Source organism: Ovis aries, chromosome 12 (genome assembly GCF_016772045.2).
Source record: "Ovis aries strain OAR_USU_Benz2616 breed Rambouillet chromosome 12, ARS-UI_Ramb_v3.0, whole genome shotgun sequence".
NCBI classification, from domain to species: domain Eukaryota; kingdom Metazoa; phylum Chordata; class Mammalia; order Artiodactyla; family Bovidae; genus Ovis; species Ovis aries.
The window spans coordinates 10406277-10478365 of NC_056065.1; positions in this window are offsets into that span (position 1 = coordinate 10406277).

Genomic DNA, 72089 nt, shown 5'->3' on the forward strand with positions numbered 1-72089 from the left:
GAGTTCCCTGTGCTGTGCAGTATATCCTTGTTCACATACTGTGAGCATCCACCAATATTGGAAGCAAAAAGATGATATAAGGGAATAAAAGAAAAACAGCAACAATACTGAAGTGAGCCAGTCCATTTAAGGATGCTTGAAATCACCACGTACATAACTTCCATTGATCTTTCTAACTGCAAGAAAGACTGAAAGATTTAGGCTCTTACTTGGGATCATTCCTACTCAGAATGATATCTGTTTTAAGTAATAAAAAGGCAAAAAGATATTGGATCAGCAAGTAGCAGTCTATGTTAACAACGTCTCATACGAAAAGGAACAGAAACTTAGAATCCTGTAACTTGCAAATAAACTTGGTTTTGAAAAACTGCATTTGGGAATCTGGTCTCAGAAATAAGTCTTTTCTTGAAATAGACTCTCCAATCAAAATATTGGAACTACATTTAGTCAATGAAACCTTCATACATAAAAGACTATAAGAAACATTTTTAAAAAGTTCTTTTGGGAAAGAGATGAATATTAAAATGTTACTGCATTGATTTACTATGTTGGCGTGATTTTAAGAACCACAATTAACTGAATTTTAATGGTTTTAAGACAATGCATGTAGTAGTTAAGAGAACTATTGATTTTATTTATGTGGATGATGACCTTCTAAGGTAGTGAAAGAAAATAAATGGAGACATTATCTGTTAATTGAAATTTTCATAGAATTCATCCATAAAAGAGTAGGGAAAGGTTGCCTATTTAAAGGTTGTATCTCTGCATGATTATTCAATATATTATATGATTATTAGTAAAATACATAGCTATAGGTCTATGTTTCAAGTATCTTTAAATAATTATATTTCTTCAAGAAAATAAAGAAATAAACAGTAATATTTTCAGAGAATCTCAAAATCTTATCTTTTTATTTTTGTTTACACTTATTCATAATTTATACATGAATATAATTCTGACAGAGGAAATTTTCTGTCTCTAAATTATCTTGAGTTCTCATACAGGCAGAATGGAATTTTTTTTTTTTACCATTTGCTTGCTAATGGCAATGAAGTTCATCTAGATCTGTGTATTTTGAAATTAAATAGAAGATTCCTCATAAATGCTTATTAAAGGAGAAACAAAATTAATTTGAATTTTGGCTAAAATTGAACATATTTGCTCAATTATTCATATGACTCTGACAATATGTTGTTGAACTAGAGGGAAAATGGAAATAATTCTCAGAGAAGGAAAGACAATCAGCTCAGAAAAGACTAGAAAATCAACCTGAGCTCAGAGCATTTTGAAAAACACATGAAAATTTATGCTATATTACCAAAGCACTTCTCATGTATACCTGCATTATTCCAGGCATGTACTTAGTTACTCAGTCCTGCCCAATTCTTTGTGACCTCATGGACTGCAGCCTGCCAGGGTCCTCTGTTCTTGGGATATTACCAGCAAGATTACTGGAGTGGGTTGCCAGATACTCCTCCAGGGGATCCTCCTAACCCAGGGATCTAATCTGAGTCTCCTGCGTCTCCTACATTGAAGGTGGATTCTTTACCACTGTGCCGCCTGGGAAGCCCCATTATTCTAGGTATTCACACACAAAGACTAACATGTGCCCTCTCTCACTATTTATCTCTGAATGGGTGGTCATTAACTAGTTTAATGTTTGTGGCAGTTAAATTCAAGATAAACGTGGATACATTTTTCTTTCAGTTGGCAACAGAAGGAAAAAGCAGTTTAAATAATGTCTAGGTATGAAGCAATTCATGATAAATTCAACGATAGATTTGTCAGATTTGAGAGAAGTCTGCTAATGGCTAATACTTTAAAATCTGAACAATAAAAATTGAGAAGTTACAGAACAGAGTTATCATAGGATCCAGCAATCCCACTTCTGGGCATGTGTCTGGAGAAAAGCATAGTTCAAAAAGATACTTGCACCTCTATCTTCATAGCCGCACTATAGCTGAGACATGAAGGCGACCTAAATGTCTATCAATAGAAGAATGAGTAAACATGTATAAAATGGACTATTACTCAGTCATAAAAAAAATAAAATAATGCCATTGCAGCTACATGGATGGACCTAGAGATTATCATACTAAGTGAAGTAGGTCAGACAAAGATAAATATCACATGATATTGCTTATAGGTAGAATCTTAAAAAAAAAAAACTATACAAGTGAACTTATTTACAAAACAAAAACAGATTTACAGACATAGGAAACAAATACAGTTACCAAAGGGGAAACCGTAAAGAAGAGAGAATAAATTAGGAGATTGGGATTAAAATATACACACTTTTGTTGCTTAATTGCTAAGTCATGTCTGACTCTTTGCAACCCCATGGACTGTAGCCCCCAGTCTACTCTGCCCATGGGATTTCCCAGGGAAGAAAACTAGAATGGGCTGTAATTTCCTTCTTCAGGGGATGTTCCTGACCTAAGGATCAAACTCATGTCTCCTGCTTGGCAGACAGTTCCTTTGCCACTGTCTGCAAAAGTGTCTTTCCCACTGTCTGCAAAAGTGTCTTTGCCATTGTCTGCAAAAGTGTCCACTGAAGTCAAAATATATACAGTACTATATAAATATATGAGATAATCAACAGAGATTTACTGTATAGCACAGGGAACTATACTCAATACCTTGTAACAACCTATAAGAAAAAGAATCTAAAAAGAATCTATACCTCTTTCTATCTTTACATATATATAAACATATATAACTGAATCACTTGGCTGTATACCTGAAATTAACACAACACTGTAAACCAACTATACTTCAACTAAAAAATTAAAGAGAAAGTATTTATCTCTGAAAACGCCATGAGTTCAAGATTATAATTAAAGAGAAAATAAAATTATGATACAGAAAATTCAGTTTGATGGATTCTTACCTAAGTTGGCAGACAAAAAAAAAAGAGAGAGAGAGATGCTGTGAGTGACATCATTCCATTGATTAAGTAATTGGAAAATATGTATGTTTTCACAGCATTGTTGTGAACTGTAAAAAAGTCTGAGAAAATGACACAAATCACTATTGTACTGGCCAATAAATTTTTACAGATTGAATACACAAATTTAACATTAGTTAGTTACTTCAGTCACTCAGTGGTGTCTGGCTCTTTGCGACCCCATGAATCACAGCACGCCAGGCCTCCCTGTCCATCACCAACTCCTGGAGTTCACTCAGACCCCTTTATGCTATATCCATCGAGTCCGTGATGCCATCCAGCCATCTCATCCTCTGTCGTCCCCTTCTCCTCCTGCCCCCAATCCCTCCCAGCATCAGAGTCTTTTCCAATGAGTCAACTCTTCACATGAGGTGGCCAAAGTACTGGAGTTTCAGCTTTAGCATCATTTCTTCCAAAGAAATCCCAGGGCTGATCTCCTTCAGAATGGACTGGTTGGACCTCCTTGCAGTCCAAGGGACTCTCAAGAGTCTTCTCCAACACTACAGTTCAAAAGCATCAATTCTTTGGCACTCAGCCTTCTTCACAGTCCAACTCTCACATCCATACATGACCACAGGAAAAACCATAGCCTTGACTAGATGGACCTTAGTTGGCAAAGTAATGTCTCTGCTTTTGAATATGCTATCTAGGTTGGTCATAACTTTTCTTCTAAGGAGTAAGCGTCTTTTAATTTCATGGCTGCAGTTGAATATTTGTAGCATCCTCCTTCCCAGTCATTACTGAATACTTGGCATTATTTTTTTCAAAGTGATGGTTTTAAATTCATTACCCATTTCTCTATTGGGTTGTCTTCCTTTTTTATTGGATTTTTATTGGCTTATTGGTCAGAGTAAATTACAAACTCTTAATATAAAAACTTTTCCAGTTATTTAATCTCAATGTTGCAGTTTGCCTTTTTTACTCTCAATAGAGAATTTGATATTTTTGAATTTTAATTATTTTAAATTTACAAACAGCCTCCTTGATGATAGATTCTTCCAATTCTGGCTTCCCTGATAGCCCTAAACTCTATTTTAAATTCTCCAATCTAGTAAGCCTGCCACAAAGTTTAGGCCACTACTATCTATGCAGTCTCTGTGCGCCATGGAAAAATTGGTGCATTCCCTACATGGGAAAGATAGCATGAACTGTAGTGCTCACACTAATGAGTTGTGCTCCTTTCTGGAATAAAGCATTGTTTATTCGCTAATGTTGTCAAATGAGTACTTTTAAAATTTTAAATAGATTTCATATTCTTCTCATCTTGAGAATTGGTATGATATAAGCTATTTTGTTATCATCAAAAGAAAAAAGCCCTACTGTGATTTTATGTCAATTACATACTTTATTCTGATCATACTTTCAAGTTGTTACTGTAGTAATGGTGGGAGGTATCTGTTTTCTTTATTAATTTGTGGTAGTCTAGCTTCTTGGGCTTCAACCTACAGGATCACAAAGAGTTGGACACAACTGAGTTACTAACTGTCACACTAAGTTAAGGATTTAAATTGTAATTCCTATCGCAGTCAATAGAATAATAAAACAAAAAGTTATGACTTAAAAGTCCATAGCAAATAAACCGAACATTAAAATAAAAACATAAATTTCCTTAATACAAAAGAAGACAGAAAAAATAAAATAAGAAAACAAAAATAATGAGAAGTATAGGAAACAAATAGCAAGATGGTAGAAGTAAGTCCCAAACTTCCTAGAATTTTCTGAAATATAAAAACACTGAACACTATAATTAAAAGACAGAGATGGTCAGATTGAAGGAAAAAGCAAGATACAACTACAAACTGTTCACAATAGATATGTTTTACATATGTAAATATTAAATAAGTTAAAAGAAAAAGTACAAAAAATATATATCATGCAAACACGAGGCATAAGAAATTAAAATGTACTTTTTAATTCTTATTAAAGATGTCTAGACAAGATGTTTAACCTACATATATAGACAGATTTCATGCCAAAGAATTAATTACTTCAGGAAGATGACATAAAAACCTTAATTTTACATGTATCTAATAACAGAGCTCCAAGACTGGTGAACTAAAAACTGACAGAAATAAAGGGTAAAATTGCCAAACTTATGTCTACATTTGAAAAATTAAATACTTCCCCTAAGTGACTGAGACAATTTATAGCAAAAATCATTAATAACAAGGAAAATTTGAACATCACTATCAATCAGCTTAATCAAATTGACATGTATAGGACTTTACACATGGACATCAACAGATGGTCAACACCGAAATCAGACTGATTATATTTTTTGCAGCCTAAGATGGAGAAGCTCTATATAGTCAACACAAAAAAGACTGGGAGCTAACTGTGGCTCAGATCATGAACTCCTTATTGCCAAATTCAGACTTAAATTGAAGAAAGCAGGGAAAACCACTAGACCATTCAGATATGATCTAAATCAATTATACAATTATACAATGGAGGTGAGAAATAGTTTAAAGGGATTAGATCTGATAGACAGAGTGCCTGAAGAACTATGGATGGACATTGCATAAGAGGCAGTGATCAAGAGCATCCTCAAGAAAAAGAAATCCAAAAGGGAAAAATGGTTGTCTGAGAGCTATGAAAAGAAAAGTGAAAGGCAAAGGAGAAAAGGAAAAGTACACTCATTTGAATGCACAGTTCCAAAGAATAGCAAGGAGAGATAAGAAAGCCTTCCTCAGTGATCAGTGCAAAGAAATAGAGGAAAACAATAGAATGGGAAAGACTAGAGATCTCTTTAAGAAAATTAGGGATACCAAGGGAACATTTCATGCAAAGATGGGCACAATAAAGGACAAAAATGGTATGGACTTAACAGAAGCAGAAGATATTAAGAAGAGATGGCAAGAATACACAGAAGGACTATACAAAAAAGATCTTCAAGGCCCAGATAATCACGAAGGTGTGATCACTCACCTAGAGCCAGATATCCAGGAATGCAAAGTCACTTGGGCCTTAGGAAGCATCACTATGAACAAAGCTAGTAGAGGTGATAAAATTCCAGTTGAGCTATTTCAAATCCTAAAAGATGATGCTGTGAGAGTGCTGCATTCAATATGCCAGCAAATTTGGAAAACTCTACAGTGGCCCCAGAACTGGAAAAGGTCAGTTTTCATTCCAATCCCAAAGAAAGGCAATACCAAAGAATGTTCAAACTACCACAAAATTGCACTCAATCACAGGCTAGCTGTATTTGTCACCCTGCTTATTTAACTTGTATGCAGAGTACCTCATGTGAAATGCTGGGCTGAATGAAGCACAAGCTGATTGTTGGGAGAAATATCAATAATCTCAGATATGCAGATGACATCACCCTTATGGCAGAAAGTGAAGAACTAAAGAGCCTCTTGATGAAAGTGAAAGAGGAGAATGAAAAAAATGGCTTAAAACTCAACATTCAGAAAACTATGATCATGGGATCTGGTTCCATCACTTCATGGCAAATTAAAGGGGAAACAATGGAAACAGTGAGAGACTTTCTTTGTTTGGGCTGCAAAATCACTGCAATGGTGACTGCAGCCATGAAATTAAAAGACGCTTTCTCCTTGGAAGAAAAGCTATGACCAACCTAAGCAGCATATTAAAAAACAGAGACATTACTTTGCCAACAAAAGTCCGTCTAGTCAAGGCTATGTTTTTGCAGTAATCAGGTACGGATGTGAGAGTTGAACTATAAAGAAAGCTGAACATTGAAAAATTCATGCATTTAAGCTGTGGTGTTAGAGAAGACTCTTGAGAGTCCCTCGGACTGCAAGGAGATCCAACCAGTTAATCCTAAAGGAAATCAGTCCTGAACATTTTTTGGAAGGACTGATGCTGAAGCTGAAACTCCAATACTTTGGCCACATAATGTGAAGAACTGACTCACTGGAAAAGACCCTAATGCTGGCAAAGGTTGAAGGTGGGTGGAGAAGGGAATGACAGAGGATGAGATGGTTGGATGGCATCACTGACTCGAAGGACATGAGTTTGAGTAAGCTCCAGGAGCTGGTGATGGACAGGGAAGCCTGGTGTGTGGCAGTCCACGGGTCACAAAGATTTGGACACAACTGAGTAACTGAAGTGAACTGAACTGAACTGAACTGAAATATGGAAAAATATTAATTAAAATTCCCATTAATTCTTGGGAAAAAAATGAAAATCTCAAGCTTGCATAAACTGCTTGAAATATCTACATGTCTGACAAAGGAATTAAATGCAAAATGTATAAATATCTACTACAACTCAATAATCTAAAATGACAACCTGTCTAAAGATGGAGCAAAATACTGAAATGGACACTTCATAAAGGTAGACACACAAATAACTAGGTATGACATGCTCAAGATTATTTATCATTAGAAACTGCCAATTAAAACTACTGCGAAATATTACTTCAGTCACTCTAATGCCTAAACTTTGAAACTCTGAAGAGATCAAATATTGGTGAAGAGATGAAGCAATCAGGTATTTAAGGATTGCTGATGGAAGTATAAAGTGTTATGGTCATTTTATAAGAGCATTTGGCAGTTTATTTAAAGTTAAACATATAAGTATCCTACAACTCAGCAATCACTTTTAAGTGTTTACCCCAAAGAATGAAAACATAAATCCACAAAAAGACTGGTATTAGCATGTTATAAGAACTTTAGCCCTAATAGACAGAAAGTGATAACAGCATGTCTTTATTAGCAGGAGAATGAATAGATAAATTTTGGTATATTCATAAAATGGTACAAAGAAAGGGATGATATACAAAAGAACATGAATGAATCTTAAAAATACTGCATTAAGCAAAGTAAGGAGCATCTTCGCATCTTAGATGATTTTCTAGAAAAGGCAAAAGTGATCTATTGTGATAGAAAACAGGCTTAAATGAAAAATTGTGATAAAACAAGTACATCAGTGACTTTGTATATGATTTAATTGGACTGTGGGTTATATGATTTTATATTCATTTACATATATAGACACATACACACAAATATTCATTTGAGAAATTTCAAAAACCCACACATTTTTAAATGTGAATTATATCTCAAAGAAAGAAATAATGTGTTATAGATGATATGGCAAAAATGTAACAATATCATCAAATAAAATCAAAAGGTAAAATAAAAACAACATGTGAAAAAAATTTTAAATAGTATGTGGACAAATTAGATGAAACATGTTATTTTGTCTAGGGAAGATATATTTAGGATTAGAATCTTTTTAGATAGTATATACTCTCTTTTCACCTTTTATGTACAGACAATTAAGTTTTCTCTGAAGTTACATCCTCCACACTAAAGTACAGGTTATTTTAAGTATGATTTCTCTCTTAAATGAACTATCCAAACAGGTAAGTTAAAATTCTGTGTCATATTTCTTTGGGTAATATTAAGCTCTTATTTGATAATTATTACTTGAAATTTATATTCTGGTCTGACATTATCTTTCTAACTTGTTTTTCTATACTTCCTAACATCTGCTGTATTTATAATTCCTTTCCCTTCTCCAAAAACACTCCAAGCTATATCTCACCTAATTGAATTTAATCACACACTTCCTTCGGCAGAAAATTTTCTTTATCTTAACTTCTACTTCTACATTTTAAAGTTAATAACATTACATTTAGTCCTTAACTGTGCAAACTTCACTTTTTGTGTTTCATATTTTATATCATTAATTAGATTTTAAGCTTTTTTAGCACTTTGTTATATATATAAATATGTGTGTGTTTGTGTGTCAATTATATTGTCTACATATTTAATAGCATAAATAATCAATGTTTTTATTTTTGTTCTTCAAAGATTAAACCATAATAGAATAGTGGATAGAATACTGTAATAGGAGCAGGTGTCTGTATCATAGACTTTTATTTCTCACAACAAATATAGGCTTAGTAAAATAATTAACAATTCTATTTCCACTTTGTTATACCAAGAAGGCAATAATAATATCAAATATACCTATCTCACCAAAATAGTTTTGAGAATAACATATGTGTACAAGGAGCGCAAAAATAAAGCAAGAAACATAATTTTAAATAATAATTGATCAGAAGAGGAGGAAAAAGAAATAAATAAGAGAATGAGGATTGAACAAAAGGAAGGTGAGGAGAAAAAAGATGTAAAGGATGAGGAACAGTGGAAAAGGAAGAAGAACAGAAGCAAAGAGAGGAAAAAGAAGGCCAAGGAGAAAGAAAAAATAATTTTCTCATGAAGTTACTGTATAACATTACAGAAATATAATTCCAATGGAATTCAGTAGACCACAATGTTTAGTCATTCAGGATGTCAAATCATCTGAAAGTAAGTCATGGGATGAATATGTCTGCCTCTGAATTTTCAGAGTTAGCATATTGTGCAATACATTTTCTCGCTGTATTAGCTTCGAAAGCTAACAAAAGAAAAATGTGGACTTTAGTTTTAAAATATAAACTCAGTATAGTAGGTAGAATTCTCTCCAAACTCCCACTCCCTGATTATTCAAATACCAATCTGTGAAGAGATGCAATAGAGGTGACAGAGAGGTGACAGGCTTTACAGTAGAGAGACTATCTTGGATTATTCAGGTGAAGCCAACCGAATCCCAGTGATCCCTTTCAGCAGAGAGTTTCCCTCTGATGGACTCAGAGAGATATGGTGAAAGAAAGAGAAACTAGACAAAAGGACAAGTCAGATACTCAAAGTATGGGAGGCCGGATGCATGGCTCTGAGATGTAGGGGCCCAGGTACAAGGCCCAGAAAGAGGATTTCCTGGAAAGCATGAGAAGAAATATGGGCAACCTCTAAGAGTAAAGACCAGTCTCTGACAAGCAGCAAGGAAAACTGAAACCTCAGTCTCAGAACCACACGGAATTGAATTCTGCCAACAGCTTGAATGAGCTGGGAAATAAATTCTTCCACAGAACCTCTAGTAAAGAAAAGAGCTCCAAGAACACTTTGATTTTATCCTTGAGAGGTCGGTGTTGGACTTTCTTACATACAGAACTATGAAGTCCATTGTTTTAAGCAACTAAATTCATGATAATTTGTTAAGGCAGCAAATAAAACTAATACATTTATTAAACTAGATCTCTGGACTGCAAGTAGAAAAAACCCAATCTTATTGGGATATCTAACATAAGTATGTCTTCCTAAAGTTTCCAAGACACATGTTCTATATTTTATTATTTTAATCTAAAATATCCATTATCTTACATGCGTTCCCAAACATGAACCCCCTCTCACCTCCCTCCCCGTAACATCTCTCTGGGTCATCCCCATGCACCAGCCCCAGTCATCCCCATGCAACATGCATCATGTTTGGGAACGCATGTAAGAATTAAAGATTTTAAAATTAAAAAAAAAAAAAAATAAAATAAAATAAAATATCCATTATCTCCCAGTAGGCAACTTGATTTGGTTCTCAAATAATAGTCACATTATTTTTGTTTCATTTATTATGTGTGTAAATATCATTTTCATCATTAGACAGAGAAGTAATTGCTTGATATTCCAATAAATGTTCTGAATCAAACATAAATACTTTACAAGATTTCATTATGTCATAAAATGTAGACACAAAATGTGAGGAAGCTCATTGCATTTGCATCTTAGGAAGCTACACAAGCCAAAAGATTAGATTTTTTTAATTTTTTTATTTATTTTTAATTTTAAAATCTTTAATTCTTACATGTGTTCCCAAACATGAACCCCCCCTCCCACCTCCCTCCCCATAACATCTCTCTGGGTCATCCCCATGCACCAGCCCCAAGCATGCTGTATCCTGCATCAGACATAGACTGGCGATTCAATTCTTTCGATATTTTAAAATAACTTGTTTGATGGGTCAAAAAGGCATGTGGTTATTCTTGCATCACATAGCAAGGCCATTATATAGACAGAGATAAACTCTGTCAATGTGGAAAACAAGCCACCTGCCATGTGGCTGTTGGATTCATAGTCCAATCGTAAAATCTATTGTGTGTAATGATGTGGATGTTTCTTTCTAGTTATCTACGTAAGAGATATTTCATTTCAATATTCCATTCCCTAGTCTGTATCTGGCAGTCTAATTTACACAAAGTGTCTTAATTTTGCGTGTTTCATTGGAAATAAAATAAAACCAAAAGATAATGTCTAGTGTCCAAAGCTTCTGGCACAATCTTGTAAGTATAAAAGCATATGAGAACAGCGGTATGCTCATTTGGTTTCAGCAGAGTAACAGAGATGTTCACCCTATACATGTGACAAAATGATTTGATAAAATAATAATACAGTATAGAGTAGTCACATGGAGTTATTTTTAAGTGTTGTTTTATTTTCTAACAAGGACAGTCATTTAAAAATTAAAATAAGTATTTTACTCATCTAATGATTCCTAGGTATTGATACTTAACAGATTTGTTACAGATAATTTGAGTTATTTCAAGTCCCCCCTACCAACACTTGCCAAATATGTACTATGCTTCAGAAAGAAAAAAAACCACTTACTCTATAAATAATTCACTATATGATTCCTATGAGAAAAATTTCTGTCATATGAAAATATGCAATTTTATTCACTTATTATTTTAACAAGTACTAAGATCCTTTATGTGAGGTCCTGTTCTTGGTATAAGGCTTATAGCGAAGAATAAATCAAATGAAGTCCATGGAGAGTGATTATAACACTAAAAATGAGTGAGCTAAGCACAGTGATAAAGGTTACTATTTTAGTCTGAGTGTTCAGAGAAGATGGGTACAGACATGAGAACAAGCTAAGGGAATGAGTCATGGTGATATCTATAGATAAGACTGCCAGCCTGCAGAGCCCTTGATATGAGAGTGTGGTTGACTTGTTGGAGACACCACAAAGAAGTAAGCTAGGAAAGGTAGGAAAGCTAGGAAAGAAGTTGAAGGTCGCGATAGAAGAAATAGCCAGACTTAGATTCCATGTGACCTGCTAATCATCACAAGGATTTAGAACTCTATTGTAATAAATTATGACCATTATGTGGAATCTAAAAATAAATTATACAAGCTTATCTATAAAATAGAAACAGACTCACAGACACAGAAAATAAATTTATGATTCCCAAAAGGGAAAAGGGGAAGAGGGATTAATTAGGAGTTTGGGATTAAAATGTACATACTACCATATACAAATACATAACTAACAAGGGCTTACTGTATAGCACAGGGAACGCTACGCACTATCTTATAATGACCTATAATGGAAAAGAATGTATACGTTTATATATGTGTACAACTGAATCATTTAGCTGTATACCTGAAACTACACAACACTGCAAATCAGCTGTATTTCAAAAGGATAATGAAATGTCTACCATAAAAACAACAACAAAATTATGGCAAGGGGTAATCCACTCAGGGCTATGGATTTTCCCGTGGTCATGTATGGATGTGAGAGTTGGACTATGAACAAAGCTGAGCGCCGAAGAATTGATGTTTTTGAACTGTGGTATTGGAGAAGACTGTTGAGAGTCCCTTGGACTACAAGGAGATCCAACCAGTCCATTCTAAAGGAGATCAGTCCTGGGTGTTCATTGGAAGGAATGATGCTAAAGCTGAAACTCCAATACTTTGGCCACCTCATGCAAAGAGTTGACTCATTAGAAAAGACTCTGATGCTGGGAGGGATTGAGGGCAGGAGAAGAAGGGGACAACAGAGGATGAAATGGCTGGATGGCATCACCAACTCGATGGACGTGGGTTTGAGCGAACTCCAGGAGTTGGTGATGGACAAGGAGGCCTCAGTTCAGTTCAGTTCAGTCACTCAGTTGTGTCTGACTCTTTGCGACCCCATGAATCACAGCATGCCAGGCCTCTCTGTCCATCACCAACTCCCGGGTATGCTGCAATTCATGGGGTCACAAAGAATCAGACATGACTGAGCCACTGAACTAAACTGAAACCACTCATATTTTTAACTTGTTAGTCCGACTACCCAATGGTAAATACATTGTTGAGAATGGAAACACAGCCTAGTCAAGTGGCCTTTGTAACAGTCCAAACAATTAATAACAATGATATGAAACACTACACAAGCTGTGGAGGTGGTGGGAAATAGATTTATTTAGAAAATATTTTGAAGAAAGAGTAGAAGTGGTTGGCGGATTAGAAGTAAGGGATGAGAAAGAGAAGGGATACAAGAAAGTCTCTAGGTTTCTCTCCCTGTACAACTGGCAGAGTGGTGATGCCCTTGATTAACATGGGGAGAAGGGTGGTTCAGGGTTCCATAAATGAGGGTTGGATCTGTTGAGCATAAGACACTTGTTAGACCACCAGTGAAGACATCAGCTTCAATATTGGATATAGGAATGCGGACTTCAGGGAAAAGGCTGTGATTTGAGATATAAATTTGGGAGCTACTAATTTTTAAACTGAATTTAGAAGCATGGGACTCCATGATATGACTTAGAGAACAGAAATGAGGTCCACTGTCTAAGTAATGAGACATCATGATAATGAAAATGCAAAATGATGAAGACGTTGAAGCTCAGGGAAGAAACCCCCAGTGAAGCTGGCTAAAACAGGAGCATGTGGTCTCCATGACAAAGTAATGAAAGAGTTTCAAGAAGAGAGTGATCAACTGAATCGTATATCTTTGAGAGTGGAGTAGGTTGTAGACTGCATAGGACTTTGGATATGGCAATATCTAAAGACCTATTTTAAATGGATGCAAGAAACGAAGTGGAGAGAAGGGAATAAAGATGTAGAACCAAAGGAGGTCCCAGTTTAAATGGACACAATAAAAGAAGTGGAGAAGGGAATGCAGACAGAGCCCGAGGACTATGGATGACTAGTTAATTAAATGGTAGCTGAGAAGGACTTAGTGATGTGTCTATCAAGGAACTCACTAGGACATAGATGGTCACAATGGCCTGGGGTGGAGTGATAAGCAAAGGTTGCTTATTACTTAAACCTTAGGCTTAAGTAATTCATGGGAAGTGAAGGGAATTTTCAAAGAAGATGTAAAGTTATAAGTAAATTTGAGTTTCGGAGAAGGCAATGGCACCCCACTCCAGTACTCTTGCCTGGAAAGTCCCATGGACGGAGGAGCCTAGTAGGCTACAGTCCATGGGGTCGCTAAGAGTCGGACATGACTGAACGACTTCACTTTCACTTTTCACTTTCATGCATTGGAGAAGGAAATGGCAACCCACTCCAGTATTCTTGCCTGGAGAATCCCAGAGACGGGGGAGCCTGGCGGGCTGCCATCTATGGGGTCGCACAGAGTCGGAGACGACTGAAGCGACTTAGCAGCAGCAGCAGCAGCAGAGAGAACATTGGAAGTACTGAGAGTCCAGGAAAGGATGTAGAATCAGGTCAACTTGAATATGAGGGTAAAAGTCCTGGTTGGTGATGAGAAATGACTGAGGAAACGTGGACTTTTCCTGATGATTAAGGAAAACAGAATTAGGTGGCATTATAGTACGGAGTATTGCTTTAATGGATAATGAGTTTCAATTCTTACCTGAGACTAGTTTCTCGGGCAGTTTGTAATGTTATGGCTGGAATTGCCAGTAAGTGAGGAAGGGTAGGGTAGCATCTCTCCAGGAGTATGACTAGCTCTGCTGAAAGTATTGCGGAAGCCAGCTTAGGGTCTCTGGGACAACTCTGTAGAGAATGATTTTATGAAGGGTGTCCATGTGTGAGTGAATGAGTGAGTGTGTGTGTGTGTGTGTGTGTGTGTGCCTTCCTCTTCACTTAACAAATAAAGTTTGTCTATTTTCCATGTGCCAGATTCCGTGTTATGTGCTGGAGAGATAATGATGAGCATAACTGACATACTTCCTTTCATGTTACAGTCATTCCTTTTATCTTCAGCGTGGCCTGGATCAATTTCAAAATCTACCTGTAAGCTAAAATCCTTGACCAATAACTTGTCTCTTAAAAATGCTGCATTCCTAACTTTAATCTCATTTTAAACGAATCTTAGAAAACATAATCCCCAAATAACATCCAAGAATTTCCAATCTGTGGACACTAAATTCCTATTTTAAAAGTGTCTGGTAGTCATTTAGTTTCCCACTAAACTTTACGTTTAACATAAAGTCAATTAAGGCTTCCCTGGTGGCTCGGATAGTAAAGAATTTGCCTGCGATACAGAGGCCCAGTTTTGATTCTTGAGTCAGGAAGATCCCCTGGAAAAGTGAATGGAAACCCACTCCAGCATTCTTGCCTGGAGAATCCCATGAACAGGGGAACCTGGTGGGTTACAGTCCATTGGGTCACAAAGAGTCCGACATGACTGAGCAACTTTCACTTTCACTTTAGTGAGATGTTAGGTTTCATACATATGGTTTCTCTTAGCATTATGTTTCTTAATTGTCTGTAAAATCTTTGCACATAAAAGGTTCTGTTGGTTAATAAGAAAAAATGAAATCCTGTTTAGAGATTGTGATTTATAAATGAAATGACATTTATCTTACTTTCCTTTAGCTCCTGCAGAAAAGCTAATTCAACAGCTTAAAATATTCCCAAGTGAGTCAAGTGAAGTCGCTCAGTCATGTCTGACTCTTTGCGACCCCATAGACTGTAGCCTATCAGGCTCCTCCGTCCATGGGATTTTCCAGGCAAGAGTGCTGGAGTGGATTGCCATTTCCTTCTCCAGAAATATTCCCTCTTAGTACTTAATCCTTAATAAATTGACTTAAGAAATTTTCTGCTTGATATAATAACCTTCCAAGAGACAGAATTGCTTAATATTTTAATTGCCATTAAAAACATAATTTCAAAACTAAACATCCTAAAATATTAGAATTATACTTTGGCTCTTTGAAAAAAATAACAAAATGCTTCTGACTATTAATTCTGAGATTTTACACCAACCTTATAAGGGTATGCATAATTGAATGAGGGCTGAGTTATAATCCTTAATTATAAGAACTGCTTCTTGTTCAAAACAATATATAAAAGGGAATATAATTTTTTTAACAAATTTTTTCTCTACAGACACTGAAACATATTCTATTATAGACTTATGACATCATTAGTATTGAAGAATAAACACGCAAAAATAAGCAAAGAGTAAACTGGATTATTCATCATCTTAAATTTCTCATCAAAGTTTTGCAAATCAAGAAGAAAACCTGAAGACATTTCAAGATCTCTTTCTGCTAATACGGCAAAGAACGGGTGCATCAGGTATGTCAGACTTACATGGAAAGAATGCCAGAGACATTTGTAGTAAATTGGATGTGATCCAGACCACAATGACCTCAATTGAAATTGAAAAATTCACAGGAGACTGATTACAGAAGTGGGAAGTTAAAGATATGGAAATTACACTTGATAGACATGACACAATTTTAGCTAAAAATGAGAGCACTAAAAGCTATAGAAATGGAAAGTGATGGCCTGGAACACAAGCGAGGAGCATGCAGCATCCAGGGCTTTTTTCTCAAAATAGGGATTTTTAAATTGTACAGAAAAATAATTATTATTGCCCGATTTAATTGCTCACTGAAAAACCAATGTTGTGTACCATCACAATATGTGGAACTTTAGAAACATCTGAAAATGCTTCACCAATTAAAATGCATGAGAATAAGTTTCAAGAACTTTCTTTACTTGTAAAACTATACAGTTGAATGCTAATGAGAGAGGAACACAAAAGAATTTAGTTCACAAGTTAGCACTATTTGCAAATGTTAGATGCTCTATATTCTGAAAATATTTGTGATTTGGAGGCGAGTTCCATTTTAGATTATTAACTCCTTGAAAGTGATAGCAAATTCTTACATAAGTTTTTAACACTCACTCTCTAAACATCTCTGGCGATTGTTTTTTACTCTAGAAGCAATAACGTTTCTACCCTTTCCATTTGGCTTTTAATTGTCTAAATGCTCAGAAATTCACCCAGAGCTTATCTGCATTTACTCTCTTTCATGATGATCTCATTGTATCTTGTGGACTTCTGAGCTCAAGAGTTTATGTACAACAGTATACAAAAGACTTCGATATTATTACATGGAAATCAAATATTCAATACATAACTCAGAGTTGATGTTGCCAAAACAGAACAGTATTTTTCCTCATCCCTCAAACCTCCCAGCTCCAAGATTTCCCCTTTTTGATATAAAGCATCACTCTCCAAACACCAGGGAGAAGACTCTGTGTCACCTTCGGTATTTCTCTCTCACACCTCACATTCTGTTTCTTAGCATGTCAGTCCTCTCAGCTCTACCTTCAAAAACAGTATATTAAACTCAGATCCTCACTCTCTCTTCCTAGTACAACACTTCTTGTAGGATGCTACAGATCACTGACTTTCAAATGCAAACAATAAATTTACCACAAGGAAAGTCAAAGTTTCTGCCTAAAGACCTAAAAACTTAGTTCAATTTATTTTAAATGTGTTTATTCAGCAGTTACATTCCAGGGATTGTGGAAATAAAATGAATATGATATAATTTAATTTTGTATTTACTCAAACTTTTATAAATTTACTTCATGAAAGCCCTGTTGAAACCATTTTGCATGTATTAACTCTTTTAATCTTCACAGTGAACTTTAAGGAACATGCTGTCACTGTCAAATTAAATTTCACAGATGGGAAAACTGAGCTCAAAGGGATTCTGGGAATTTCCCAAGGGCACGTAGCTGATACACAGCAGAGCCAAGACTTGAATCTGAGCATCCTGGCTTCAGCTCTCGAGCAGGTCAGCATCGCTGACCAGCACTGTGTTCTCATTGTCCCCAAACACACAGCCAGTGGGAGAACTACAAGAAAAATTTTAGTGTATAAAACAATGCATTGAGGTTCAAGAAGCAGCAGATATGTGCAAACATATAGCTGATTATATTACTTTGCCAACAAAGGTCCGTCTAGTCAAGGCTATGGTTTTTCCAGTGGTCATGTATGGATGTGAGAGTTGGACTATGAAGAATGCTAAGCGCCAAAGAATTGATGCTTTAAAATTGTAGTGTTGGAGAAGACTCTTGAGAGTCCCTTGGACTGCAAGGAGATCCAACCAGTCCATTCTGAAGGAGATCAGTCCTGGGTGTTCTTTGGAAGGAATGATGTTCTTTGGAAGGAGCTGAAACTCCAGTACTTTGGCCACCTCATGTGAAGAGTTGACTCAATGGAAAAGACTCTGATGCTGGGAGGGATTGGGGGCAGGAGGAGAAGGGGACGACAGAGGATGAGATGGCTGGATGGCATCACCATCTCGATGGATGTGAGTCTGAGTGAACTCCAGGAGTTGGTGATGGACAGGGAGGCCTGGCGTGCTGCAATTCATGGGGTCGCAAAGAGTCAGACACTACTGAACTGAACTGAACTGAACTGATAGCTGATTCACTTTGTTGCACAGCAGAAACTAACACAACATTGTAACGTGATTATACTCCGATAAAAATAAATTTTAAGAAAATGAAAAAGATAATGCATTGAAATAAAGTCATGGCCACCATGCTACAGAAACACTCAAGTTGTTGTTTTGTTTTTGTTTTAATTTAATTTAATTTTATTTTATTTTTTTTAATTTTTTTTTAAAGTGGGTAATATTTCTAGGGCTTCTCTGGTAGCTCAGCTGTTAAAGAATTTGCCTGCATTGCAGGAGACACAGGCTTAATCCCTGAGTCAGGAAGATCCCCTGGAGAAAGAAATGGCTATCCACTCCAGTATTCTTGCCTGGAGAATTCCATGTACAGAGGAGCCTGGCAGTCTACAGTCCTTGGGGCTGCAAAGACTCGGACATTGCTGAGTGACTAACATATGCACACATATTTTGTAATTTAAGATAAACTGAAAGACATTCAGTGAAAAGGAAATAGTATGAGAAAAACTGAGAGGAGACAACAATTGTCTTAGCACCAAATTTCACTTGACAATGGGAATTAGATTCACTTTCTCGTTTAAAGTTTGTTTGTTTAGTACTTCCTGCAGGGCAAGTCTCATCTGGGCAGAAGGGAGACAGGATGCATGAAGCCCCTGCTTCTAGATTTGAGAAGGAGGAGAAAGAAAATAATCACTTAGATATTCTGAGAGTAAAGAATGATATGGATGAAATAAAATGGGATGAACTAACAGAGGGACACACATGAGGGAAGAGCACTACTGTGAGAAGAGAACACCTATCCCAGAGGCCACGAGGCAGGGGTAAGATTGTTGGTTCTGGGATTGTGATGAGTATCATTGTACTTGAACATAGAACTGTGAGAATCATGCAAGATGAAATCTGGGTGTAGTCAGCTCCTTATAATAGACAGCCTTCAAGGTCATGGTGAGGAGTTTTCAGGTGACCCTGAATGTCATAAGAAACCTTTGTAGAGTTGAAACAGGAAAGCAACACTATTTGTTTTATATTTTGAAACATGAGGCTGCCCCGTACCAGCACAGAATCTATGTTACAATACGCCATGGGTCCACACCACTTACTTTCTTTGCACTGAGATCCAGACTAAAGCTTCCCAGGTGGTACTAGTGGTAAAGAACCACCCTGCAGTGCAGGAGGCTTAAGTGAGGTGGCTTCAATCCCTAAGTTTGGGAAGATCCCCTGGTGAAGGGCATGGAAACCAACTCCAGTATCCTTACCTGGAAAATCCCAAGGAGAGAGGAGTCAGACACAACTGAAGCGACTCAGCACACACTCACCCCAGACTAAGGAACAAGCCCTGTCGAGGGCATCACTGTTCTAGCAGGAAAAGAAAAATAGTGATGGTACCACCACCACACAATGCCCTTAAAAGACCCCTCTCTTTTAAGACACCCCTCAAATAAAAGGCATGACACACATCACTTTTATTCACATTCTAATAGGCAAAGTGACTCATTTGGCAAAGTCTAAAGTGTGGGGAAAGGAAGTGTACATAATCCTTTGCAGGGAGGGGCAATGAATAATTGGGGAAGTTAAAACAACCTACTACAATCATAGTTGCTGTAAAGAATTTTAGGGCCTAAAAATGGAAAATTAGACTTTGGGTGGAAGTAGTGAGCCAGGTTACAAGAAATCTAGGCAAAAGCTGACTTTGACCTGACTGAGAGTGAAGTAGAGGAAAGAGAGAAGTAGAGATTTGGGATACATTGTGATGGCCAGGTTCATAGGAGTTAATGATGGAGTGAACAAGGATAGGGTGGTGAGGGGCAGGGAAGAATGAAGGATGACTCATATTTATAACAGAGGCTGAAGACTTGTAGTAGCTGGCACCATCTAATAAAAGAATAATGAACAAAGCATTTTTATTTTTATTTTTAGATCCCCCTCTTGTGATATAGACATGCAGAACCATCCACCCCAAAATGAGATGGAGCTTCTAACCTACCAGACATATATATATATTTTAAAAGATTAAAAAATCATAATAAAAATCATGTTGTCAAGAGTACAAAGACACTTTCACATAAGCCTGAAGGAAGCATAAATTAATCTAATATTCTAGAATACCATCTGACAGTACAAATCAAGAGTTATGAAATTTATCAGTTTTTTGCTCCAAAGATTTATATTACTAGGAATCTATCCTAGACAAATAGATACTAATGGAATCTCCCTCATAGCATTGTGAGTATTCATTGAATTCACACAAGTAGAACTCTTAAAACAGTGTGCCACATATTAAATGTTTATCAAATGTTAGCTATTATCTCTTTTGCATTTATATAAATAATAGTGGGCATAGTTTTTAAAACCAGGAATTAAATATTTGAACATTTAGTTAAAAACTCATGAAAATCTTTTTTTATTAATTCAATTATTTATTTTACTTTACAATATTGTATTGGTTTTGCCATACATTGACTTGAATCCTTGAGTGTGCATGTGTTCCCCATCCTGAATGCCCCTCCCACATCCCTCCCCATCCCATCCCTCTGGGTCATCCCAGTGCACCAGCCCCGAGCACCCTGTATCATGCATCAAACCTGGACTGGCGATTCATTTCATATATGATATTTTACATGTTTCAATGCCATTCTTCCATATCATCCTGCCCTCGCCCTCTCCCACAGAGTCCAAAAGACTGTTCAATACATCTGTGTCTCTTTTGCTGTCTCGCATACACGGTTTATTTTTATTTATTTTCCACATTTTCTGAAATAAGCATATATTATTTTCTTAAGCCTAGCTACAAGTTAAAGCTCAGACCACATGACAGAACAGGGTCATTCTTTAACTTGAATACGTGAGTCTATTGCAAGGATTTGGTTGAACATGCAGATATAATTATCTACTGCAAGAAAATGTCAAAGTATATAATCTGGGGGGTTAGGGCTTTAATATATAAATTTGCAGGGGACTAGGGGTAGGCACAAATATTCAGTTCATAACAAATAAGAAATGCAAGAAACATTTTCTACAAGCTTTACTTTCAATGCTGAACACATAATTTAATGAGATTAGCACAACTCTCCAATCTCATTTTCTTCAGTTCTGAAAACTTTGTCTTAGTTTCCAAGATTTAGTGTTATAGCACTAAGGTTGATGCCACCTGTGATGGATCTTCTGTTTATACGTTGTATTTCTGAGACACTTGCCTAACCTTTTCACATGACCCATGATGAGTTCTCTGTTATAGTTGGGTCATGTTCAGAATATGCAATATTGTCCAAATAATTATGTCTGTTCAGGGTGATCCCACTTGTCCCAAAGTATTGCTGAAAATAGTGACATATATTCCCTCCTTTTTAGGGGCTCTTGGGACCCACAGATCTTTCTTTTCCCTTGTGCAAAACTGAGGCAAAATATTTTGCAAGGACCTCTTCAAAGCTTGGTGTCTACCCATCCCATGAATCCATTTTATTATGTCATTCACATATCTAAGACAAGATTTTGGAGGCAAAGTATGCATATTTATTTTCTGCTTTGTTACAGACTCTTCCCTAAGGGTATTAGCTCAGGATACACTGCCAGCTTAAAGATATGGAATGAAAATTTTTAAACATAGTGAGAAAAACTCTCAATGTAAATGAACACCTCAGAATAGGAGAAGGAAATGTTTTCCACTGGATTTGGCAATAAAGGCACTGTTGGTACTTCAGAGAAAAATGTTTTAGTGGAATGATTATGCTGGAAGGCAGAGTTCAATTGGTAGAAATTTGGATGGGACATAATAAGATAGAAATAGCAAAAAAACTGAAGAAATATGGCTGTAAAGAGAAATAGAAATACAGTGTTAAATAGAGGGATATAAGGGGCTCATAGAAAAAAATTACTTGTAATGTGCCATAAAACTGTTATTTATTAACATTGGATAATGTATTTTCTATACAAATAATCACACCATCTCATGTGCGTTGTACAACTATTTAAACAATTGTCTCTTTTATCACAAAGGGAAAATAGTCTAAAGCCAGCACCATCCAGAATAAACATCTTGGAAACCACTCTGTACAGCAACATGAAATTGATTTTTTTTTTTTCATGAAAGCCTGTCTTTCAAGCAAAAACCTAATGGACAAAAGATGAATCAACTACCTACTTGTCTCATCTAAGAAACTGTTTCATTTAAGAAGGAAGCAATGACTGAGTGTTAGTTCACAAAGATTTATATGCTAAAATATGCTGAGAAACTACTCCAATGTCCTTCCCATGCCCAGCTTACATGAATCAGTTAAGAATATGTCACAATGACTTCCCTCACCTTCTTTAAATTTATTCCTCTCTTACAGAACCTCAGACAACTGAAATATATATATATATATATATATATATATATATATATATACACACATATATAAAATTTTGTCTGTGGAGCAAGTAATGTTTATTAAGTGTATTATTACAAATTGGAGTGAATTCCACCAATCTGGCAATTTTGTAATTGTAAGAAATTTTAAGAGTTGTAGTGTATTTCATGATATAACATTTTCCTCTTAAGGAACTCAACAATTCTTTCATGAACTAATTTTGTGTAATAAACAGAGATAAAGAACATAAAGTTTAAAACAGAGGTCCTTTTAATTTGTCATAAAAGTTATTCTTAAAACTGACACATTTTAATAAAACTTAACACTAAGACTAGTAGAACTTTATTTGATATATTCAGAATCAATATGTATGAGTAACGAGTACAAAACTTACAGCCAGTAATGCTGAATGATACACTAATACAATTGATTCAATAATAAATACAACTAATTTTTTGTGACTAGTTGAAAATATGATAAGATAAACAATATTATCCTTCTGGGTTCTAGTGAGACTTCTAATTTTAGGATGAGAGCAAAAGAAAAGAAATTATGTCACAAGCACAATAAAATGCAACAAAAGTTTATTAATATGTACCTCTATTATATGACAAATAGTGAGCTAACAAAATCAATGGAAATCCAAATGTGGATCACAACAAACTGTGGAAAATTCTTCAAATGATGGGAATACCAGACCACCTTACATGCCTCCTGAGAAATCTGCATGTAGATCAAGAAGCAACACTTAAAACCAGACGTGAAACAACAGACTGGTTCCAAATTGGGAAAGAAATATGTCAAGGCTGTATATGGTCACCCTGCTTATTTAACTTATATGCAGAGGACATCATGTAAAATGCCAGGCTGGATGAAGCATTAGCTGGAATCAAGGCTGCCGGGAGAAATATCAATAACCTCAGATACACAGATGATACCATCTTATGGCAGAAAGCAAAGAAGAAATAGATAGAGAAGAGTGAAAAGGTTGGCCTAGAATGCAACATTCAAAAAACTAAGATCATGGCATCTAGTCCCATCACTTCACAGCAAATAGATGGGGAAACAGTGGAAACAATGAAAAACTTTACTTTTGGGGCTCCAAAATCACTGCAGATGGTGACTGCAGCCATGAAATTAAAAGACGCTTACTCCTTGAAAGGAAAGTTATGACCAACCTAGACAGCATATTGAAAACCAGAGACATTACTTTGCCAACAAAGGTCCGTCTAGTCAAGGCGATGGTTTTTCCAGTGGTCACGTATGGATGTGAGAGTTGGACTGTGAAGAAAGCTGAGCACCAAAGAATTGATGCTTTTGAACTGTGGTGTTGAAGACTGTTGAGAGTCCCTTGACTGCAAGGAGATCCAACCAGTCCATTCTAAAGGAGATCAGTCCTGGGTGTTCATTGGAAGGACTGATGCTAAAGCTGAAACTCCAATACTTTGGCCACGTGATGCGAAGAACCGACTCATTGGAAAAGACCCTGATACTGGGAAAGATTGAAGGCAGGAGAAGAAGGGGATGACAGAGGATAAGATGGTTAGGTGGCATCACCAACTTGATGGACATGAGTCTGAGCAAGCTCCAGGAGTTGGTGATGGACAGGGAAGCCTGGCATCCTGCAGTCCATAGGGTTACAGAGTCAGACATGACTGAGTGATTGACCTGACTGGCTGTTGGAGAAGACTCTTGAGAATCCCTTGACTGCAAGGAAATCAAACCAGTCAATATTAAAGGAAATCAACCCTGAATACTCTTTGGAAGGGCTGATGCTGAAGTATCAATACTTTGGCCACCTGATGGGAAAAGCTGACTCATTGGAAAAGACCCTGGTGCTGGGAAAGATTGAAGCCAGGAGGAGAAAGGGACAACAGAGGATGAGATGTTTGAATGGCATCACTAACTCAATGTACATGAGTTCGAGCAAACTCAGAAAGATAGTAAAGGACACAGAAGCTTGCCATGCTGCAGTCAATGGGGTTGCAAAGAGTTGGGCATGACTAAGTGACTGAACAACAATAATTTTCTCTTTGGAGAAATGTCTCTTCAGCTCTTCTGTCCATTTATTAATCAAGTTGTTTTCTTGCTGTCAAAGTGTATGAACAATTTATATATGTTGGATATTGCTCCCTTGTTGGTCATAGCATTTGCAAATATTTCTTCTCATACAGTAGTTTGTTTTGCTTTGTTCAATAGTTTCCTTTGCTGTGAAAAAGCTTTTAAAATAATTAGGCCCCACTTTTTATTTTTGCTTTTCTTTCCTTGACTTTAAGAAAAAGACCCCTCAAAATATTGTTGTGATTTATATCAAAGAATGTCCTGCCTATGTTTTCCTTTATGAATTTTATGGTTTCTGGTCTTCCATTTGGGTCTTTAATCCATTTTGAGATTATTTTTGTATATGGTATTAGAAAATATTCTAACTTCAATGTTATACATGTAGCTGTTCTGTTTTCCCAATATCATTTGTTGAAGAGACTATATTCTTGCCTCCTTTGCTAGGGATTAATTGACCATAGGTGTCTAGGTTTATTTCTTGTCTCTTTATCCTCTTCCATTGATCTATTTGTCCATTTCTGTGCCTGTACTATACTCTTTTGAATACTATAGCTTTGCAGTATAATCTGGAGTCAGGAAGTATGATTGCTCCAGCTCTGTTCTTCTTTCTCAAGATTGTTTTGGCTATTGAGAATTTTTTGCCTTTCCATATAAATTTTAAAATCATTTGTTCTAGTTCTGTGGAAAAAAAAAAACCCGATGTTTTAAAATTAAGTAAAACAAACACTAAATGCTGGTTGATATAGATTACAATATATAGGTAGACCCGGCTGTCCCACATTGCAGGTAGATTATCTACCACATTGCAGAGCCACCAGGGAAGCCTAGATATAGAGACACAGAGAGAAATATAATTAGCTAACAAATACTAAATCAGTTTAAATAGAAAGTTAATAGTTTCTTTTCAATAAAAGTCAATGGGGTCATGATTGCAAAGTATATATTCAGCTCACTGGTTAACAAGTCACTTTTTAAATATTTCTTCCTTGATTTCTATCTTTGATTCCTAATGATTAATATCTCCAAAATGCATACAAAACTTAAACCTGATCATTTTAATGCTGATCAGTACTTCTCACTCCTAATGAGTAGGAAGAGCTATATAAACTCATGATTAAAGTGTGTTTCCCCATTATTTCACTCTGAATCATCAGTATGCCATATGCCTCCCTTTCCCTAACATGAAAATGAACAATTATTAGAACTTCCTAAAGAATATATCTCTACATTAAATGCACGCATTAAATACATAGATATTCATTAACAAATAGGTGTTCATGTGTATTCCTGTTTCTAAGGAAGCATCATTTTCTCTGACTTCATTTTTCTCTTCCTTTTTAAAAATTTTTTTGATATCTATATTTTATGGAAGTATAGTTGGCCTACAATATTTCAAGTGTGTAGCAAGGTGATTTGGTTATACATACACACATATATTCTTTCTGAAGTTATTTTCTATCATAGGTTATTACAAAATATTGACTAGAGTTTCCTATGCTATACAGTAAACTTGGTTGCTTGGTGAATATCTATTTTTTATTTAGAAATTTAGCATTCTATCCATACTAAGTCAGACAAGTGGAACCAAAATGTCAGGTTTTTTTTAGTTAGGCAAATATTCATAAGTTTTTAAAACTATATTTATTATACATATTTATATGTATACAAAAGCTTTTCTACTATACATCAGAAAGGCTTGAGGAAGAACATTAAGGAAAAAAAGGGAGAGAGAGGAGGATAAATTGGAGAACATAAACTAAATGAAATGGGATCACTGAATATGAAATAGAAAAAGTGAAATAAGCTAGATAAAAGTAAAAGATCATCATATTGTCCAGTTGTTTTTAAAACATGATTGCTCATTACAAACATATCTGAAGCTCTGGAGAAAAAAAATACCTGAATATTTGTATTTTTCAAAAAATTTCATGTTAATTCTGATATGAATCTGGATTTTAAAAAGTGATTGCAGGTTTTTCTATTAGATCCTAGTTTTGATGATATAGAGTTCCATCATTTTTTGGTTGAACAACATGATACGATGGTGTTAAATGAGTAATAGCTAGATAATCACAATAGTAAAATATGTTTATCAGTTTTCACAATCAATAGCCAGACAAAAGTAAGAGATAATTATGCTTGCCAGCCACAATGGGAACATGATCAACTTAATATAAAATAATTACATACAGTTTGGGGGAGTCAAGCAGAGTGATGTGGTAAGTGCCAGTGCATACATGCGTCTGTTTTTATCCACCCAGACAGTCTATGTCTTTTGGTTGCTGTATTTAACCCATTTACATTTAAGATAATGATTGATATGTACGATCCTGTTATAGTTTTCTTAATTGCTTTGGATTTATCTTCTGTAGGTCTTTTCCTTCTCTTGTGTTTCATGCCTAGAGAAGTTCCTTTAGCATTTGTTGTAGACATGGTTTGGTGCTGAATTCACTTAACCTTTGCTTGTCTGGAAAACTTTAGACTTCTTCATCAAATCTAAAGGAGACAATGTATGGTGAAAGCCACTACAATATTGTAAAGTAATTAGCTTCCAATTAAAATAAATAAAATATATATATTTTTAATCTGAAGAAGAGTCTTGCTGGATAGTTATTGGCTGTAGGTTCTTCCCTTTCATTACTTTAAATATATCATGCCATTCCCTTCTGTCTTATAGAGTTTCTGTTGAGAAATCAGCTGGCAGCCTGATGGGAGTTCTATTGTATGTTGTTGTTTTTCCTTTGTTGCTTTTAATGTTTTACATCTGTCTTTTTGTCAGTTTGGTTACTATGTTTTGTCAGTTTGGTTCCTGCTTGGGTTTATCCTGCCTGAGACTCTGTGCTTCCTGGACTTGGCTGATTATTTCCTTTCCCATGTTTTGGAAGCTTTCGGCTATTACCTCTTCAAATATTTTCTCAGGTCCTTTCTCTCTCTTCTCCCTCTGGGACCCCTATAATGCTAATACTGATGGTTTTAATGCTTTCCCAGAGGTTTCTTAGGCTGTCTTCATTTCTTTTCATTCTTTTTTCTATATTCTGTTCTGTGGCAGTGATTTCCACCATTCTGTGCTCCAGGTGATTTATTCATTCTTCTGCCTCAGTGATTCTGCTATTGATTCCTTCTAGTGTATTATTCATCTCTGTTTGTTTTTTACTTAGTTCTTCTAGGTCTTTGATAAACATTTCTTGCATCGTCTCAATCTTTGCCTTCAATCCCTTCATGAGATCATGGACCATCTTCACTATCATGATTCTGAATTCTTTTTCTGGTAGGTTGACTATTTCCACTTCACTTAGTTGTTTTTTTTTTTGGGGGGGGGGTTTATCTTGTCCATTCACCTGGGACATAACTTTCTGCTTTTTTCATCATGATTGACTTTCTGTAATATGGTTTTTGTTTTAGCTGTTGTGAGACTGTGCTTATTCTTGCTTCATCTGTCTGCCTTCTGATGGCTGAGGCTAAGAGGCTTGTGTAAGCTTCTTGATGAGAGGGACTGGTGATGAGAAAAACTGGTGGGCAGTCCCTTGCTCAGTAAAGCTTTAATCCAACTATCTTCTGCTGATGGGTGGTGTTACACTCTCTCCCTGGTAGTTGTCTGGCCTGAGGTGACACAGCCCTGGGGTAGGGTTATGAATCCAAAAGGGATTATGCCAAGGGAGATCTTCCAGTGCCCCTGTCCCTGTGGTGACCCCCTGCAGACCCATGCCTCCACAGGAGGTCCTCCAACACTAGCAGGTAGTTTTAGTTCAGTCTCCTATAGGGTCACTGTTCCTCTCCTCTGGGTCTTGGTACATGCAAAATTTTGTTTGTGCCCTCCAAGACTGGAGTTTCTGCTTCCCCCAATCTTCTGGAAGTCCTATAATCAAATCCCACTGGCCCTCCCAGCCATATTTCCTAAACTCCAAGTCCCTCGGTTGGATCCCCAGGCTGGAAAGCCTGACGTGCAGTTTAGAATGTTCACAACAAAGCAAGAATTTCTTTGGTATTATTATTCTCCAGTCTGTGGGTCACCCACCCAGCTAGTATAGGATTTGATTTTATTGTGATTGAACCCTTCTACCATCTTGCTGTGTCTTCTTGTCTTTGGACATGGGGTATCTTTTAATTTCATCAATTCTACCCAACTCTAACCAGGGTTTAAAACAATATAAACAGGCATGCACTATGTGGATCAGCCAGCCTAATTCAAAAGAAATAATTTAAAACAGAGGTGCATGATGTGATAAAATTTTGTATTACCTGTTTTATTTTATATTTATGTAGCATTGGTGACCAAATGAATGACTGTCTTAATCCAACAGAATCTAATTCACTCTTTATCTCTAGATACTGTCTATATTTTCCAGATATATTTTGTCAAAGAAAATAACATAAATTAAGAAAGTGAAAATTGTTTTAATTCCTAAAATATGCTGCATATCTTGTCCCTTATTGCTTTCTCTATGACCTAAATCATTTACATTCCATTTAGGTCATAAAGTAGTAATTATTTCACATCATGGGTTCTTTCCTTCTGGCCTATACTTTATCCATTTCCACCTTTTTTTTTTTTTTTTTTACTTTTGCACTAATTTCTGAAATTTTAGACCCTATTTGATAAATCTTTTTGTTGTCAATGCAATACATTGTAATGTTCAACTTAATCTATGGAATTAACCTTCATAAATACTCTGCAATAAAGTAGGGCATATTTAACTTTTAGCACATTGGAACCCTGAGTCTTGAGATGGCTGTAAACACAATACAGACACACACTGGCAACAAAATGCATTATAGCCCATATGACACAATTACTGAACCTGTATTCTAGCCTGGGAACTGCAACTACTGAGCCCACGCACCTCAACTACTGAGCCCATCCACTGCAACTAATGAAGCCCTAAGGTTTTAGAGCTTCTGCTCTGCAACAAGAAAAGCCACCACAATTAAAAACTCATACACTGAAATAAAAAAGTAGCCCTCATTTACTGCAACTGGGAAAAAGCCCACGTGGAAACAAAGACACAGCCCAGCCAAATAAATAATTTGTTTTTTTAATGCATTACGGAGTCAGGCAAGACTATAGTACGTGACTTTAGTGAATATAGTTCAATCACTTTTTGAAGTTCTCAGATTAGTGGATACTCTGAAAAGTTTATGATATTTCCACTGAAACATAAATTATAAGATATTATTAAAAATTGAGGACAAAATTAAAATGCAATTTTTTACTCACTTCTTCCACTGGACAACTTTTAAAATTGAGTAATCCATAAAAGTTCAGTTCAGTCACTCAGTCATGTCTGATTCTTTGTGACCCCACAGACTGCAGCATGCCAAGCTTCTTTGTCCATCACCATATCCCAGAGCTTGTTCAAACTCATGTCCATCTAGTCGGTGATGCCATCCAAATATCTTATCCTCTGTCAGCCCCTTCTCCTCCTGCCTTCAATCTTGCCCGGCATCAGGGTCTTTTCCAATGAGTTGGTTCTTCGCATCACGTAGCCAAAGTATTGGAGTTTCAGCTTCAGCATGAGTTCTTCCAATGAATATTCAGCACTGATTTCCTTTACGTTTGACTGGTTTGATCTCCCTGCAGTCCAAGGGACTCTCAAGAGTCTTCTCCAACAGCACAGTTCAAAAGCATCAATTCATCCACGCTCAGCTTTCTTTATAGTACCACTCTCACATCCACACATGACTACTGGAACAATCATAGCTTTGACTAGACAGACTTTTGTCGGCAAGGTAATGTCTCTGCTTTTTAATATGCTGTCTATGTTGGCCGTAACTTTTATTCCAAGGAGCAAGTGTCTTTAATTTCATGGCTGGAGTCACCATTGCAGTGATTTTGGAGCCCCACAAAATAAAGTCTCTCACTGTTTCCATTATTTCCCCATCTATTAGCCATTAAGTGATGGGACTGGATGCCATGATTTTAGCTTTTTTAATATTGAGTTTTAAGCCAGCTTTCTTACTCTCCTCTTTCACCTTCATCAAGAGGCTCTTTAGTTCTTCTTTACTTTCTGCCATTAGAATGGTGCTGTCTGCATATCTGAGGTTGCTGATATTGCTCCCAGCAATCTTGATTCCAGCTTGTGTTTCATCCAGCTTGGCATTTCAAATGATGTACTCTGCATATAAGTTAAATAAGTAGGGTGACAATATACAGCCTTGAAGTACTCCTTTCCCGATTTGGAACCAGTGTGTCGTTCCATGTCCAGTTCTTACTGTTGCTTCCTGACCTGCATACAGATTTCTCAGGAGGCAGATCAGGTGGTCTGGTATTTCCATCTCTTGAAGAATTTTCCACAGTTTGTTGTGATCCACACAGTCAAAGTCTGTGGCATAGTAATAAAGCAGAAATAGATATCAATGATCCAGCAGATGTTGGCAACTTGATCTCTGGTTCCTCTGCCTTATCTAAATCCAGCTTGAACATCTGGAAGTTCACAGACAGTTCACTTACTGTTGAAGCCTGGCTTGGAGAATTTTGAGCATTACTTTCCATAATGGAGCTTTCTGTTACTTTCCATATGGAGCTGGCTGTTAATCTGTAACAGCTAGCTCCATATCTTACTGTCTTGTTCCTTCATGCTCTGTAATTTGACTCTCAGTAGTCTAATAACCATGATGGAGGCTTCATTTAAGTGCTACTTGAACATGTTTGCTACATCACTTCAGTCATCTCTGACTTTTTGTGACCATATGGGGTGTATCCTGCCAGGGTCCTCTGTCCATGGGATTTTCCAGGCAAGAATACTGGAATGGGTTGCCATGCCCTCCTCCAGGGGATCTTCCCAACTCAGGGATCAAACCCATGTTTCTTATGTGTCCTACATCGGCAGGTGGGTTCTTTACCACTGGCACCACCTGGGAAGTCCAGAATATGTATAGCCTTTTTGAAAATTTCTCATCCTTTAGCTTCCATCAGATGGGACTGCTATAGTATATTAGCTGTATCATCAGTCACTTCCTCTCTAATTCCATTTGTCCATCGCACTCCTTAATATGAATATTCTTTAAAGCTGTCTTCAGCACTCTATGTCTCAGTCTGTATTATTTTTCATATTACAAAGTTTATAGTTTCACTTTTATTTCTATTCATGTGATGTACTAATACATGCAAGCATACACATAGCCATCAACTTAAGTCTACATGCACATGCTTTGATGCTCATATATGTTTGTACATAAATTCTCATATATACATGGATATGGGGATATGTCACTTACATTATTCGTGTGTATGTGAGGATATGTGCGAAAACAGAAAGATACAAATCAATGAATATTCAGATATAAAACTCATGTCTCCCTTAAGTCCAATTACAAAACAAATCTGATAGTCTAATATCTATCTATATATCTATATGGGATATATAGATATATATGGGATATACAGATATAGGCTTCCCTGGTGGCTCAGATGGTAAAGAAGCTGCATGAAATGCAAGAGACCTGAATCTGATCCCTGGGTTGGGATGATCCCCTTGAAAAGGGAATGGAAACCCACCCCAGTTTTCTTGCCTGGAGAATTCAATGGACAGAGGATCCTGGAGGGCTTCAGTCTGTGGGGTTACAAAGATTCGGACACAAATGAGCAACTAACAGTAACTATGTATGTATGTGTGTGTGTGTATATATATATATATATATATATATATATATATGTATATATATATATATATATATGATTTCATATCACTTCCCTTCTTACTGCTATTTTTTTTTCCTTAGTCATGGCTTTTATAAACCTATGACAGACACATTTAAAATTTCTAATGATACTTGTCTATAATCTTCTTAGTGAACATTTTAATTAATACCAATTTCTAGTTAAATATGATTCTAAGAATAATTATAAAAATAAAACAAATATTAACCAGGCAATGGAATTTACAGGCATCAGTTTTTTGGCTACTCAAACTTCAAACTTCTATAATATCTTCACTTCTTGCATGGGAGCTGAATTCAGTTCAGTCGCTCAGTCATGTAGAACTCTTTGCAACCCCATGGACTGCAGCACACCAGGCTTCCCTGACCATCACCAACTCCTGGAGCTTGCTCAAACTCATGTCCATTGAGTAAGTAATACCATCCAATCATCTCATTCTCTGCCATCCCCTTCTCCTATAGGAAATTAGAGCTTTGGGAATGAACAGTATCAATCAAAATGGGAAAACCATTTGTGGTATATTTGTAGATAAGCCATTTCCAAATCAGGTCAATATATTAGTACATATAATGTAATTATGACCCAGAAATTAACATATATCATCTTGCTAAAATAATTTTGTTTGTTTACTTTTCTAAGTTCTATAGTTCCCTTATGTGCTGTTCTGCCTGAGTTGTGGACCTAAAATGCAGACCTAATAAATCCGACAAGCATTTCTGAAAAATCTAAAATATATATGTGTATATATCCTTGATATTATGAAATTATCTGCTCAGATATTATGAACTTATTAGGAAAAGACAATACATCTTATTTGTATGGCAAACCTTTTTCTAAAGACCTGACAATTTTTTTCCTCCTTCATTTCTCTAACTTATGAAGAGACACTCATCCTGCTTGGAAAATGATATACATTAATTTCTATATCATAATTACATTATCTGTGAGTAATACATTGACCTCATGAATTTGGGAATGGCTTATCTACAAATATATCACAAATGGTTTTCCTATTTTTGATTGATACTGTAAATCATGTAAAACAGAAAATAAAAAACACTCTTCATTTTCAAAGCTCTAATTTCCCACATTAGATAAAATTAAACTCTTGAGACTTGACTAAAACTACCAATATTCAGTAGATTGTGCAGTACAAAAGGATAATAACAGAGTAATAATAATAATTATAATATGATAGCTAAGAAAATATGGTAAATATGATTAATTACTCTATCTCACATTTCATTTAGACTGCATCAAAATTAAGAATGTTGTAATGATATATAATAACTATATTTTAAAAATTAATAAAATGCAGATATCTCCTTTAAAGGTGGCATTGAGTTATATCTAGTTGAGCAAAAATCAAAATAGGATGCGAAAATTTAATTAGTATTAGTATGTTCAGGGAAGGTAAATCTCTACTCTGTTCTTTTAGTTTTTAAAATTGTGTTTCCTCTGTATTAAGTTGATTTTAGTTTTTTACTGGTATCATCCATTTTATTCATTAGGTTTTATTTGAAAATTAGGATTCTTAAAAAAAAAAATGGACAGAAAACTGCAAGTCTATTCCAAGCCATTAAGAATCTATTCCACTTGTATTTCGGAGGCATTTATATTCTCTTTTGCACAGACTGAAGAATGTACGTCATTGTGTAAAAATCCCTACAGGAGATAATTTTCATTACTATAATCACTGCATGTTCTACCTTTTGTAAATCTCTTTTTCTCCCATCTTTTCTTTCCTTTCTTCAGATATCTTAGAATGAAGAGTGTACATTATACAATAAGGATACCAGCATGGGCAAGATTCTGGAAGAAATCGAAAATTTTGATTTTTTCCTTTATATAGGTTTAAAAAATAGAGCCAAATTAATTTTTAAAGATGAATTATGCTTGCTCATGACCATCACTCAGCCTCAACTCCATTAAAAAAAGAAACTACTTTGGCAATTATTGACTGGAATATCAACATTTGCCAAGTACTCTGTATATGTATACATATAGCTGATTCACTTTGTTGTACAGCAGAAACTAACATGACATTGCATAGCAATTATACTGTAATAAAAAAAGAATTATCTGTATAATTATAAAAAATATTGACTGAATTTGGCAAAAGATATGTAAACTTTTATCTAAAACAGCAGACTATTATTCCAAGGATTATTAATTTAAATGTTTTAAAGAAGACATAGTACTTATTAAATAGAAAATCAGCTAGGATGACTATATAGAGCTTATTTTATATGTGTAATAAATACTTCATATCTTTAAGAAGCTCTTTATATAATTTTGCAGAACATGCATCATTATTACAACATGGGTAAGCATTACATGAGAAAAGGTCATTATAATTGAATGTAGATTACAAGAAATGAAGAGTAAAAGGCAATGATATTCAGAATATAAACAGATACTAACAGGAGATGTTTACCTAATTTTATCTAGGCAATATTGCTTGAAATTAAAACTTTAATGAATGTAATTACTAGCATGTAAGCAAAAGGATATTAAACCCAGATATAATTTTTCATTAAAGGTTTTAAATCACTTTCCTTTTTTATTCTGCTGTATAGTCAAGAAGAATATCAACTCATACATTATTGTTATTAAAATAATTATCTCTTTTCACATATTTAAGAACTTAATCTATATGCATAAAATATTACAGAATAATTAAAGAGCATGTTATAAAAGTTTAAATGTGCTCAATATCAGCTATACTGAAGAAATTTAATAATAATTCATTGCTACTTACTATTCTACTATAAATGGAAAAAGAAGTTGCTTATAAAATATTAAGATCTCATTTTCATCTACTACAAAACCATGAATTTCCATATTTAAAATAGTCTATTTATAAAATCAAACATCGGGAGTTATGCAGCATCAAAAGCAGAAGATATTTCAAGTTATTTGAAGTTGTCATTCTTGACCCATTTTAGAAATAATCCATAGGACTCAGAAAAAGATTGCTTTCAAGTGGAAGAATATAACTTGACATGTGTGAGAACAAATATTTTCATACGATATGAGACTAGTGCAATAAAACAAAAATTAAATATTTATTGGTATTCAAAGGCACATAGTCATAGAATACATCATAATTTCTTACAGAATTGAAACTATAGGGTTGAATGTCTTGGTCTGCTGGACATTTAAAAATAACTATAATTTGTATATATTATACAATTATTTTCTGGTTATATGTTAATGTCTATAGTAAGCAGTATGACCGGCTCAAGATCTTTTTTAAAAAAATTTATTTTTTATTTAAGAATAATCGCTTTACAGAATTTTACTGTTTTCTGTCAAACCCTCAACATGAATCAGCAGATCTTTTGAAATTTATCTACAAACTCTTCTCATGTAGGTTTATTTTAAAATTACTTTACATCCTGGCTATTATAAACAGTGCTGCGATGAACATTGGGGTACACGTATCTTTCGATTCTGGTTTCCTTGGTGTATATGCCCAGCAGCGGGATTGCTGGGTCATAAGGCAGCTCTATTTGCAATTTTTTAAGGAATCTCTACACTGTTCTCCATAGTGGCTGTACTAGTTTGCATTCCCACCAACAGTGTAAGAGGGTTCCCTTTTCTCCACACCCTCTCCAGCATTTATTGCTTGACTTTTGAATTGCATCCATTCTGACTGGTGTGAAACGGTACCTCATTGTGGTCTTGATTTGCATTTCTCTGATAATGAGTGATGTTGAGCATCTTTTCATGTGTTTGTTAGCCATCCATATGTCTTCTTTGGAGAAATGTCTATTTAGTTCTTTGGCCCATTTTTTGATTGGGTCATTTATTTTTCTGGAATTGAGCTGCAGAAGTTGCTTGTATATTTTTGAGATTGGTTGTTTGTCAGTTACTTCATTTGCTATTATTTTCTCCCATTCAGAAGGCTGTCTTTTCGCCTTGCTTATATTTTCCTTTGTTGTGCAGAAGCTTTTAATTTTAATTAGATCCCATTTGTTTATTTTTGCTTTTATTTCCAGAATTCTGGGAGGTGGATCATAGAGGATCCTGCTGTGATTTATGTCGGAGAGTGGTTTGCCTATGTTCTCCTCTAAGAGTTTTATATTTTCTGGTCTTACGTTTAGATCTTTAATCCATTTGGAGTTTATTTTTGTGTATGGTGTTAGAAAGTGTTCTAGTTTCATTCTTTTACAAGTGGTTGATCAGTTTTCCCAGCACCACTTGTTCAAGAGATTGTCTTTACTCCATTGTATATTGTTGCCTCCTTTGTCGAAGATAAAGTGTCCATAGGTATGTGGATTTATCTCTGGGCTTTCTATTTTGTTCCATTGATCTATATTTCTATCTTTGTGCCAGTACCATACTGTCTTGATGACTGTGGCTTTGTAGTAGAGCCTGAAGTCAGGCAGGTTGATTCCTCCAGTTCCATTCTTCTTTCTTAAGATTGTTTTGGCTATTCGAAGTTTTTGTATTTCCATACAAATTGTGAAATTATTTGTTCTAGCTCTGTGAAAAATACTGCTGGTAGCTTGATAGGGATTGCATTGGATCTGTAGATTGCTTTGGATAGTAAACTCACTTTCACTATATTGATTCTTCTGATCCATGAACATGGTATATTTCTCCATCTATTAGTGTCCTCTTTGATTTCTTTCATCATTGTTTTATAGTTTTCTATATATAGGTCTTTAATTTCTTTGGGTAGATATATTCCTAAGTATTTTATTCTTTTCATTGCAATGGTGAATGGAATTGTTTCCTTAATTTCTTTTTCTACTTTCTCATTATTAGTGTATAGGAATGCAAGGGATTTCTGTGTGTTGATAAAGCTGGTAATGACAACCCTGTATGCGAGACAGCAAAAGAAACACAGATGTATAGAACAGTCTTTTGGACTCTGTGGGAGAGGGAGAGGGTGGGATGATTTGGGAGAATGGAATTGAAACATGTATACTATCACGTAAGAAATGAATCGCCAGTCTAGGTTCGATACAGGATACAGGATGCTTGGGGCTGGTGCACTGAGATGACCCAGAGAGATGATATGGGGAGGGTGGTGGGAGGGGTTTCAGGATTGGGAACTCATGTACACCCATGGAGGATTCATGTCAATGTATGGCAAAACCAATACAGTATTGTAAAGTAAAAAAATAAATAAATAAAAGTACTTTATGGTTCAATCTACTGAGACTGATATTCACTCTTTGGGAATTTTTAAAATGTAGATTCCCAAGTCTTATCTGTAAAGCAAAAACATCTTAGAAACAATATGACAAAACTGCTCAGTTCCCTTTTACAGGCATCGGAATGTCCTTAAACTCTAGGAAGCAAACTAAAAATCAGGAAGAATCCAATTAAAAATGTAATCATTTATTTAAGCTTATACCATCCACCTTGCTATAACATGTAATAAATTTATCACAAACACATTATCAATACTGAAAGCAATGTCGTAAATGCCAATCTGTTAAAGCAAGTGTGTTATTATTAATTAATTGTAATGATATTGAGCATTATCTAATAATAGTAATACTAGTATTACTATTAAGATATTTACATTGACTTTTCAAGCTATGTGCAAATAATATCTTAAAGATTATTATGAGATATGAGGCAATGCTTCATGATATTAAATCTTTATCCTTATAAATAGCAGTAGCAAACCTTCATCTAGCAGTTGGATGTTTAGCATTGCGCTAAAAACCATATAAATATTGACCCTTAAAACCCTTAGAACCTCATCAGCGTTATTATTTTACAAGTAAGGAAATAGGAACATAAAAATAAGTATTTGGCCAACCTCATGTAACTAGTATGTGACAAAGCAGGGAATCAAGTTCAAGTAGTCTAACTCTAGGACTATACCTTGAGATTGTAATGCATCTTGCTGTATATATGGTATTATTTCCTTGGTGCATTAGAGCAGGGGTCCCCAAACTCCAGGATATAATATCTGATGATCTGAGGTGGAGCTGATGTAATAATAGAAATAAAGGGTAGTAAATGTAATGTGCTTTTGTCACCCTGAAATCATCTCCCAAACCCCCAATCCATGGACAAATTGTCTCCCATGAAACTGGTCCCTGGTGCCAAAAATGTTAGGCACTGCTGCTTTAGAGCATTTACCTTTGTACTGAGTGTGTTAGTGTGTACAGAAGTAATTGCCACCTGGCATTAAGTGCTTTTCTAGTCTCTATCCTGTGGTAGGATGCAAGTTTCCATTTCCATCTATAGCACTCTCTTCCATCATGAACCATGCATGGTTCCTTTTACACATGTGGCTTCACTCCAAGATTTATCTCTAAATAAGTGTAACTGTAAAAGGCATTTATTTCTTGCTGGTAACTTGGCTCTAAGTCAGGTTCCTTTTATATTAAGAAGAATCACATATAAAGATTTATTGCGAACCATTTTTAGTGCTAATTAATCAAACCTAGATAGGATTCCCCTCTCTACTCTGAGGATAGCAGATTAAAATTGAAAGGAAACCACATTTATTTTTCTATTGTTTTAAAACTTAAAAACACTAATAGAATGTCACATCATTAGAAAATTTGATCACAATCCCAGAATTAAAACTGATGTCTTATTGTCAAAAGAACAAGATTTCTAGCTTTTTGTGATATTTTAAAATTAATATAAGAGATGGAGAATGAGTGATGAAGTGGGTAGTAGAAGGTATTGAGGGGTTATACACCAAGGTGACTTATTCCAGAAAATGTAGAAGGGCACCAGTGATTGATACTTCAGCAGGACAAAATATGGTATTTCATGGGGAATTGTCCCCAGTACTTGATAAGCAAATCTTCAACAATGCTGACAGTTTTCATTTTAAGTACTTACTGATAATTTAATTGTACAAAGGCAACTGTCCTTATTGGGCTTCCTGGGTAGCTCAGCTAATAAAGAATCCACCTGCAATGCTGGAGACCCCAGTTCAATTCCTGGTTGGGAAGTTCCCCTGGAGAAGGGATAGGCCACCACTCCAGTATTCCTGGGCTTCCCTGGTTGCTAAGATGGTAAAGAATCTGCCTGCAATGTGTGAGACCTGGGTTAGATCTCTGGGTTGGGAAGATCCCCTGGAGGAGGGCATGGCAACCCACTCCAGTATTCTGCCTGGAGAACCACCAGGGACAGAGGGGCCTGCTGGGCTACAGTCCATAGGGTCACAAAGAGTCAGACATGACTGAAGCAACTTGGCACGCACACAACTGTCATTATTAAATATAAAAGAAAATTTAAGAAAGGATGTAAAGATTTAGTGATATTTGGAATGATTTAGATATTAAGAAAGTGGCTTTCCTAAATATTTAAAACGTCAATGATTTGCCAATTTCTATATTTTTCTTCTCTGTACTGGCCACCAGATTTTCAGGCAGAGTCAATTACCATTTCAATATTTCAACTGACTTTGAGCTTTCATGCTTGGAGATCCTCTCCAAGAGCAAATGATCTTTCTGGATCCTCCAGCATCTTAATCCCTGGATAGTCACAACTTTTTATTTTTAAATCTTCCTTTCAGCAATTCTACAGCACTAAAGTTAATGGCTTGCTAAACCCTGAAATACCATTACAAGCAGGAGTCTGCACATTTGTCTTGTAACTTTGTGTCTGTTCTACTTTCCATTCTTCTTTATGCAGTTGTTCTTCTGTAAAGGCTCAGTGGGGAGTTGCTCCCCACAGACTCAATCAAGTGTTCTCTTTCACTGGGCTTTCCAAGCAGCAGATATAAAACATTTATTTGGACAAAATTAGGCTCTGGCAGTATGGGGTAAGCTCTCAATTTGCCTAACAGCAAAACAAACAAACAAACAAACAAACAAAAAAGACAAAATAGATCCTGCATTACCAGTTTTAAAAGCATAATATCTGTCAAATATTTCTTAATAAGTTATTTTTAAAGAATGAATACTTTACAACTTCAATAAACAAGCAAGGAACTCCAATATATCTCCTTCAGATAAAAATAAAAGCTTTTAAATGCTCTCTAGAGGTTTTGTATCTTTGTCATGTTTTTGAAATGTGAATTATAGGAAAACAACAAATGCCTTGTATTAAAATATCTTAAAGCGATAATCTTACCTAAATATCTGATGATAGCATGTATCAAACCTAAAAGTCATTCAAACTCAAAAAAGAAAGGTATTTCCTTCATTAGGTAAATAAGAAGCTAATATTAAGACTTTTTTCCTGAAATAGCCTTTTTTCTCGACTTAGAACCAACCAATAATGGATTTAGTATTATATAGAAGTTTTTTGAGCCTTCAGTTTGAAGGAATGTATATAAACAATGCTGAATCCTAATACACATAAAAGACTGAACTAGTATTCCTCATATTGCAGGAAGAAATGCTGAACACACATACACAAATTTGAATTAAGTATGAGAAATGAGAACAGAAGCACAGAATCTCAATTTCAATTAGAATTAGCAGATGAGAGAAGACAATACAGTGTAGACTGTCATTAGCACAAAGAGGATCTGATTAGTGTCAATGAACCTCTTGGCAACACAGTACTACTAGGCTTTAAGACAGGTTTCACTTGGACCCAATATTAAGTTAATAAGAGATTTAAAGTAAATATCATCTTATTTTCCTGGATATCTCATCTTCTCTTGAGTGCTGGATGCATAATTAATGAAACCAATTCAAGTACAGGATATGCAGTACTAAGAATAAATGTAGGAAAACATTCATCTCATTAGTCTTGATATAAAATTACTTGACATAGGAAAAAGTGAAATCAAATCTGTTCTATTTGCTCTATGAAGGATCTAATCACTTTTAAAAATGGCAAATGGAAGGAGAGGAGTACATGCAGATCATGGGGAGAGAGAACATACAATAAATCTTAAAAGTCATTCATTAAAGGATTTTATTTTAAAGGCACTACTTTATTAAACTTTGTCTACCCTCTCCACACTTCTAAATAAAAAACAAATATGAGCTAATATCTGAGCCTGAGATGCCATCACAGCAGCTCTTACTGAAAATATCACCTTTCAATTGGGAATTTTATGTAATTGTATTAATTACAACTGACTTGGATTCTTTGCTAGAAATTTATTTTAACTGTATGTCTTTGTAGCAATATGTTTCACCATCTAATAACTCCCTAATTATGATACATATACTTTTTAAATCATAAAAAGTAGGGATGAAAATTAAAACTAATTCCCAGTATTTTTTTTTATAAAGAACAGGGAAGTTTCAAGTTCATTATCACCAAATATTGCCTGAGAGAGGAATATGCCAATAGCACAGTTGTAAGTAATGAGATTTTCAACTGTCAATCAGTCTGACCTAGCAAGATGCTTCTGATTATAACAATGAAAAATCCATCATGGTGAAGATGGAACATTTGTATATGTTCATAGTCACCCACAGGCACACACTGTGAAACAACCAAGCAGTCAATATCATGTTAAAAAATTCTATATACTTAGTATGCTAAATCTGTTTAGCCATTGCACCACAATTTAACTTACACTGAAATGCATGATCCTCAACATACAGAGTGTGTGAATTAAAAAAGGATAAAATCCAATTAGACGTGTCTTACTAAACTACATTTAAATGCTGCAGTTAGTTGCAGAGGAAGCCAGGGCTTCAAAACAAAAATACAGGTTTTTGTTCATTTGTTTTTTATTGCTAGGAAAAGCTGATTCCTTTTTTAGAGTTCATGAAACACTGTTAATTAAGCAATGGTAAGCAGGGGATGACTTGGGCTCTCCTTTTATTACAATCTATATGGCATTATGAATAAGATTGCATTTAGAGAAGAAAGAGGTTCAATTGTTTGAACAAACTTTGGAAATTTTCTATATTATGCCACAACGTCTATCATTGCCTTTGCAAGAACTGAGAGAAGATAGGATAAATCAAAGACTAGCCAACTAGAACAACTGAACCAAAAAAAATGGGGATACTTAAAAAGTTCAGGGGCACACGATGACTCAGAATTTAATGGAAAATTTCACTCATTTTCTCACTGTGCAATCTCACACTCAATTCTACCATAATTTATCTTCTCTCATTAGAATATGAGATATAAACGTCTAAGATTATATCTACTTATTGGGAGATAGTTCTTTCCTCTGTCAATGAGAGGGCACTGGTACTCCTTACCTTTTAAACATCCTCAGTAGTATCTGTGAAAGCTGAATCAAGTATAGACCATTCATGACATGATGTTAGTGTTTTCTAGCTATCATCGTGACAAGAATCTACTTAATTCTCCAATTTTTTTTTCCAATTTGGCAAATATATTTTCTTCAAAAATAAAATAACTTGCATATCTAAAATCTATGAGCTATGTAGGAAGAAAGTGCCTTTGTACTCAATGTTCTCCTGAATCACAGTATTTGTACACTAAGAACCATCAACATTATTTTACTTGTCCTCACTAAAAGGTATTTGAAAGTGTTATTGTTGTTCACTAAGTCGTGACCAACTCTTTGCAACTCCATGGACTGTAGCACGCCAGGCTCCTCTGTCCTCCACTATCTCCCAGAGTTTGCTCAAATTTATGTCCATTGAGTTGGCAATGCAACCTAACCACCTCATTCTCTGTCACCCCCTCCTTCTTTCGCCTTCAATTTTTCCCGGTATCAGGGTCTTTTCCAATAAGTCATCCCTTAGCATCAGGTGGCCAAAGTATTGGAGCTTCAGCTTCAGTATCAGTCCTCCCAATGAATATTCAGGGTTGACTTCACTTAGGATTGACTGGTTTGATCTCCTTGCTCTCCAAGGCACTCTCAAGGGTTGGGCTTCTAAAGCACCACAATTGAAAATCATCAGTTCTTCAGGGCTTTAATGGTCCAACTCACATCCATACACTATGGGAAAAACCATAGCTTTGACTATATGGACCTTTGTCAGTGAAGCGATGTCTCTGTTTTTTAATATGCTGCCTAAGTCTGTCATAGCTTTCCTTCCAAGGAGCAAGCATCTTTTAATGTCATGGCTGCAGTCATTTTATGCAGTGATTTTAGAATCCAAGAAGATAAAACCTATCACTTTTTCTACTTTTTCCCCATCTATTTGGCATGATGTGATGGGATCAGATGCCATGATCTTCACTTTTAGAATGTTGAGTTTTAAGCAAGCTTTTTCACTCTTCTCTTTCACCTTCATCAGGAGGCTCTTTAGTTCCTCTTCCATACTCTTTAAAATACAATTCTGTATATATTTTAAACTATCCCACTAGTTTGTTTTAAATATGACTCTTAAACCACAAAGTCATATTTCACCTGAAGAACTGCTTTGGTAAAAGAAAAATGATACCACAAAATGATACCATGTACCTCCAATATTTACACTGGCTTTTTGTAGGATATGCTTTGTGAGAATGAAAAAATATTTTCACCCCAAATGATTCTGACCTTCATATTATGACACATGAAATTGAACAAGCAAGTTTTAAAGAAAGAAAACTAAACACCTAACCAATTTACTCCAGATCACAGGGACTTCTCAGGATGACAGGCATCAGTGCCAGCAGGATGGAGGTAGCACAAAATGGGTAACAGTGTTCAGCCTGTCTAAACTTTCTATGTGGTTTCATTTAACTGTGGTAGACTTCCTTTCATATTCTAAACTATTATGTTGTGATTATAAACAGCTGCTTAATTTACTGATGGAACAAGTAAAAACTGGGTAAACAACCTGTATCAGTGTATCAAACATGGAATAATTTCCAAGAAAGGAAAGACTCTTAGTGCACATTGATATTCAAAATCATTAGTTATATCTCAAAGGAAATTTTTAGAAATAATTTTCAGCTGACAAAAATCATAGAAAATAAATAGAACAATAGTTTTTTTTTTTAATTTTCATCATTCACACTGTCTTTTCTCATGTCAGTCATAATTAAAGATAAAATAAACTTTAAAAACATAATTAATAAACAGTATAATAAGCAAAATTAGAAATAAAATATAATTTAACAAGTGGATAAGAAAGAATATATAAAGTAATTAAAAATCCTGCACAATTATTATATTTATACATCAAGAAACTGAATATACTTTAAAAATTTTAATTTAAATTAATCAAAATCCCAATATAATAGCTTAATAAGTAAAAAGTGCAGACGACTGAGTTTAGGAAAGCTAGTAGGGTCATTAAGGAACATTCTCTCTCCCCAGTATCCAACCTTTATCCTACACACACACACACACAGACACACAGACACACAGACACACACACACACACACACACACACATATGACATCTATTCAAAAATGATCAGGATTGGATATATTTAACACTATGTTAGGTCAGATCTGGAAAATAATTACAGCAATTCCATCATCACATACACATTTACAAAATTTTAGAAAGGAATTAGAGGTCACAAATGAATTATTTTAACACCAAAACTAATAAAGCTGATATAAATATTAAAAAATATATATGTTTTGACTAAAAGAAAGTGAAGTCATGTCTGACTCTTTGGGACCCCATGGACTGTAGCCTGCCAGGCTCCTCCATCCATGAGATTTTCCAGGCAAGAATACTGGAGTGGGTTGCATTTCCTTCTCCAGGTTTTGAATAAATATCCATCAATATAAAATAATATCTTAACCCACTGACTACAACAAAACATTAAAAAATAAAAGCCATGGCTATATTTCTTATCAAAAAATACACAGGAAATAACTATTTCTCTATGCCTTCCACATGTTTTCTCTTCATTTTAATCTAGGTCTTTCCAATTAAAAGCTTCTCTCAGATGTCTAGGGACCCATGTGTGTCTCTCCACATCTAAGGCAGCAGTTAAATACTATAAGGAAACTCTGATGCAGAACCATGATGTTTTGATTTGTTGGCTTTACAACAGAGTGATCCTGCTGGGTCACTTGGATGAGAACACTAAATGATAGCACATTTACATGCTTCTTTGCAGTTAGTCAATTTCTCAGAAGAAAAGCCTATCAATTTCCTACCTGGAAACCACCATCACTATGGAAGCCTAGAAAAACAAGTGACTTACTCTACAACATCTGGAATTTACCTTTTTTGTTTGTTTGTTTTTCTTTAGTGTATGGTGCAGAGTGGTTCATAGTTTGGTAGTTCAAGTTCAATTAAGGTCAGCTCTTCTAGAAAACAGGGCTTCCCTGATAGCTCAGTTCATAAAGAATCCACCTGCAGGAGACCCCCATTTGATTCCTGGGTTGGGAAGTTTCACTAGAGAGGAGATAAGCTACCTACTCCCACATTCTTGGACTTCCCTTGTGGGCTCAACTGTAAAGAATCCGCCTGCAGTGTGGAAGATCTAGGTTTGATCCCTGGGTTGGGAAGATCCCCTGGAGAATGGAAAGGCTACGCACTCCAGTATTCTGGCCTGGAGAATTCCATGGACTGTAGTCTATGGGGTTGTAAAGAGTTGGACAAGACCGAGCGACTTTCATTCACTCACTTACTCTCTAGAAAATAAACCTCTATACTTTTGCTAGCATTTGACTTTGTGTGTGTATGTGCGTCTATGAGAAGGATGATCTTAATTTCTAGCAACTTACTAAACAACATTTCAACTGATATTACTGTTTAAGTATCCATATCCAGTGCTTTATTTTCAGAGGGACCTCATGCCATCACTCCTGAGTATTTGATGTATTATTTTAGATCTAATGTGTTAGGCAACTCGCACTGCTAGTTTTAAAATTCTCTAATCATCTTAGTCAGTTATAATGTATGACAATGCATTGAGAATCTGAGGGTACTGGTCAAATTCTGTGCATTCTAAGTTTTTTAAAAGTGTTTGACTATTAGATAATTGCAAGGAAATAAGCAACATTCATGTAAACAATAATACACTTATTAAGGTGCTGCCACTGACAATGGAAGTGTAAGGAGAACTTAAGATTCATTCCTCTACTGAAAGAGTCATTGATCCGGCAAAAACTATCAGAATCAACTTTTATAAAACATAGGAATCTAATGAAAAGCTTACAGCAATCAAGGGACTGTTTTCTGAAGAAAGAAGCTGCTAAACTTTTGTAAGAGAATATCATGGAATTTTGCTTACCCGACTACTACCCTCCCCATTACCTAGACTACAGGTGGCCATAGGGATGTAAGACAATGTTTCTTGTGAAACTTCCTGGTGTCACTGAGGTAAAAAACAGAGTATAGACCTTGCTCTCAAAAAACTATTATACATTAAGTCCTAACTTGTAATCCCTATGGAATCAGCTCGAGGATTTGTTTCACTTCCTTGAGATCTCTGTCAGGGCTAGAAAGATCCTTCTATGACAATTATTGAAAACATTTAAAGGTATATACTACCTGCTGCCACCTGGGTAGATACAACAGATGGACCAAGCAGAAAATAGACCAAAAGTTCTACAAAGTGAAAGGTTTGGGTAGGGGGATATGCATTGGAAATAAAGGTGTTAAAGACCTCCTAAATGGGCATTCCAGAAGACAGTTACACATGACTAAAGCTAGATGAAGTCTCAGAAAAGAACTGAGAAGACCATAAGCTTCTATCTCTGGTTATCATTAAGCAGGCAGTGTAGGATAAGGCAGAAATGCAAATAGTCTGACTCAGCATTGAAGGAGAAGTAATATTTAAAATAATAATGTCTGAAAACCCTCGAAAATTGATGAAAGACATGAATCTACACATCCAAGAAGCTCAACAAACCCCAAATAAAATGAATGTTTAAACAGTCATAGTAGGACACATAAGGTAATATCCTTATTTAAAGCACTGGGGGAAAATGTCAACCAAAAATTCCATATCCAGCAAAACTAACCCTCAAACATGAAGGAGAAATAAGGACATTCTCAGAAAAAATAAAAGCAAAAGGAAATACTAGCACTAGATCCAGCCTCAAAAAAGCACCAAACAGATCAACAAACTCAAGCTATATGAAAATATAAAGAACACCAGTCAAAGAAACTAATAGATAAATGTAAAAAAGTACTATTATTGTATATTTGATTTGCAATCATTTTTTCTCTATAATATTTAAAAGACAAACGAATACATAAAAATGATAAATCAAGTTAATGAGCACATAGCATATAAAAGATATAACTTGTGACAATAGCACAAATAGGGAGAGATGAAGTAGTATAAGAGCAAAGACTTATGTACCATGGAAATAGGTATTAATGCAAACTATCTTTAGATAAATTTATATTGGTTTATGTATGGTTCTTACCATAACCATTAGGAAAAAATAATTTAAAATAAACAGAAAAAGAAATAAGAAGGAAATGAAAATGATGATGCCCTACAAAAGTTAAACACAGAAGGAGGCAGCAAAGAAGGAAGAAAAAGAATAAAAACAGTATAAGATATATATAAAAAGGCAAAATGGCAGAAGTCCTTCCTTATCAGTTATCACTTTATATGTAAAAATTTTTAAGCTCTCCAATAAAAAGGCAGATGAGCAAATCAGATGTTTTTCTTTCAGTGACCCACCTATCTGCTGTCTACAAGAAATTCAGTTTAGATGCAAAGATACAAATAGGTTGAAAATGAAAGGATATAAAATCAAACACTATGTAAATAGTAAACAAAAGAAAGCTTGGGTAGTTATATTAACATCAGATGAAATAAACTTTAAGTCAAAAGTTGGCACAAGAGACAAAGAAAGATGTCACATATTCATGAAAGCATCGATCCATTCAGAAAATATAACAATTATAAACAGATTTTAAATGAAGCAAGAAATAATTCTACAACAATGAGGTATTCAATGTCCCACTTTCAGTAATGGATAGAATAACTAGACAGAAGATCAGTGAGGAAAAAGAGGAACTAAACAACACTGTAAACCAACTAGACCTAACAGACAAATTTAGAACATTCCTCCCCAAAACATCAAAACACACACTCTCCTCAATGCAAACAAAATATTTCCCAAAGACAGATCATAAATATTAGGTCACAAGGAAAATGTAAATAATATTTAGCAAATGTAAATAATATTTTCCAAATATTTCCAAAGATATTTGGAAAATATCTTTTCCAAATACAGTGGAATGAAACCAGAAATCAATAACAAAATGGAAATTAAAAATATGCATGTATGTGGAAATTAAACAGCACACTCTTCAATAACAAATGATTCAAAGAAAAAAATCACAAAGAAAATGAGAATAAATTAAACACTTCATTAAATAAATGAGATAAAATAAAAGCATGGCATAACAAAATATACAGGATGAGACAAAAGCGGTGCTCAAACAGAAATGTATAGGCAAATGTCCATTGAAGAGGAAAGAAGTTCTCAAGTCAATAACAGGGCTTTTCACCATAAGAAACTAAGAAAAGAAGAGAAAATCTGAAGTCAAAGCTAGTGAAAGGAAGAATATAATAAAGATTAATACATAAACAAAATTAAGAATAGAAAAATAAGAGGGAATCTGGAAAAACAAAAGTTGACTCCTAGAAAATATTCTTTTTAAAAATTGGTAAGTTTACAAGCAGATTATCTAAGAATGAAAGAAAATGAAAATCACTAAAATCAAAAGTGTTAGTGAAGCCATTACTATTAAACTTATAGAAATAGAAGCGATTATAGGACAATATTCTAAACAATTATGTACTAACAAAATAGATAATTTTAAGTAAATTGACCAATTTCTAGAATTACACAAACTTCCAAAATTAACTCAAAGAGAAATTTAAAATTTAAACAAATCTGTAACGCATAAGGAGACTGAATCATTAATTAAAAACTCTCCAAACAGAAAAACACAGTACCAGATGTCTTTGCTGCTGAATTCTACCAAACATTACAAGCAGAATTAGCACCAATCCTTTTCAAGCTTTCCAAAAAAATGGAAGAGGGGATGCCTTCTAATTTATTCGAAGAGATCAGCATTATCCTAATTTCAAAGCCAAAAAATGAAACAAAATATCAAAGGGAAAAAAAGTTATAGTCCAATAAGACTTTTGAATATAAAAGCTAAAAAAAATTTTCAACAAAATACTAGTAACTGAATTCAATAGTATGTAAGAAGGCGTATACACCATGGCTGAGTGATATTTATCCCAGGAATGCAAATATATTTCAACAACACAAAAATAAATGTTATACATTGCATTGCATTAAGAGAATTAGGGGAAAAAATACATTATTATCTCAACTGATGGAAAGAAAACATTTGACATATTTGAACATTTCATGATTTAAAACAAGCCAGCAAAATAGGAGAATATGAAAGACATTTATAAGAAAATCCCCAACTACCATCATACTCAATGTTGAAAGACTGTTTTCACCCCAACATCAGATGTAAAACAAGAATGCCCATTTTTGGCCCTACTATTTAACATTTTACTATACGTTGTAGATGGGTAATTCAGCACGTAAAATACATAAAAGACCTTCATGTTGGAAAGGAATAAGTAAAACTAATCTAACCACAGATAGCAAGGTCCTATACACAGACAATCCTTCAGTTTACACACACACACCACTGAAGCTAACGAACCAATTTACTATTGTTGTAGAGTACAGTATCAAAACACAAAAATCGGCAATTGTATTTCATTGCACAATGAATAAAAAATAAGAAAATAATATGTTTATAATAGCAACAAAAAAATACAATATTTAGGAATAAATTTAACCAAAGATATAGAGGACCTGTACAGAAAAGAATAAGATCTTGCTTAATGGAATTAAAGACATAAATAAATGGAAATATATCCATGTATATCAATTAGAAAGTTTAGTATTTTTAAGGTGGAAATAATACCAAAAACCCAATAATACTCAAAAGATATAATGCAATCCTTACCAAATCTTGAAAGTCTTTCTTGCAGACATTTATTTAAGGCTGAGTTGAGAATTCATACCAACTTGCAAGAGATCCCACATAAATAAAACAATCTTGAAAAAGAAAAACAAAGATGGAGGAGTCACACATCTTGATTTCAACATTTAGCACAAAGCAGTAGTAACAGAAGCACTGTGGTATCAATGTAAGAATAGACTTACAGATAAATGGAATAAAACTGAAAATCCAGAAATAAAGCCACACACCTATAGTCAATTAATCCTTGACAAAGGGGGCAAGGATACACAATGGAGAAAAAACAGTCTCTTTGGCAAGTGGTGTTGGGAAACCCAGACAGCAGCTATGTAACTCAATGAAGTTATACCACACAATAGGTATTTCAAAATAAATAGATTCATACCAGAATTCAGAATTACCCACAACTCACTTCTATCTATCCCTCCTAAATCTTTTCCAGCTGAGAAAATAACAGCACTGTTCAGTTGTTGTGACCAAAATCTTGGAAGTCATCACTGAGGACTCTCCTGCAGTCCCTATATCCAATTATGATGTCTTATTGAGTCTGCTTCCACACAGTACCATACTGTTTACTTTCTTCATCTCCAGTGTTACTCCTCTATTCAAACCACTTCTATCCATTATCTACTCCACTGCAATGGCTTGCCATTTTTGCATCCTTCCATTTTTGCCTTCCTAAAATATCTCCGTGCAATAAAAGAAGTTATCTTTTTAACATGAAATCAGATTACACCATTTGTTTACTAAAAATCTACTCTAATTGCTTCCTATTTCATATAGAATAAAATTCATTTTCTTACAAAAACTCATGAGGCCCTTCACTATATAGTCTTATCAATTTCTGAAACCAGGATAAACAAGGAAAAGAGACATATGAGAGCAAATATACTGAGATTATAGGAGAAATGAAAGTAGAGTGTAATGGTGAAAGCATGCTAAGACATTTTCCATGGGAATGATAGTAGATAATAAATAAGAAAATAAGAAAAGAGCTTAAAATTATATTATTTAGAAATACTGACGCATTTAATAAGAAAAAATTATTTCAATGTTTCAGTAAGAGCCACACATTTTATTATAAATTATTTAATGAATAGTGAAGGAGAAGGAAACCAGGCATGCTCCAATCCACGGGGTCACAAAGAGTTGGACACCCCTTAGTGACAGGACAGCAATACCATTTATTTAATGGTATCACCCCAGGTGGAACTAGTGATGAAGTATCCACCTGCCAATGCAGGAGGCATAAGGATGTGGGTCTCTGGGTCGGGAAGATTCTCTGGAGTAGGAAATGGCACCCCACTTTAGTATTATTGTCTGAAAAATTCCATGGACAGAGCAGCCTGATGGGTTACAGTTGATGGGGCCACAAAGAGTTGGACACGACTGATAGACTGAGCACACATTTATTTAGTGAATGCAAAGTGACTGCAACTTAATTTTTAAGAGGTAGATTAATTTCTTGGATATGAAAAAATATATCAGAGTACATAGCCTACGGTTTCCCAACTCATTTTGCAATGCTAACATACACCTCTTATCACAAACTGATAGAAGAAACAAAATCTAAATTGTATTTATAAAATCTAATGATGTTATAAATACATGATTAAAAAAAAAAAAAGCCCAGCAGCATTGTAAAAGAATAACACAACATGGCAAGTTAGGAATTATTCCATGAATGAAAAGATGATTCTATCATTAGAACATGTATCAAGTTGGCGGATTCATGTTCAGTTCAGTTCAGCCACTCAGTCATGTCCGACTCTTTGCGACCCCATGAACTGCAGCACGCCAGGCCTCTCTGTCCATCACCAACTCCTGGAGTTCACTCAGACTCACGTCCATCGAGTCAGTGATGCCATCCAGCCATCTCATCCTCTGTCATCCCCTTCTCCTCCTGCCCCCAATCCCTCCCAGCATCAGTCTTTTCCAATGAGTCAACTCTTCTCATGAGGTGGCCAAAGTACTGGAGTTTCAACTTTAGCATCATTCCTTCCAAAGAAATCCCAGGGCTGATCTCCTTCAGAATGGACTGGTTGGATCTCTGGATTCAGGTTGATGTATGGCAAAACCAATGCAGTATTGTAAAGTAAAATGAAGTAAAATTTAAAAAATAATAATAATAAAAAGAAAAGCAGGAACTGAAAAAATTTTTTTAAAATGTTCGGGTAAATTTTATGAAGAACCATTAGAAAGAACATTGTAAATTTTGCAGCCACATCTCATAGGTCTTTAAGCATGATACTGGAGAAAGTTTCTATGATCAATTAGTATTGAGGTAGGAAACAAAAGTAAAAATCTACTTTTAATATAAAGTTACTAAGGGCAGTTTCATTAAGATCAGAAAGAGGACAGGCCTGCCCCCTATTGCTTCTGATATTGAACAGTGATGGGAAGTTTCTAAGGAATGCCGTGAGAAAAGACACTGTAAATGAATTACAAAATCCTGTATCAAAGGTGGGAGGCAACATTATCATTTTTGATAAATGATGAGATTATGTATCATTAGAAACCTAAAAGGCTCTACTAAAAATATCAAAACAATAAGAATCCAACTATAAATCTTTTTTTTCACTACCATTAACCAAAGAGATATAGAATTAACAAAAATCAGCAAAATGATAAAGCATGTCAGAGTAAATAAAAAGGAATGCCAAAAAACCCTCTTGCAGAATCACTATTTAATTGCTTCAAATGGCAAAACAGGACAAAAATAAATTAAAAACTCATTTTCCACTATGTAAAAACCTAACATAATTTAAATAGTGAAAGTCCCTCAGTCGTATCCACCTCTGTGACCCCGTGGACTATAGTCCAAGAAATTCTCCAGGCCAGAATATTGGAGTGGGTAGCCTTTCCCTTCTCCAGGGGATCTTCCCAACCCAGGAATCGAACCCAGGTCTGCCAGATTATAGGTGGATTCTTTACCAGCTGAGGCACAAAGGAAGCTCAAGAATACCGGAGTGGGTAGGCTATCCCTTCTCTAGCAGATCTTCCCAACCCAGGAATCAAACAGGGGTCTCCTGCATTGCAGGCAGATTCTTTAACAACTGAGCTATCAAGGAAGTCCCAACACTATTCAAATAGCTTGTCCCTAATAATAATTACTATGGTGGTGGTTTAGTGGCTAAGTCATGTCCAACTCTTTGTGACCCCAATGGACTGTGGTCCACCAGGCTCCTCTGTCCATGGAATCTTCCAGGCAAGTATACTGGAGTGGGTTGTCATTTCCTTCTCAGGGAATCTTTCCCATCCAGGGATTGAACTTGAGTTTCCTGCATTGAGGGTGGATTCTTTACCAATTGAGCCACCAGGGAAGCCCATATGAAATAAATATATATTAATTATTAATTGATATAACTAATTTATTATAATTAATAATGTATGAATTAAATCATAATTGCCCTCAATGTTTTGAGATGTTCAAATACTCTTGTAGGTGGTGAAAGAAATCGACAAACCAATTTCTCTAATTATGAGTCTCAACCATAGGACTCTCATTTCCCTGGCTGGTAATTTGTTTAATAATGGGCCTATGGCTATTTTTGGTCAATTAGACATGTTGCAAAGTCTGTAGGTAAGACTTCTGGGAAAGTTTCCACTGCTCCTACGATATAGAGATAGGAAGGGTCCCAGCCTCATCTTCCCTGAATACCCAAATACGAAACCTGGACCTGGAATCATTGTTACCAAGACAACAGAGGATGGCAAAACACACATGACACTAGAACTACTTCTGATGAGAAACAATACATTTCTTTATCACTTAAATCAGGTTGGTCAAGATTACTCACTGTTTAAAGCAGCCCAAAAGATATAATTGAATTGCATATTTGAAAAAGCTAGCAAATCTGAACAAGCTTTGTTTAGTAGGAATCTACTAGTAATAGATTCCTGCTACTAGTCAGAAAGCTATGTACTAGATGAATAATCAAAGAATGTTGAGGTATACCTTTGAAAGAAGATACCGACAATGTAGTATAATTGAAGTCAATCTAAGCATAAGAATACCTGGCAGAAGAAGGAAAATTTTGTGTTAACATACATTTTTCTAATATCGCACATTTTCTCTTTTTTCCCAGATAATGTCACTCATATGCACATTTGAATGTCATGAATAGCCTTCAAAAAAGAAGTTAGATAGCTTGAAATATGGAAAATAAACACAAGATCTTCAGACCAGGCTTTCTCTTCCCATCTCTGCTGATAAACCCTCCTGAGAGTGCTGTAATGGGATGCATTTGAGATAAGGAAGGGGCTGAACTGTCAAGGGATTCACAATGTGAACTGGTGAATGTGAATATGTGGAAATTACATGTACCTTCATGAAAGTTCACACACGGTATCTGGACTAAGAGTTTGCATGGCCTTTCTCAAAATACTTATCAGTGCAGCATGTAAAGTTATTTTCTGAAGAAACCACAGTTTCTGTTTTTGGACTATTAACATAAAATCACTGGGGTGCTTTTTCTACTCCTGAATGGTAATATTCAGAAGTTTGCAGAAAAATTATATTTCCAAAACAACTAAGCCATCATTGCATCCAGTCACTGGCACTGCTGAATCTTTGTGAATGCATAGCTGTTTCAGTGGAAATACAACCCCCATCATAAATTATCTCCTAATGATGACAGATTCTAGAGGATTAATTATCAATTGATTCTATTTTTAAATGAAAATTGATTAGGCATCCTTGGGAAAAGATATTATATATTTAGCCCAAATTAATTGGACTTCTAATAAAGTATCCCTCCAGGTTGAAATAGCATTATAAATTGGTAAATATCTAAAAATGGTAAGAATAAAAGGTATACAAATACATGGTCAAAGAACTAGAAGAGGGCTTCTGTATTACATTTCATCTCTATTTTTTAATAAATGATAAGCAATTGCTTATGGCTTTTTAATTGAAGTATAGCTTTAATTCTAAAAGGAAAAGCAAAATCTTAACATGACTCATGTGCATTTTTATATACATAAGTATGCCAGGTTTTATAATGACTTTGAAGTTTTATTGCTTTGTTTGTATAGTGACTGGAACAAAATTAAATTTCAGCTGTGAGGTCAATTCCATTGTCTTTACTCAAGTATAGATTACCATGATGGCATGATCAGGTCAAATATGTTAAATGAGTATTAAAAGAATAGCTTTATGACAAACAAAAATGTGGAAATCTAAAGCTGAAGCTAATGCAGTATGGGAACAGAAAAGTACACATCATAAGTGCAAAAAATCCTTTCACTGCTCTGCTCCAGTGAAGCCTAAAATGCCAAGAAAAAAGAACTCAATGATTTAAATGTAAAATTCCAGATATTCCAAACTGCTCTAGTTTGTTCATTAAATTATAATTTATTCTTAGAAAGTGTGCTAACAAAAAAGTTGTTAAAACTTTTACAAGTATTCCATCCTGCTGATCCACACAGAATTAATAGTCTATGCTGGAAGAGTTTTTAACATATTAGCTAGTATGGACAGGTCATCCCTCTCAGATCTTATGAAAAATGAAGACTCTGGCTTTGGTGTTATGTGTCCTATCCAGTCACCAAGCTTGTGATTTTTGTGAGCTTTAACAAATTAAATATTTGGAATCTTGTAATTAGTCTATGGACAGATTTTGAAGTGCCATTGAAATTTACTAAAATTTCTAATGAATGATAAGACTGTTTGCAAGAGGAATTAACTATTATTTTCAATGAAAGGGCTTCCCTCATAGCTCAGTCGGTAAAGAATTTGCCTGCAATGCAGGAGACCCTGGTTCGATTCCTGGGTCAGGAAGATCCCCTGGAGAAGGAATAGGCCACCTACTTCAGTATTCTTGGGCTTCCCTGATGGCTTAGCTGGTAAAGAATCTGCCTGCAATGCAGGAGACCTGGATTTGATCCCTGGGTTTGATCTCTGGGTTGGGAAGATCCCTGGAGAAGGGAAAGGCTACCCACTCCAGTATTCTGGCCTGGAGAATTCCATGGACTGTACAGTCCATGGGGTCGCAAAGAGTCAGACACGACTGAGCGACTTTCACTTTCACTTCACTTTCAATGAAAACAAATATTGCATGCACCTCAAATTATGAAGAATGAGAAACATAAAAAGTAATATTTTATTTTAGGGTAGCTATTATTTGTTCCTAATTTTTAGCATTCCACAAAGTCAACATATAACATAAACAGCCCTTGTCATCTCACTTCAATTCAATCTCTTTGACTATCCCTTTAATGTTACAAAATACATACTGTAAATCACATCACACACTTTTACCACCTTAGTTAAGATGCCATGTCAGTGCTGGATAAATTATTTCAAGAAGTTAAACCAAACAAAACCATTTGGTCATTTTCCCTTTATCTGTGTAGAAGCAACACCCAGTAGTAAAATAAACAAATACAGATATATGACAGAGATTCAGTGAATGAATGAAACATTCATGCACTAGGGTATTTTCAGATCACACTAGGGCAATCTATCTGAGAAGTGTATAAGTTAGCAAGGAAAGCCACCATAAATACTTTGTGTATCCCAGTGAGACTTGACTGAGACTGTGTCAACACACCATCACAAATGGAGTTTCTTCATTAGGAAAGAAAGCTCAAAGTCTTTGCATTAATATGAAGGTCAGTAGCAGCACTTTTTAATAATAACAATTTCAGTTAAAATTATGATCCATCACCCATTGCGCTAAACACTCGACATGTTGCATCACTTAACGCTTACAGCATCTTTCTGAACCTGTTGTAGTAGCATCTTCACTTTACATATGAAGAAAATTAGACTGAGAGAAATTAAATAATTGCCCAAGGTCATGCAGCTATGAGAATACAGAGTAGAAATGTAAAACCGAAATGGAATGTCATTAAAAAATAATGTCAAAAATATGATGCTATTAACTTTCAATAAGGCATAAAGAAATTGACTGAATCCAATCAAGCCTTGCAAATTTAAACAGTAACCAGGAAACACTGCAAAACTCATCTCAAGTGAAGGAAATAGATCAGAGTTCACCTGTTTACACAGCAGTTATTAAGAAACTAAGAATTATCTTAAACATCACTAGCTAGGTAGGATCTTCCTGAAACCCTATGATCTTCCTATCCTGTGTCCTCATGTAAAATCTATGCCCAAGATACAACCATTACCAGCCCAGATCTTTAATCTCATCCTTCATCCTAAATGATAAAACTGGTCCTACCAGTTGAATTTGTAACATAAGATTAAGAATTATATCAGTTCAATTTTGATCAGAGATCAAGAAAAAATGTTAAAAAAAGAGAAAAAAAAAAGATTGTTGTAGTGTTTATATAAAGATAATTTAGACCTGTAAACAACATTAAAAAATGACTGAATAACTACTGAAATACAGAAAAGGTAAAGTGGTATAGCCAAAAGCTGTAAGTAAATAAGTACGGAACTCTACAAATATTTAAATCAGTCAAAACAAGAAGGGAAGGAGGGACAGGGGAATGCAGACAACAGGTACAACAGAGAAAAGAGTAAAATTATAGATGATGATTGAAACATTATGAATAATTAAATTATTAACGTCACAGATACCCCAATTGAAAGCTAAGATTGTCGAAAGAGTTAAGTATGGATTTCTCCTTTGGAACAAGGTGGAGTAAAGGGTACAGGGTTTGCCTTCACATCTTAAAATACCATAACACTAAGCAAACTAGATGAGAAATAGACTTCAGACATTAAGCAGTAGCACATTACCGTGATCCCTGGGAGAAGTGAACAAATGAGGGGACTACAATTGCCCCAGAAAATGCCTGAAGGGAGTTTCCAGAGCCATAGAGGGGGAAGCTCAGATGTTGCCCATCAGTCTCACTCAGTTCCGGAGCAAGCGTCACAGCCTTCCAGGAAGTGTTGTGTTTTCACATAGACAGTCAAATAGATCAAGAGCCTAACACACAGATTGATAACTGATTTTCAACAAGGTTGCAAAGATAATTCAGAGAATAAAGGATAGTCTTTCCAAGAAATGGTGCTAAAACAACTGGATTTCTCTGTTGAAAAGGGGAAAAAAGGGATTCTGCATCATAGTTGCTATTTAGTCACTAAGTTGGGTCTAACTCTTTGTGACTCCATAGACTGTAGCCCGCCAGGCTCCTCTGTTCATGGGATTTCCCAGGGAAGAATACTAGAGTGAGGAACCATTTCCTTCTCCAGGGGATCTTCTCAACCAGGGATCGAAACTGTCTCCTGCATTGGCAGGTGCAACTGAGATACCAGCGAAGGAGCTTGAGCCATACTTCACACCAAACATAAAAAGTATATGAAAGCAAGTTTTATGTCTAAATATAAACCTAAAATTCTAATTCTTCTGGGAGAAAAAAATTGAAGAAATATTTACTTCAATTAGGAAAATTTTCTTACATATGACACAAAAACACAATCCGTAAAGGAATAAATTTACAAATTTGACTTCATTAAAATTGAAAACTTCTGCTTTTCAATATCCATTGTTAAGAATGTGAAAAGAAAAACAAACACAGTGATAAAATATTTGAAAATTACATATTTGATAAAGGGCTAAAATATATGAAGAAACATTGAAACTCAAAAACCAGAAAACAAGCAAGCCAATGGTGGAGAAATTGGACAAAAGATTTGAATAGACACTTCATGAAAGAAGGTATACAGAAGATACATAACAACATAGGAAAGACCAACATCAGGAGACAGAGAAATGTGAATTAAAACCTCAATGAGCTATCACTGTACGTCTATTAGGATTTTTAAGATTAAAACCATTGACTATTTCAAGTATTGGTGAGGTTATAGAGGAACTGGAACTCACACACTGGTGGAAGAAATGCAAGATTTTATAACCATTTTGTAAAAGAGTTTGGCAATGCCCTTTAAAGTTAAACCACCTACCTAACATACGATCCACCCATTCTCCTCTTAGATAATTACCTAAGAGAACTGTAATACCCTCAAATTAAAAGCAACGATGTGTTCACCAAGCAATAGTTGGAAAAACAAGTTTCAGTATATCTATACAATGAAGCTCTAATTAGCAACAGAAAGGAATAAACGGTCCATACATGCTACATGGATCAGTCTTAAAATATGCCTTCTGAGTGAAAGAAGACAGACATCCAAAAAAGGACACAGCATATAATCCCACTTATCTAAAATTCTAGAGAAATTAATTAACCCATTATGAAAGAAAAGAGACTGTGGTTGCCTAGTGGTAGACAGGCAATTTATGTATCTTTGTATGTCCCAAAGCACTTAGCACTGTAATTAACCATATCATAAAACCAAAGACTATTTCTCTAAATGAAAAACACACAAAAACTTTTGTGACTCTTTTGTTTGAGAGAGTATGGGATGGGAGGGAAGGATTACAAAATACTTTAAGGAAGCTTTGAGGTGATGAATACATTCAACATTTTGTGGGTGGTGATTGTTGCATGAGTGTACACACAGGTACAAACACATCAAATTGTACATTTAAAAATGTATAGTCTATTTATTGCTGTGTATTTGAGTAAGAAAAAGAGACTTAATATAGAGATAGAATTCTCATTTATGGCAAGAGGTATTTGATTCAATTTTCTTCTTCTTTAATTGTTAAAAGCAAAGAATGAAATCTAAAATTTGAATATAAAGTTAAGAGGAAATAATTTGAATTGAATAAACAAAAAATTTATTATAAGCTATAGGTGCACATATTTTCTTTCCTTTTTTATAAAATATATTTTAGCACTATGAATATCAATTCATTTTCTACAAATGAGTGTTGCATCTATTTTTCCAATTGTTTTCTTTCAATTTTATGATTTCATTTAAAAATTTTTATTTTACTATTCACAAAGAAGAAATAAACATCTTAAAAGTTGTAAAAACATAAAAATGGAATTATATATCACTTTATTTGCAATAAAGAAAGCCTTTTACATCTTATACAAACATTCCAATGTTCTAAAAGGAAAATTTAACCACATATGTAAAAGCTTAAGGAGAACTTTTAGGAATTTATTCTTACATAGTATGAAATAGAAATCTAAAATCTTTTTCTAAAATTCTAATTGTTATGTAATATCATACATGCTTGACTCTATGTCCCTACCTTTCATCCTGGCCTATCAGCCTTGTTTATATCTACAACTGTGTCAGAATGATCTTATTAATATATGTATACATAAAATTTCATATTAGTTGAATTAGCTCCCAATCATTGTTTTCTTTTTCAAAAATCCCTCGGCAATTTACTTACCCAGATAAAATTTGATGTATAATTTTTAAGCACTGTCTTAAATTTCATTAACTTAATGTTAATTAATTAACTGATTAAGAAGGACTGACATATTTAACATGCTTTATTGCCTAGCCTGGGGCATCAGTCATTGAGGTTGCCCCTTATGAAGTAAAGTCAGTTTCTTCACATTGTTGTCACTTCACATGTAACTATAAATAGAATTAGCAAATGTTCTTACATATATTAAATGGGCTTGCATATATTATATATAGTGATCTTGAAAAGAATGCTTTTGGAAATTTACCAATATTAAATCCACTGCCAACAACAGAAAAAAAAAAGGATGAGCTATCTTTGGAAAATAGTAACATGGTTCTAATGCAAAACCAGATCCTCAGAAGTTCTAAAATGTTATTTGTTAAATTACATTACTATTGAAATTACCTGTACTAAATTCTCCATTGGAAATTACTTCATAGATTGAATTTTGTTTGCATAAAATGTCTGCAGAATGGTGACATATCTCTTTGTCACCATTCAAATACTGACATGATTGTGAAGAAAACCAAAATTAATCTCTTTGCTTTATTGTTGCAATTTATCTATCTTTGAATATCCTGAAGCATTTAGCACAGTAATATAACCATATCGTAAAACCAAAGACTATATCTCTAAATGAAAAAAACACAAACATTTTTGTGACTTTTTTGTTTCAAAATATGTAGCCCCCTGTCATGCAAACTGATAAGAAAAACACAGCTTCCTCTCTATAAACCCCCTCCTGGGAAAATAAATTACTAACCATAACTTCAACAGTCGCATACATAAAATGTGCAACTCTGAAAGGCCTCATGGCAGTAAATGTACTCTCAACCCTGAGAAAATAATTACTGAGTGACTGATGGTGTGTGGTGTGAGAAAAGACTTCATATTCTGAACACTAAGTTATGAGGTTTTGATCCTGTTCTCATTTTTCCTGTGATTCCAATAATGTGTTTTTATCTCTAGAGCTAAGGAGGCTAAAGTTTTCCTTCCATCCAATATCTTTAGCCACTTTGTATAGTATCATTTTCCTGTCATTTAATACACAAAAGCAGGTGTCCCTCTGCTCCTCACCTTCCATCATGCCTGCTATAAATTTTTCAATGATTCTTTGAATGGGTTGAAGACAACTCATTCTCTCAGCACTTCTTTTTATGAACATTCAGGGACTACAGTTAAGACAGAGCCTAGTGTAAGAGAACAGAAAGCAAGGCATTATAGTCTGAGATGTGAAGTTAACAATAAGTCAAGAAAGAGATAGGTGGAGTTTCAGCTTCAACATCAGTCCTTCCAATGAACAGCCAGGGCTGATCTCCTTTAGGATGGACTGGTTGGATCTCCTTGCAGTCCAAGGGACTCTCAAGAGTCTTCTCTAACACCACAGTTCAAAACCATCAATTCTTTGGCACTCATTTTTCCTTATAGTCCAACTCTCACATCCATACGTGACCTGGAAAAACCATAGCCTTGACTAGACAGACCTTTGTTGGCAAAGTAATGTCTCTGCTTTTTAATATGCTCTCTAGTTTGGTCATAATGTTCCTTCCAAGGAGTAAGCATCTTTTAATTTCATGGCTGCAGTCACCATCTGCAGTGATTTTGGAGCTCAGAGAAATAAACTCCGCCACTGTTTCCACTATTCCCCATCTATCTGCCATGAAGCAATGGGACCGGATACCACAATCTTAGTTTTCCGAATGTTGAGCTTTTAGGGAAACATTTACTCGAGGGTTTCCAAGAAAAGTGAGTTGACAGTTGATACATATTATCTAGGAAAACTTTTTTCTTATTGAAAAAAAAAAAGAATTGTAAACAGAATCATTAAAGGTTGGGGCCATTTTCCATCCAGTTCCATTTTTCCTATTGCCATAGTAATAGGGTTTTAACTGAGCACATAGTTACCTAGTTAAAGGTTACATTATCCAGCTTCTTTTTAAGCTAATGGTGGTAAGGTAATAAAGTTCTTATTTTAAAGGATGTGTTCTTATTTTATTTAGAGGATATGTGAGTGGAAATGATGCTTATGACTCCTAAGCAACTAGTGTGAAAGAAAATTATCCATTGACAGACGAATGGATAAGAAAGCTACGGTACATATATACAATGGACTATTACTCTATTAAAAAGAATGCATTTGAATCGGTTCTGATGTGCTGGATGAAACTGGAGCCTATTATACAGAGTGAAGTAAGTCAGAAAGAAAAACACCAATATAGTATATTAACGCATATATCCAGAATTTAGAAAGATAGTAACAACGACCCTATATGTGAGACAGCAAAAGAGACACAGATATAAAGAACAGGCTTTTGAGTCTGTGGGAGAAGGTGAGGGTGGTGGGATGATTTGAGAAAATAGCACTGAAACATGTATATTACCATATGTGAAATAGATGACCAGTTGAAGCTTGATGCATGAAACAGGGCACTCAAAGCTGGTGCACTGGGACAACCCACGGGGATGGGATGGGATGGGATGGGATGGGATGGGATGGGATGGGATGGGATGGGATGGGATGGGATGGGATGGGGAGGGAGGTTGGCGGGGGTCAGGATGGGGGACATATGTGCACCCACGGCTGATTCATGTCAATGTATGGCAAAAACCACCACAATACTGTAAAGTAATTAGTCTCCAATTAAAATAAATTAATTAAAAACAAAAAAAAGTATCTGACTTTCACTTGCTGCCTTTCCCCCTCTCTCAGACTGAAACATGGTGCAGGAGTGGCCCAGCTTTGATTTAATAGATAAAGAAAACATTCTTTGAAATGAAATGATGGAAAAAACTTGGCTTCTGCTGGTCTTGTCAGTTTGAGACCCTGCCAGCCTGAATAACTAACCTGCAGACTTTTACATGAGAACTAAATTTCTATCTGATTTAAGCAACTGCGTTTTGTCGTCTCTGTTTCTGTGTTTGTGTGTGTGTGCACAGACTCTTAGCCATGTCTAACTTTTGTGACCCAATGGACTGTAGCCCCTCAGGGTCCTCTGTCCATGGGATTTTTCCAGGCAAGACTACTGAGTGGGTTGCCATCTCCTTCTCCGGGGAATCTTCCTGACTCAAGAATTTAACCGGCATCTCAATCATCTCCTGCATTGGCAGGCGGATTCTATATTACTGCACCACCACCTGGGAAGCCTGTTTCAGTAAATGAATCTAATCCAAACTAAAACAGGGGTTTACATATAAATGACATTCAGCTTAAAATCTGAAAAAATATTTTGCTAACACTCAAATAAACAATGAGGAATCCAAGGGCCACTAAGGGAAAATTTAAAGTGGGGCATGAAAAACAATTCTGCAATCTGATATCCATATATATAATGAAATGATATTTTTTAAAAGTTTAATACCCAAACAAAATGAAAAGTTAAATCATTTGAATCAATTATCAAAAATATAAAATAAAATTTAGAATATAAGAAACAGAAAAAAAATTGAAATGGAAAGCAACAGCCTGGTATATAAACTGAAATGAAAAAGAAGCTGACTGAAATAAGCTGTGAAGTTTCTTTAGTAAAGAAGCTAAAATTTTAAATTAGATTTCAATCTCTCTATTGGAAGTCTCAAAGAACTAGAATCTTACCACAGAAAATATAATTAGTTATGAAGAGTAAAACAGACAATGAGATTAAATGATGGGACAATAGGCATTTATCAGAAAGAAATTAGAAAAGTGGACAAAACTAATCATAAATATTTAAGATAAAACTAAGCTGAAATGAAAGAAAAACATGATGCTTTTTGTAATGCTTATAAATCTCTACAAAAATAAAAGGAAAGAAATAATTAGGCTATTTATAAGGAAATAAAAACTAGGCTTTAAGCATCTAATATTCTATCTAAGAATATTTTAAAAGACCAAGTGATGTTTAACAGAGAGAGAAGATTATGGCAAAAATATACACAGTGAAGCTAATATTTTTCTGTGAAGTTACTGGAATTATTTTCACTGATATGTAAAGACTCCATGAAAATTACTTGAAGACATATTTCATCAATCTGCAAAGGAATCAAATAATAGATTTTAAAATAATGGAATAATCATTTATACTGCATAAGTAGTTTTTAGTTAGGAAAAGAAAAGGAAAGAAGTAAAAATCATGAGATAAGGATGTGTACTTTTAGAGCAAATCCCAAAGCACTAGTAAAAACTGGAAGACAAGCAGTACCTGTGAAAATAACTGAAGCCTAAAGTTCTAAAAACGGGACATTCATAGACATATTTCTATGCATGATGTTTTCTCACAAAAGGAAGCTATGATTATTGCACATGCCTATAAAAGGAAGTGCACATATATATAATGTTGGGAATGTTCTATGCACGTGAATGGGACCTGAGGACAGGACGCTGTGCACAGAGTCTACAGACAGACTGAGTGGTTGGGTAGCTCATGTGACTCTGCACACATAAGGTAATGAATAATGACTCACACCATGTAAACAAAAATGTATTGTTTTCTACACTTTTGCCAAATTTACTGGGAGCTGACAACAAGCTAAAAAGGATATTCTGTTAACTCTGAAGTTAACTTCAGGTGGGCCTGGGGTAAGCACCACGGTTCTCACAAGAGGGACACAATAGGAGCAGAGTCAGATGATGAAGCAGAGGGAGGAGAGAGAATGTGATGTGGGACCAGGATGAAGGAATGAGTCAGATCCTAGAAGATGGGAAAGACAAGGAATAGATTCTCCCAGAATCTCCTGTAGGAGTTAGAACTGCTGGAATTTTTTAATCCCTTAAGAATCACTTTGGCATGCTGACCTCCAGAGCTGTAAGAGAATGAATTTATGTTATTTCAGCCACTACCTTTGTGGTAATTTGTTGATATTGGCAACAATGGGGTTTATGTCGATCATTTCAATGGAAGATCAGGAAAGCTGACAAAGCCAGATGGAGAGAGGATGTAACAGAATTTGAAGAAGTGAGATGAATACAAAAATGCTTTGGTAAAAAGTGGGGAATATATGAAGAAAGAGTATGTAGTTAAGACAATAAATTTTATATTGGTGCTTCTTGGAGCATGTATGGGTGGTGAGGACAACCATTCATCCGTGAGGGAGTAACAGATGACACAGGGATGAATGGAGATAATTGCAGGAGAAAGATCCTGATAAGGAAAAAGGGATTTGGTGACAATCAAGTGCGGATACACTGACCGTTGACAAGGAGTCTCTTCTTTAAGATTATAGAGGAAGATGGGCTGACAGAAAGACTCGGTGGTGGCAAGGTGAGAGACTTTACACATGAGATTCCCCTTCACCAAAGAAGGAAAGGGCAACCATTGAGATTAAAGAAACATATGGAGTAAGAAGTTTGAAAGGTTATGAAAGGATACGATTTGGTAGGAAAGTGATTTTATAAAGTGTATAGTTCACAGAGTTTATAGTCTTGTTTTAAAATTGATGGTTATACATGTATAGTGACATCAACACGGGCATGCATGTATGTTTCCTCCAACAATATTCAGCAACATGACTGCAAAATGGAAAGATATTTGAGCATATTTGCACAGACGTAACAGGTAGTAGTAATAAGTAGTAATGCTCTTCACAACTCATGGGCTCTAAACTGGAAGAGTAGACAGAAGGAGGTGGAAACAGAGTTAAAATGACATCAGTGAGTTCAAGACATTCACAGGATTGCTCAAATAAATGATTCTCATGGTCAAGTGTCCCCAAAGCGGGTCTAGGTTAGAGTTAAAGACACAGAAGGAAAAGTACAGGCAAAATAGGCTAGCTGATAGGATGTGCTTGAAACTTAAGTATACCCAGTGGGAACTTAGAAATTATGTGGGGTATAGCACTTTGTGAGAAGATTTTGCATTTCCAATCTTAGAACTGACAAAAAGCAAGTAAGAGCAAAAATCACAGAAATCACAGCATGATACCATTATTTGACTTCATTTTAAATTTCTCTAAAGATTGTAAAGCCTTATGCATGAACCCTTATGCCTGTGTTGGGATGGCTATACATGTAATAAATAGCCACGTGATCTTTCACACTAGCTCTCAAGACCTTTGTAAATCTGCCATGTTACCATGTCAGTTCCTAAACTTTTAATATGAGAAAACTTACTCATTAACATAACCAGAAAAGATTCATTAACATAACCAGAAAAGATTCATTAACCAGGTTCACATGATATAAACAAAATTCAGAATAAGATATAAAATTGAAAATATTATACAAGTATTAGAATACTAATGATAAAAACATGCCATTATTTAAAGAAAACTGATAATGGACAACAATTTTTTTAAAGGTTTTTATGATCATACAATTAGGATAATTGTAAATAATTAAAAGAAATATTTAAGAGCACCTTATGGTTTTTATTTTGTGATGGATACAACAGATGTTTAACAGCATTCATTTCATTTATCTCACAGTAGGAGTGTTCTTGCCAAAAAGATTTTAAAGTTGAGTCATTCACTAACTTCAACTCCCTAGTCCTAGCTACCTACCTGATCTTCAATTATTCATTTGTGTTTTTTTTTAGTTTTTTATTTATTATTATTTTTTTAAATTTTAAAATCTTTAATTCTTACATGCGTTCCCAAATATGAACCTCCCTCCCACCTCCCTCCCCATAACATCTCTCTGGGTCATCCCCGTGCACCAGCCCCAAGCATGCTGTATCCTGTGTCAGACATAGACTGGCGATTCAATTCTTACATGATAATATACATGTTAGAGTGCCATTCTCCCAAATCATCCCACCCTCTCCCTCTCCCTCTGAGTCCAAAAGTCCGTTATACACATCTGTGTCTTTTTTCCTGTCTTGCATACAGGGTCGTCATTGCCATCTTCCTAAATTCCATATATATGTGTTAGTATACTGTATTGGTGTTTTTCTTTCTGGCTTACTTCACTCTGTATAATCGGCTCCAGTTTCATCCATCTCATCAGAACTGATTCAAATGAATTCTTTTTAACGGCTGAGTAATACTCCATTGTGTATATGTACCACAGCTTTCTTATCCATTCATCTGCTGATGGACATCTAGGTTGTTTCCATGTCCTGGCTATTATAAACAGTGCTGCGATGAACATTGGGGTACATGTGTCTCTTTCCATTCTGGTTTCCTTGGTGTGTATGCCCAGAAGTGGGATTGCTGGGTCATAAGGAGTTCTATTTGCAATTTTTAAGGAATCTCCACACTGTTCTCCATAGTGGCTGTACTAGTTTGCATTCCCACCAACAGTGTAGGAGGGTTCCCTTTTCTCCACACCCTCTCCAGCATTTATTGCTTGCAGATTTTTGGATTGCAGCCATTCTGACTGGTGTGAAGTGGTACCTCATTGTGGTTTTGATTTGCATTTCTCTAATAATGAGTGATGTTGAGCATCTTTTCATGTGTTTGTTAGCCATCCGTATGTCTTCTTTGGAGAAATGTCTATTTAGTTCTTTGGCCCATTTTTTGATTGGGTCGTTTGTTTTTCTGGAATTGAGCTGCATAAGTTGCTTGTATATTTTTGAGATTAGTTGTTTGTCAGTTGCTTCATTTGCTATTATTTTCTCCCATTCAGAAGGCTGTCTTTTCACCTTGCTTATATTTTCCTTTGTTGTGCAGAAGCTTTTAATTTTAATTAGATCCCATTCGTTTATTTTTGCTTTTATTTCCAGAATTCTGGGAGGTGGATCATAGAGGATCCTGCTGTGATTTATGTCTGAGAGTGTTTTGCCTATGTTCTCCTCTAGGAGTTTTATAGTTTCTGGTCTTACATTTAGATCTTTAATCCATTTTGAGTTTATTTTTGTGTGTGGTGTTAGAAAGTGATCTAGTTTCATTTTTTTACAAGTGGTTGACCAGTTTTCCCAGCACCACTTGTTAAAGAGATTGTCTTTACTCCATTGTATATTCTTGCCTCCTTTGTCAAAGATAAGGTGTCCATATGTGTGTGGATTTATCTCTGGGCTTTCTATTTTGTTCCATTGATCTATATGTCTGTCTTTGTGCCAGTACCATACTGTCTTGATGACTGTGGCTTTGTAGTAGGGCCTGAAGTCAGGCAAGTTGATTCCTCCAGTTCCATTCTTCTTTCTCAAGATTGCTTTGGCAACTCAAGGTTTTTTGTATTTCCATATAAATCTTGAAATTATTTGTTCTAGTTCTGTGAAAAATGTGGCTGGTAGCTTGATAGGGATTGCATTGAATTTGTAAATTGCTTTGGGCCTACCTGATCTTCAGGTAGCTGCTTGTGGAGTATTAAAAGGTATTTGCTCCTGAGTTATGTTTTGTACATCAGTTTAGCAACAAAAGACTGACAATAACTTCCACTTACTACACTTGTGAGAAAGTAAACACACATCATGGAGCATTATAATAACTGCAAATTCTCCCTATGACTCTTCTTTAAAAAGTGGCCAAGAGACAGTTACAGGATAAGGAATGAATGAGAAAGAGGAGGTTAAAATACAGTGAGTCATGGAGGTGTCCTACCTCAGAAAATATAGGTGCTATCAATGAAAGTGGAAAAAAGACCTATAGTTCTGGGACATTCAAAAAAATAGAAATATGTGAGTGTATTATGTTTCTATGAAATTGATGAAGCTTTGTTTATTGCTATTCTCTTCATTTAATTCTAAGCTTTACTTACCTTTTTACTTAATTTTACCACCAGAAATAATCAAAGCAAAAATAGTTTACTAAGTCAATACCACTTAACTAATATTGCAAATCTAAAGAATACAGGGAAGAAAAAGCAACAATGATTAGAAAGGGTAGAGTTAATCACCTAAGTACCTCTATTATCATCGTAAAGGTGAAGCAAGTACAAACAGATGATATCATTGATTTATATTACATGTATATAAATTGTATATTTATAAATCTACATATATATAAATATTATATATAATAAATTCCTCCTTCCCCTTCACTTGCATTTAAAAACTATGTGAGTGTATATCTATATCTATACCTATAACTCATCAGAAATTTCCATTCAATTCAATATTTAGGAGGACACTGAAGTAGTTTAAATGTATTCGTAAGCTAAACTAAATAAATGAAACTTTGTAGCCATACATCCCAATGGCGATACACCTGATCAGGGTGAAGATTTCAAGTTCTCTGCTACAGACCTCGTCCTAACCCTGTCCATCATCCCAGCACTGGTAATCACTCCAAGGTACCCTACAGTGATAGCTTCCCAGGTCAGACATCATCCTCGCTGGTTCAAATTCAGGTTTGCCTCAGGTATCTCCCTGAACTGTGCCTTAAAAATCCACCAAAGGTTACTTAAACATACAGACTCTGAAAAATCACATTTAGGCGGAAGACAGAGGATATTTATGACTTAACAGGATTCTCTAAGAATTTTAAAAGTGGGTCAAGACTGAAGAGTGTATGTCAATGTTAACAGTATATACAAAGCATAATGGAGAAATGGATTAAAAGGAAAAGAAATCTTGAAGAATGATATGTGGGTAAATATGGAAACAAAGAAAATGCACTGTACAAGGAAAAATATGCATTATGTATGAAATCAGACTCTAGAAGGAAGCAATATGGAAACATAAGTCAAATAAAACAATTGGACTCTAGCTTTATTCAAGGCTAACTATTAGAGGCTGGAATTAATAAAATAGTAGCAATGTGCTAAATGAAAGTCTCTTACAAATGGAAGTTTTATACTATAATTTGAAAAAGAGCCTAAGGTTATCTTTAAAGCTGTGATCAGAAACAGAAGTTCTGATAGATCAAAGTAACATCTTTTATTTCATGTCTCTCTGCAGAACAATTAAGGATTCTGTTATTAGCCATCTGCTAGGTTGGGGTTTTATTTTAAATGAGCTAAAAAGAACGAGATACACCATCCCAGGACTGTATTTGAGTCATCATATGCAGGAATGTTTGTTTACATTAGCATGACATTTTTGCAGTAGAGTCTTAGTAAAGGACACTTCAAATGAGCTGATAAATTATATGACATGCTCAGACAAGGTAATGGAGTCAATCAGAAAATCTCTCATTAGATAAGGTTATGAAAGTTGTGAGGTTATAATAGTTGTGAATAAGATGGGTACAAATTAAAATGTCCAAAAGGCTAAAATTAAGAGTTTTTCTTTCACAGCAGTGCATTATACAAGAGGTTTTTCCTCTTCTTAGTTTTCAACAAAATTGGAAAAAAAATACGAATAAAGTGTTTAAGCTTTAAAAACTAGTCTTATTCTGTCATAGCTGGACAATGCACTAGTTAGGAGAAGGTGATTCAGAAAGTTTTGGAAATGCAAGCTACTTTTTTTATTATTATAATTTTTTTCTTTTTACTTTATAATATTGTATTGGTTTTGCCACACATCAACATGAATCTGCCATGGGTGTACACATGTTCCCAATCCCAAACCCCCCTCTCACCTCCCCCCAACACCATCCCTCCAGGTTATCCCAGTGCACCAGCCCCAAGCAAGCTACTTTTTTTCGGTGACAACTTTCACAAAAATGTCTGTGAAAAATTTCTTTTTGATTTAATCAAAATATTTTTATCTAGTAATACATGAATTGCCTCAGGGGATAGAGAAAAAAGAACTCTGTCATTTTCACTTTATTCATCAAGTATTGAGAGAGACATTTAAAGATCCAGAAAAGAAAACAAAAATCCTTTAAAAAAATATATCACCATATTTGGTCAAATATGACAATATGTTTTGAACATTAAATATTCCCTTGTTCCCAGAACTTTGAAATCAGGGGCAGCTGATAAGTTTCACTCTAGTCCCTGGGTCATGATGGGTCTTCTGAAACTAGAATGGAGGAAGTTCTATAAAGAAAGATGCCTTATCTTCAAAATTACTTCTTTGAAGATGGCTCTCTATTACAAATCTAAAAACTGAATCTTAAATTCTAATCTAATTGGTAACTGATAGTTGAGGAAAATTATAGAACTGTTTAATTTATGCTTAAATTCAATTGATTTTTATGCACATTGTTTTTGTATGCTCATTCTCTATTCAGAAACCTCAGAACTATAAAATGCAAGAACTGGAAGGTGTCATGGAGAATATAGAACACAAAGTCTTCATCAGGAAGACTGAATGTAGCACAGAGTGGGAGGAGAGACTCACCCCAATTCCTACTCTCATAACCAGACAGGCAGGAACCCTGAAACACTGAGAATCACAGGTCTTCTCCCTGGGCGATGATGACTCATCAGAGCAGAAGCACATAACCTCTCCAAGGTCACCTTCCCTCTGAGAAGTAAAAGCAAGAAAGATTGAAGAGCCCATGCAGCTGTGGATTCCCATTTATTTCTTCTGTTTTCACCATCTGTGTCATTCCTGCCTTCTACTAGCCAGACTTTGCCCAGAGTCCATAAAAAGAGAACACCCTTGCTCAATTTTTCCAAAGAATGAAGCGTTTTCACCTCCTAGCAAGCTGGGCTGCCCTTCCCCTGTGCCTTCTGCACTATCTGGTACCTCCAACTGCAGAGTATTTTGAGAATTCTGCAGGAACATTTCCCCCCATCTGCAGGGTTCACAACCCTAATACAGGAGACACTTAAGTTTATAACTCATTCAAGGATTACTCTTCCACCCTTTCAGAAAATGTTGCTGAGACTTAACTCATTTGCTGTTTCCTGTTGTTTTTCTCCCTTGGGTAATACCATTTTTGCTTTCTTATCATTTTCATAATGAGGAAATAATGAGGCTTTATTAAGGTACAAAATATGCCCATATATGATAAATTACCACATTTAATATTATTTATCATGAAGAGGACTTAAAGAGCCTCTTTGTGAAGATCAAAGAGAGTGAAAAAGCTGGCTGAAAACTCAACATTCAAAAAACTAA